The sequence below is a fragment of the Fringilla coelebs genome (assembly GCF_963513975.1).
Source record: "Fringilla coelebs genome assembly, chromosome: 1".
NCBI lineage: Eukaryota > Metazoa > Chordata > Aves > Passeriformes > Fringillidae > Fringilla > Fringilla coelebs.
In genome coordinates, this window is record NC_140028.1 from 71,551,107 (window position 1) to 71,623,195 (window position 72,089).

Below are 72,089 nucleotides of genomic sequence, written 5' to 3' on the forward strand. Positions count from 1 at the left end.
AGATGATTTTTGAGCTAAAGAACAGAAAAAAATGAGAACATACTAAGTTGAACAGAATAATGATAACATACTAACGTGGTTCTTAATAATTGTAACACTGTAATATGGTATCCCCTCATCAAATACAATTTATTGTTAAAAAGGCTTTCAGTGCAATCTATCAAAAAATTACTAAAATTATTAGACTAGTGACTTTAATATACTTCTATTTTGTAACAAATCCAGTAGGCATAAATACTTTAAAGGTATTTATTTTATTTTAATTATTTTGTTTAAAGGTATTCATTGTTGTAGAGTGGTATTAATCTGCAGCGATAATTCTTTCTTTTATCTCTGTTGGTTGGTAATTGACACAGACCAGTGTGAAAAATAAGGTAAGATATTGATAACTCAGTAAAAGTCTCTACTGCCAAACAAGGATTTGAATTTTCATACAGCTGTGCAGCTAGAGGTAAAATAATAATAGCAGGGTAATAAAAATACAGTATATGCAAATGAGTATATTTTCATTCATTATCATGGCATGAAGGGATAATAAACAAATTATAACTTTGGCTTTAAGATGGAAGCAAGTTGGTTTAAGGCTCTCCTTTTAGAAAGGGCAGAGCTGTTGGTTTCTCACGGGTAGGTAGGTGGCAGGAAGAAGGATGGAGTGCGTCCCGCGGGATGGATGTGATCTCTGGCGTCCCTGCGGGGCGAGGCTGGGGCAGCCCGCTCTCGGCCGGGCTGTCCCCGGCGGGGCTGGCCAGGAGGGCCGGGCAGGAGAAGCCTCACGGCGAGCCCGGAATGCCGGGGGGGTCCGGGAGCGGCCGGCAGGGAGGCGAGCCCCGAGGCACGGCCGCGGCAGCAGCCACGGGCAGCGCGCCAGGCAGGGGCTCGCCGGGAAGGAACAGCCTTCTTTCTTTTTTTGTTTTTTCCCCCCACCTTTTTACCCGTTCACTGAACATCATTTTAAATCATCTCTGGTAATGCATTTTTCTGGTCAGGTTTGCGGACTATGCTTGCTGCAACCCGCGAGTGAATGCCTCTCGTCCTGATGAGTTGAAAAGTTAAGCTGTGGTTTCCAGATGCGTGTTCACATCTTTAATGAAGGTTTTCTTTTTTGTGTTTGGCGCAGGGCCGTATCTGCAGAAAAGCTGGCAAATCAAAAAAGTCATTCAGTCGAAAGGAAGCTGAAGCAACATTTAAGAGTTTGGTGAAGACCCATGAAAAATATGGGTGGGTCACCCCGCCCGTCTCTGATGGCTGATGGTAGCAACCTGCACTTGACAAAAATGCTGAACAAAAGTACTGTGACATCTCCTCAGTGCTGTACACCGCCCATCCTTTTCTACTTCAGCTTCAGTTACATACCATGAATGTCAAGGAGACATCTAAGTTATTTATGAACAGATGTGTTTACAGAGGGAGAGAAAAAAATGCTGTGTAGGATTGTATTTCAAGACTGGAGAATGGTCATCATTGAAGTCACTTGAGCGGATGCTGAGATTGCGTCATTTGCCCCCATACAGCCCACATTGTCTTCAGCTTCTTTCCATGACAGCAGCACCAAACAGCAGTACTGGAAAGTCTATCCATTACTGCTCAGTTCATTTAAATGTAAATGAATCAGTTAATATTTAATAGGGAAGCAGTGCATTGCAGGTACATGTTTGCTGTGCTGTTTTATCTTTGTCTCCTAGCAGGTCAACATAACTTGAAGATTTGTCTTTATGTGGAACTGTGGTCTGCTGTGACTAAATTTAGACCTCATTTGTGCTCTATATATGACCTTTAATTCATAAATGAAACCAGAATTAAAATGCTGAAAGGTCCTAGTGTTGAAAAATTATTAAGTGGAATCACCCAACCGGTTACAATGTGCTCTCTGTGCTGATATTGTGATGTGCTGTTCAGAAATAACCCAGTGCAGTTAGCTGAAGGTTAGGTGGTTTTTTAAAACACGTCCACACCAGGGCTCAGAGGGGTTGGTCCGTGGTAGCAGAAAAATGATTACCCTGGCGGTACCTTCTGCAGTAGCATGTGGCCTGTCAGTTCTTCAAAGCAGCAGAACAAATGAGTGGAAATGGACAAAGCAACCTTTAATTTTGAAATGATATGCCAGTAACAGAGTAAAAATTTTCAAGTCAAATGGAACATGGTTTGTAAGATGATTTGCATGACTGGAATTTTTCTTTTTTATTTTTACTCAATAGACATTGTATGTACTTAGAGCCCAGTATCTGAGAAAACCCACTGATGTATATAAATGTCCTATTATTTAATCATTAAAATTTAAGTTTTCTGGTAAACAAATTGAAAAAAACAACTTTCTGAGGGACTCCATAAAATCTGAAGGTAATGTTAAGAATGGTATAGAAAAGCATTAAAAAATGTGGATTCCGAATGGAAAATCATATTGGACACGTGCTGAATAAAATCACCAGTATCGTTTCTGCTGCCTCGGGAATTCAATCATTTTGGCCAGCTTTTGCATTCAAAGTAATGGGTTTTCTGTTGTGAGATTCTAAGCACCATATAGATGTATCTGTTGTGGTGGTATTTTAATTGAAAGTAGGACAGTATCGATTGTAAGACTGATTTGGAGGGGGAAGGCAGTGTGTGTTTGGAAGCACTTTCCATTATACGGCTAACACAAGAACAAATCGAAATGGTTGACCAGTTTCTGTTTGTATTACAGCAACATTGGAGACTGTACAGAGAGCTTGGGGGTCTGGAGTTTGATTTAAAACCACATGCAGCATAGAAGAACAAAAGGAGTACAATGGAGTTCAAACACAAGAGAAGAAGCAGCGGAGCAGATATTCTTGCAGTGGTGGTGAAAAGACGCCGTTCAGTGAGGCTGTTGAGCTTTGTCAGCTAGATAGAGAGAAAAATAATCAAAGCCTTCACCAAAAGGAATATGCAGGTCAGAGCCACTCAGTTTTGTGGGCACTGCAAGAACCTGGTTTCTTGCACTTCTGATCTCCATCAGTAGTCACTTCTCTTTCTCCTCTGATCTTTTGTGGTGTACCTTAACTCAGCTACAAAGAGAAAGGCTTGGTACCACAAATCTGCCCAGATCTTGCTGCCATTTATCTCACTCTGCTTTATGCTTGGAAACAAGGCTATAAACAGTGTATATATGTACTTTTCCTCTCAAACTGCATATCAGTTCTGTGCATCCAGCAGCAGAATGTGTCTTTTGAGTGAGAAATAACATTTTAAGTATTCACTATCTCAATTTTTATAAACTTTCTTTGCTCTCCCTTGTGGAACAGGGAACTGGTATGTTTAGTTAAGCATCAAATTATTTGTCATTCCTAGCAGGACTCCCTGAGAACATAGAGAGTGATCTAGCACTGGAAATCATAAGGTTTGTAATTTCCCTTCAGAAAAGCTCTTCCCTCATCAGCACAGTAAAATAATGTTAAAAACAGCATGAAGGTGTGGTAAGTCTTTTGGAGGGGAATTATTTAATTTTCTGCTGTTTTTTAACCTCTCTCTTTTTTTCTGTCAGTGGGTTATTTTAAATCTTCCTGAGAACCATATCTTTAATATTTAATTAAAGGGTTAGCTAAAAGGAACGTTGTGGGTGGATTGCTACCACTTCCCTCAAACCTACTTATTATGTGTCTTCTTAAGTGTGCTTTAAATAGTTAGAGCAAACATCATCGCTAAAAATCACAGTTACTTTCTGGCTGTAGGAGGTTCTCTGCATCACTCAGTGTCTTGGAGCAGTAGGAGAGGCAAATCAAAAAATCTGGAGTGCTTTGAAGCTGTAGCAGAAGGGGAGCAGAGTGCGTGTGATGATAAGCTGCGGCAACAACTCGTGCGAGGAGGAAAGAAGGCAAAGTACACTGCATGAACTAGGGCAGGATGAAGTTCCTGCTGCACCAAAAATAATCCTGCTGCTATTAAAGAGACGATGGCTTATGGCAGGAGCAGGCTGTGCTGGGGGCCTGCAGGAAAAAGGGGACAGCAGGGAGTGCAGAGGCTTTGTGCTTCTGAGCAGGTAGAGAGGGAGGGAGATGGCTAGGAGAGTGGTTAATTAAGAGATCTATAAAGAAAGTTTATCTATTTTAGGGAAAATTGGTTCATAAGTTTTGTCTAGCTGTATGCTAGACAAGTTCAACTTTTTCTGCTACAGACAAGCCTAAAAGAAAAGTGAGGGAGAAATTGAGAAAGGTAAGGTGTTTGAGGGAAAGGAAAAGAGGAGGACCTGAGAAGAGAAAGTATGGTCTGGAGAAAATATAACTGGGCAAGTAAAACAAACACTTGACAATAACAAAAGGCTGATAATGGAAGGGTATAAAACGAGGGAGGCAGAACAGCATCAGAAAAAGCATTTTAGGTAGGACATACTGCAGGAACTTTTTGCAGAGCTGCTCCAGGTACCTGAGATCCAATAATGTCCTTTTTGTTTGTATCCCAGTAAGTGAGAGCTTCTTCCATGTTCTATCCTTCGGGCAGCTGAGAAGAAGGATGTTAGGATTTGGAGCTGTGTTGTGGAGCTCAAATCAGGCTGTCATGTCTCTTCTGTGACTGAGAAATAAACCCAAGTGTCATTCCCAGATTCTAAATTCCAGGAGGCCAAAACAAAAACAGATTGGACAGTCATCTGCTTGGTCAAAGTTCCTCAAAATCAGCAAAGTGGGAGGATTTCTTTTGCAGACAGCAAACCTCAATATTCCCCATTTATCCAATCAAAAGTCTCCTTAGGATTTCTTGTAAAATTAGCAGTCAGCACAGGTCCTCCTGCTCTCATTAGACCCATTTTATCAGGAACATTATTTTCCATCTGCTGTCCCCAGAACAGATGATTAATTTGAACCTATCATCTGGGGAGGTGTGAAGCTGTATTGGGAAGTTACTTCCTGTCTTCTTTAGAATATATCCTTTTGGAAGATCTTCTTTGAGACCGAGGAAGCCATTTGAATGAATACAGGCATTTAGAAAAGCAAGCTTATGATAAGGGAAGAAAGCTGTCCTTGAATACCTAAATGCTGAAAGATTTCCACAAAGAACAGAATTGATGATTTATATATGGTTATGTATTTCTGTGTTGTTAGAAATTGGTCCCAAAAATTCAACAATTGAAACCTTAGCAGTCAAAGACCTCTTGAACTCATGTTGTTTTCTGTCCCAAACAGAGCGTGTCTCCTTCATTCCAGCCTAAACTGCAGTCCTGAGCCCAGACAAAGATCAGAGGTATGGTCTGTTTATCTGGTGCTGTGATACTGTATTATGTTAAAAAAAGAGACTGGTTTCATTACCCTTGTCGAAAGCAGTGCATAAGATCCTAAAATGAAACTTCTTTAGTGAACATCAGGGTTGGAACAAAGCCCTTCTAGTATGACAAATACACGTGATATGGCAATATATATGTACTTTTAAAAAACTCATTTGGAAAGACACTGAGAGTCACAACTGCCAAGCAGGGATGGCTGTGATGGCCAGTGCTCCGATGTGCTTCCAATTTCCATTCCACAGGAACTTGCAGTAGAGAGAAATAGCTTCTTGATAGGCTGACTGTACAGAGAAAAAACAGTATAGAATTAACTGGCTTTGGGGTTTAAAGAATTAATTTAAAGTAAATGGCTTTTCTTTTCCAGTTTTTAATTTATTTTTCTTTCAAGATTTTCAGGCACCCACATGGAGCCACAGGTGTCTTCATCTTACACTGGCAGCATGATCAGTGTGGTAATTTACATGACGCCAGTGAGGTGGTTGATTATGAGCACACTTTTTGTTGGAGAAGTTTTTAGAGGATAACTGATTTCCAGCTGAATGCCTGGGTGTGGAGCTTGGCAGACGCACTGAGGATTTACTTGTCAGTGTCACGTAGGCAGATGTGATGCATGCATAGGCATCCCAAAGCTTAGCTGAAATCATGAGGAAGCATTTGCATAGAGTCAGAGTGAAAAGTTAGTCTCTCCCATGCAGTAACTTCTGGTGAAGGAGTTCCTCTGAAACTGTGCTATGATCTACACAATAGAATTAAGTAGACCCACCTGCTCAGGGCACAATATAATTTTCCAGTTATATTTTCCCTCCCTGAGAAGCACCAACTCAAATAGTCTGCTACAGACAGCACATTTCAGAGGATGACAATTAGTAGCAATGCTGAAGTAAAACTCCTGGATATTATCTCCTCCAGCCTTCCCAGTGCATATCTGAGGGGAAGATGTAGCCTCGATCTAAGTGAACAAGAGAGACAGAGAGGGCTGTGCACATGCACTGAGACCACGCACTGCCCTACAAAGTGCCAGCTCTAGGATGAGGGGGGCAGTAAGCCTCTGAGCTTACCTAGACAGTGTCCATCCTGTCTCATTGTCAAATACTGACCTTGCAAACGCTTCACAAACATGCATATTACTTGGATTGATTCAAAGGGTTCAGTATGCCTCTGACTCAAGTTCCTGCTTGCAGAGCAGATGGGTTACTAAATACACACTGTGGGTTTTCATGTAAGTTAGCAACACACTCAAAGTTTGCTATACTGGCTCTGAAGAATAAAGTGGCTTTCAAACTAGGTCTGAGCACAAATAGGTTGGAAGTGAGTCACCTGCTATTATCAGAACAGTTGCACTGTAGAGGTGGTTTCGTCCTTACATCAAAGGGTGGAGGTGAGGTACTGTAGGGAGAGTCACCACCGTGGAACATTGCAAGACCTTAAAAAGACAGCCTTCCTCTGTCATGTGAGTGTGTCCCACATTACTGACGACTTCATTGCATCCTCTTAGGCGTACAGTTGCTAAGCTTTGTAAATTTTAGCCCCTTCAAAATTTTACTCATGTGCTAAGGAAACATTAGGCAAGTCATGTAAATTTACATTAAAAGCCTTCGTTTCCATTTGGAGGCACGCAAATGCCATGCTGACGCCTGTCAAATTTCACCAGCATTTCCTCACACAAGTCATGGACGAATCAGGATGACGGTAGTTCACACGAAAATAGAACCTCTGCAATTTGGATGTTTGACTTTGTCTTTTTGCTGATTGCTTTGTCTTTCGGTTTGACTGACTGCAGACGAGAACGTCAAGCTAACAGCAGTGGAACTGTCATAGCGTTTGTTTATTTATAACAGTTCCTTTTGTTCATGCTGCTAAATAAGGTGGCAATAAATATTCATTGCAGTTGTGCTTCACCCAACGGGAATTCAGAGATAACTCCTCCAACTCTGGAAACTTTGCATTTTATACCCAGTGTTTGCCACCACACATAGCATTCATTATCTTCTGCTGTCAAATATTCTTGTATTTTCTTATTCAGTGACCTCCTGTGTTTTAAATTATTTGTAGTTCACTAACAGAAATATGTGAAGTATGTTGCAGGTCCTCTTGGCACAAATCAGTGAAATGTAACTGAGCCATTTCTAGTTGCCTGGGTGATTTAGAAGCGTACTTCACTTGCCATTTGCATTAGCAAGATCTGCAGACTTTTACTAAATATTCCTCAACAAAACCAAGACTTCAGTTTCAGCGCAAAATCCATGCTGACATGGATTAGCATGTGTCTCAGGAATGAAAGCAGACCATCCTTAAAAGAAATTTAAACCATTTATGCCAGGATCATTTAGTTCTGAAAATGCATGGTAGCGATACAACACAGGTAATGCCTTATACTGGATGAGGTTTTAATTACTTGATTATTACATAAACATACTTTTGCAATGTATTAATAGAATTTATGATAATCCTAGCAAACTGGGAGGAGTGATTGATATCCTGGAAGGCAGGGCTCACATTCAGAGGGACCTGGAGAAGCTGAAGGAGTGGGCCAACAGGAACTTCATGAAGTTTGACAGTGACAGGCATTAGACCCTGTATTCAAATGGAGCCACCCAACTGACCAGGACAGGCTGGGGCTGTCTGACAGCACTGCAGGAAAGAACTTGGAGTCCTGGGAAGACAGGAGTTATGAGGGATCAGCACTGCACCCCTGTCTCAGGGGCTCAGGCAAGACCAGCCCCACACTGGGCTGCTCTGGCAAAGGCAGTGCCAGCTGGTGAAGGAGCATGATTCTTTCCCTCACTTGTGCATTGACATCCAGACTACTATGTCCAGCTTTGGCCCCCCAGAACATGGCACATTTTGACAAGTTGAAGGGACACCAAGAGGATTCAGGGTCAGGAGCCTATGATGTGCAGGAAGAAGCTGAGAGAGCAGCTTCTGCTTAGACTGGGAAGAGAAGGCTGAGGGGGCTGGCAGCAGTCTTGTACTACCTAGAAAGGGATGGCAGAGAAGATGCAAGAAGCCACTTCTCTGAGGTGAACGAAAAGCAAGAGGTAGCAGATGCAAATTGCAGGAAGCAAGGTCCCAGCTGGATGAAGGGAAGAGCATTTTCCAACCCTGCAAGCAGGCAAGCACTAGAGTAGGTTGCCCAGCAATAATGGAGTCTCCACTGTCGCTATGGAACACGAACGAACACGGGCGCACACCGCTGCTCTCAAGGTGAAGAGCAAAAGGGGAAGAGGGGAAGTTTATTTTCTGACTCCAACACATATAGTTTTCTAAAAGTGACAGTGGATTGGAGGGTGACAGTGCCACCTCTCCAATGACACTGGACAAACTAGCGGTCTATCAAAGATCTCCTCTTCTATAAAGGAATGCAAAACAATGTGCTATTTACAGAAAGCGTGTGAGAAAGTTCTCTAAAAGACTGTCAATATCAGAAGGCTTAGAAAATCTTTAAAAATCAGGGTGACACTCCACAGTGGCAAATTTTTCAGACTCAGCTACATAATGTGCTGAGTGACTGATCCATGCTTGAAGCGGGCATTTTGACTAGAGGTCTCCATAGGTCTTTTCCAAACTAAATGTTTCCATGATTCTATTATGTTATATGTATTATGAAATTCTGCTCTTCAGAGGTATTGGGAAAACAATATGCCTGATTCATAAAGCTGTAACCTCCAGAAAGTATAAGGTATTCCTTTCCAAGCACCCTGTGCTCTAACTTCACTGCATGGGTGTTGGAGTATGAAGTTGTACAAACACCTGCTGGAGGTATCACTAATGCACACTAAAACTCTTGCATACCTACACCAGCTACAACTCCATTGTTACAAATATTTTCCATGTAAATGGGTGTTTTGAGACAGCTTTTAATTCTGCTTTCCCTGAAGAACTTTAAGCTTAAAAGGTTTGTTGTGTTGTCTGTTTTCCTGCAATGCAAGATTGAAAAATACCTCCCTCAGGAGAAGTCATGGCAAGCAAGCCTGGAGCTTACAGAGAGGATCTTCTGCAAGAAAGATATTTAAATTACAGAAAGCAAGCTACTCCAGTTGAAATTGTGTCACAGGGCAAGTCTTTCACAACTGCTAAGGTGAGCTATCCTTGAGTTCTTAGGGCCAAAGCCTCTGCTCTCAATATTGCTCTAGTTTTACCTCCTCTAAACAATCTGCAAATTAACATTTGAGGATAAAAGGATTTTGGTAACATTTCTGACAGGGACTTTCTCCTGTGACATGTCATGCCATAGAATGTGCTGAGTTGGAGCGGACCCACCAGGATCATCAAGTCCAACTTTTGGCTCTGCACAGGAGTCACACCATGTGCCTGAGAGTGTTGTCCAAAGACTGCTTGAACTCTGTCAGGCTGGTGCTGTGACCCCTTCCCTGGGGAGCCTGTTCTGGGGCCTGGTCACCCTCTTGGTAAAGAACATTTTTCTGACATTCAGCCTAAACCTCCCTTGACACAACTTTGGGCCATTGCCTCCAATCCTGTCACTGTTCCCCACAGAGAAGAGATCAGTGTCTGTCCCTCCTCTTCCTCTCATGAGGAAGCTGTGACTGCAATGAGATCTCCCCTCAGTTTCCTCCAGGCTGAACAGACCAAGTGACCTCAGCTGCTCCTCAAATGACTTCCTCTCAAGGCCCTTCATTTTCGTTGCCCTCCTTTGCATGCTCCTAATAATGTTTAATGTCTTTCTTACATTGTGGCACCCAGAACTGCCCCCAGCACTCGAGATGAGGCTGCCCCAGTGCAGAGCAGAGCAGGACAATGCCCCCCCTTGCCTGGCTGGTGATGCTGTGCCTGATGCACCCCAGGACAACCTGGCTCTCCTGGCTGCCAGGGCTCTGCTGACTCATGTTCAACATTTCATCCACCAGGACCCCAGGCACCTTTCTGTGGCACTGCTTTCTAACATCTCATTCCCCAGTCTGTCCACCCATCCAGGATTGCCCCATCCCAGGTGCAGAATCCAACACTTGACCTTGTTAAAATTCATACAGTTGGTGATTGCCCATCTCTAATTTTTCAAGGTCTCTCTGTAGGGCATCTCTGCCCTTGAGGGAGTTCCTCCCAATTTAGTGTCGTTGCAAACTTTCTTAGCATTTCCTCCCATCCTGCATCCAGGTCATGTCACATTACAGTTCTTCTGCTTTGCCTTTGAGGTCCACATTCAGCTGCACAACAGATCCCAGCTGGGTCAATACATGTACTTCTCCTGTCCAGCTCATAGGGTCAAAGGCTCTACAGGCAATACGAGGACCTGGATTTACCTTTCCTTCCCTGCTCCCTTGTACACTTTACATCACTGCACCTGAATACAAAACCCTCTCTGATTTCCCTTATTTTCACCCCATTTCTGAGATAAAATTGTGTTGTCAAGTACCCCTCCCTCACAAGGACAGTCAGAGCACTTGGAAAAACAAAGGGATGGAACAAAGGGCTCATGTATTCCAAGTGAGTCGCCCTAGAGCACAGCTGGTAACATTGCCACAGTGAATAGTGCTGTGATTCAGCTCCCTTATCCTCTGCATCCCGCAAAATGGAGTCACACTGGAAGTGCTGTCGGTCTGAATGTCAGGCACTGCAGGAGCAGTTTTGCTGCTCTCTGTGAGCACAGGTGGTGCCCAGCCTTTACAAGGCTCTTGCAAACAAGGTGCACCTGTGCTGAATTGCTTCTTCCCTTCTCCTCCATCACCAAGCAGAAAAAACCTGACCCTCCTCCTGACCTTCTGAACAGTTACTCTATGGGCAGTCAGTAATTCCCAATGTACTTTTAATTTTTATATATATTTTTATTTGATATTTACTTTTATTTTATATATATATATACATATATATATACACACACACATATATACATACACACACATATATCTAGGTGAACCCTGGACCCAAATCAAGACCAAAGATGAAGCAGAATCTGTTCTGGTTTTCTTTTGACCACAATACCCATGAGGTTTGCACACCTGGGGCATAACTACACAGACATCATCTCATCTTCTGCAGAAACTTTATCTAGGGCCATTTCTGCTCTTCTTTCTATATTGGCAGTAATACATTTAAAGGCTCCTGCCCCCTGGAAGAGTCCAAGTGTTTTGTGACATGAATTTCATGGACAGGTGATGTGCTCCATCCATTGCTAGTTGGAGCTATCTACAATTTATGCACTAGCCCTCAAAAAGTCACAGCTGGGTGCTGTCCATAATACCCATGGTAAATTCTCTATGGAAGAAGCATAAAAGTAACTAGACAAACCAGGGTATGAGTGGTAAGGATCCACCATGGTGAAGCTGGCAAAGGAGGAGGCAGAAACACCCTTCACCAGTACACCTACTGACTGTGTTCCTGGAAGAGTTTACAGGTTCTTTGGAAGGAAAAGAACCAGAAGTTATTGCAGCCTCCTGAGGGAAAAGCTTCAGTTTATGCTGTTGGCTTCTGTCGAAATCTTCTTTTAACAGAGTAGAGAACATTCATTCCTGCCAGTAAACAAAGCCAAAGAGGGACGGATGAGAAGTCAGGGGTTGCCTAGATATTTGAAAGATGACCAGAAAATTCTTCTTTGTAGCTCTTTGTCCTACATTACTGCACATGCCTTGAGCAGCTATTCTATTAAATATGCCTTTCCACCTTCCCAGTGTTTTCCCAAGTGATTTGAAATACATGTGGATTGGATACATTAATACATTAACCCCTTGTACTCAAGGGGCCCTGTCAGTGACACCATGAAAGGCCAGACTCCTTTTAAATGTAAAATTGCTGGTAGGAGGGAGAGTACTCAGAAATCTTCATGTATTCCCTGCATCCTCAGCTAGCAAGAAGAGGTTGTAACTGCAGAGCTATACTTAATTTGATATGTTTTTTGGGGACTTTTGTGCAATGTACCAGCTGGAATAAGAGAGGAAAGTTGTCCTTAAAAAGTAAATTGAAGCATGTGTTTAGCTTAATGACCACAAAGAAACATGCTGCAGCCTTTGTGTGGCTTCAAGTTACGATTTGCTGGATCAAAGCAATTCTGGCAGCCATCTCCTCTTAGAGCTAGATGTATGAATCTGAGAGCAGAGAGTCCTGGCTTATAACAAGGTCATCTCATCTCTGTCACTGAAATTAATTTCAAGAAATAGATTCTCTCTTCAGGACACTTTGTCAAGTGATCTGAGATTTTGCCACATGACGTGTAAGAGAAGAGCTCTAACGTAATGGAGAAATTGAAGCAGCATTTTGATTTCCCAGTACCAACATCCCTTTGTCCTCTAATGCTGATGCTCTTAAACAAATGAGGAAGCTTAAGAATGCTCATTAACTCATGAAAGTAAACAGCTGGCACACCAGCTTAAACTGATGTGAGCAAAGCACAGAAGGTTTTTTAAACATTTAGCCAGATTTCTCTCTACACAAGCAGAAACTAGTAAAAGGATAGGACCTCCTTGTTTCCAACAAAAAATGTCTTCAAAGGACCTTCAAAGACATGTCCTGCCCCCGATTCCCTCATAGCCTGCCAAACCAGGAATAATTGCTCAGGAGATGGCAACACCGGCAAAGTTTAGTCAACATCTGTAATGCAAAGAGATTATCCTCTGTGACTCAAACAACTAGTCAAAATGTAATACTTTGTAGTAAATTATTTCAAGAAGATTAAATTTTTTACTCTGGAAGAGAAGCATTTCGGTATCTTTGATGGAATCCACCCCCTTGTAAGAAAATGTGAAGTCTTAGCTTCTCCATCTAAGAAGGAAAGATGCAATAGGAGACTGCTTCTTATTTCACAGCTCCTTGACCAGAGACATGTCTTTGTCTCCAGGCTACCTAGGGAAAAGACACATTTTTTCCCTTCCTTTTTTTTTTTTTTTTTTTTTTTTTTTTTTACTTCTCTAAATGAATCATCTGCTGGTGTCAAAGGATAAATCTTAGATTATCTTAGATTCCTTGTACTGGGGTAGAAATGGAGGCAGAAGAGTAGGATAGGGTAAGGGAGAAGAAAGGAAAGCAAAGTTAACACAGACCAACCTGCAAAGATGTCACTGATCCAGCCAAAGGGAGCAAATTCAGAGAATCAGCTACAAGAAAATGAATTGAGCTGAGACATCCTCATGTCATTCCTTCTGCACTCTCTCTTTGTGTCACTCCCTATCAGTAAGGCAAACATACATAAAAGGGACTCACACAATTAAATCTCAGTTGCCAGGAAGTATCTTGCTCTCCCTTCATGCATCCATTCCTTCCTTCCTGAGCAACATAACACTTTAAATCACTTAAAAGGAAGCTTCACTTTTTCAGAGACAAATATAGTTAACATCCCCACCCCCAAAGAAGACAAAGAAATCCTATCCATTTTATCAGCACTAGTTACAAGCATGTTTTTCACTCAAATAAAAATAACTTTTAACTTAGTGTAAAGGGACCCAACTATTTCAGAAAGTGGAAGGTGACCTTATGGAAATCAGTAAGAGTTGGTGTCAACTTCATCGTGCCATTCTGAAGACAAGACAGCTTCTCCAGATTGCTCCAAATGACTCAGCACTGGCTATGGCACTGGAGGATGCCAGAAGGCACAGCCTTGCCTCAGAGCTGTGCATGCCCTCAGGGAGCAGCTGAAAAGGATGAGAATCACAGAATGACAGAATGGGGTGCTTTGGAAGGCACCTCTAAAGGACAGCTAGTCCAAGCCCCTGGCAATGATCAGGGTCATCTTCAACTTGATCAGGTTGGCCAAAGTCCAGCCTGACCTTGAGCATTTCCACGGATGAGGCATCCAGAGGCAACCTGTGCCAGGGTTTCACTATCCTCATCATAAAAAATGTCTTCCTATGTCTGAATTGGTTCTCTGTTGGAAGCCATTCCTCCTTGTCGTGTCACTTAATGCTCTTGTGAAAAATCCCTCTCCTGCTTCCTTGTTGGCCCACTTCAGGTACTGGAAGGCTTCCAAAAGGTTTCCCTGGAGTCTCCTCTTCTCCAGGCTGAACCACAAACCTCTCAGCCTTTCCTCACAGGAAGGGTTCTCCATCCCTTTGATCATCTTTGCATCCCTCCTCTGGACTCTCTCCAACAGCTCCCTATCCTCCCTGTGCTGGGTACCCCACAGCTGGGTGCAGCTCTGCAGGTGGGCTCTTGTAGGGGGACACAGTATGGGAGAAGGAAGTGGTATAGAAGGTAAACTCATCCCCCAATGAGTTGCAGCTGGACCAATTATTAAAGATTAGAAGCAGGCCTGATTTCAACAGGCCACACCTGTAACCAAAAAGAACAAGTGGTATAAAAGAGTGGATTGGTGGGATTTGGAGTAAGAGGAGTCAGATGGCTGCTGCAAGGACCAGGGATAGGCAGTGCATAGAGGAGGTATGAAGCCCTGGAGATATGAAATCCTTGCACTATAATGATGTTGGAACTCGTGCTATCTAAGATGACAGGGTCTCACCAGAGCAGAGGGGCAGAATCCCCTCCCTCTCCCTGCTGGCCACACTGCTTTGGATGCAACCAAGGACACACTTTGGATGTAGTTTGAGTTTCTGGGCTGTGAGTGCACATTGCTGCGTTATGTCCATCTTTCCATTCGTCAAAGCTTCTCAGTTTGCAGTTAGAGCTTTGATTTTGTTTGTTATTGTACCTTATCCCTCTGCTCAAAGCTGATCAAAAAGGAATCTTAGTTTTCACATGGTTACATGCGGGGCAGCTTTGGCTATTTGGTAACTTTATTGCCAGGATATTTGAAGGCTCAGAACATGCTCTACAAGCATACAGGCTTTTCCTAAAGCATGCCTAATGATATTTATATATTGTACCTTAAAATCTTTCAATATTACTTGCAAATTTGAGCCTGTATGCATGATGTGCAATAAAAACAACTGCTTTATGTTGTGCTAGGCAAGATTTGAAAGAGGCATCTGGTTTGTATTTTTGGTGAAATATAGAAATGCTGAGATTGGTACAAATTGATTGTCCAGTTGGATGAGAAAGTCATCTAATGACTTCTGTGTCTTGATGGCTCAGAGGGGAGAGTTAGAATCTTATCCTGGGGATCAGAATGATTCAGTTTGGAATGGAGATGATCTCATTCAACCCTTTGCTCCAAAAAAGGTCATCTGGGACATTAGATCAGACTCCTCAGGGCATTGTCCTCCTGAATTCCAAGTATCTCAAAAGGTGGACACTTCCCCACCCCTCTGGGCAGCCTGTTCCAGCCCATAGTTATCCCCTGGGAGTTTCCCCTTTGCCTTATGTTCAGTGAGCAGCACGGCTGCTGGCTCTTGTCTTCTTTACAGCAACCTCTGAGAGAGGCCTACATTGCTGAGAAGTGAATAAAACCAGCTCAAAAAGAAAGAGAAGAATGGCTACATTTCCTCAGTTTGTGTCTCAAGGTGACATTTCAGTGTTTCATCCTCATGGAATCTCCCACCAAGCAGAGGGTCTCCATGAGCTGCCTAAAGCAGTGCCCAAATCTCACCACCGTGTTGGTATTCTCCCTCTAAAATTCAAGTGTTTGAAGAGGTTTATCTTCTCCTTCCACTTCTCTTTGATTTGTGTTGACTACGGAGGGTCATTTGTCATGGAAGATGGAGAAGAACTATTTAGAAGAGCAGGACAGGGCAACGTGGCTTCAAACCGAAAGAGTAGGTTTAGACTAGGTATTAGGGAGAAACTCTTTACTGTGAGGGTGATGAGGCACTGGAACAGATTGTCTGGAGAAGCTGTGGATGTCCCATCCCTGGAAGTGTTCAAAGTTAGGGTTGGATGGAGCTCTGAGCTAACTGGTCTAGTGAAAGGTATCCCAGCACACGGCAGGGAATTTGGAACGAGATGGTCTTTGGGACCCCTTCCAACCCAGGTCATTCCATAATTCTGTGAAATAATACATGGCATGTTATTGTGTAACCTGATAGCACACAGTATATTATATAATTATACTAACATGTGCATATATTATACACCCTCTGTTAAATAAACCTATAACAACATACATATGGAATATACAGTGTATGTAATATAGTTTATAATATACATATACGTTTTATCAGTAATCAGTAAAATATTAAAATAATGGATTTAAAGTATAAATAAATATAAACATTTAACACAAACTAAATCAATTAAGGTAATCTGGGTATATACACATTTAATAAACATTGAATATAGGGTATGCATTGAGGTTTACCATGTGTTATATGCTATGACATAATTTCACATGCACCCTTTCAGTGTCCAGTTTATGCCCCTTCCAAACTCTGGAGCACAAGTCAGCTGGGCCTGTTGGAACAGGCTGCTCTTTTGTGTGCCATGTTGGTTTGGTGCCTCCTATTTTGTTCACCAGTTTGTTCCAGTACTTCCCGTCCTCAGAAGACTTTACCATCGTTCCTGAGCCCAGAGCTGGCGTCTCTTCAATGCTGTCTGCAGAGGCGGTTGCTGTTCGGAAGTCGCGTTGCTTGCCTCGCAATGGCCTCAATTGCTCCCTTCAAGCACCAGAGAGAGCAGCTCTTGCATGGACACATTTCCCTCAGGAGCTGGAGCCAGTAAGTGCATCAGTGCTTCATCACGTTGCTCAGTCCTGGAAAGCAGCAGCTCCAGTGCTGTGCATACGCACAATTCCCCAGAGGCATCCTTTCCTTTTAACATCAGATGTTTGACCTTCACAATCCTTCCACGTTCCTCTCACCCACAGCCAGCTGCAATACTTTAAATTGCTTGTTATTCCTAGTGTTGCAGGATTCCTCTGGCTCCCAGCAATCTTTCCCAGCTTCCCAAGTTCATCCTAGTGCTTATCCTCTGCCCTTCCAACTTCCCTTCCTGTTCAACCCCTCTCCCTGAAGCTTCCCCTGCCTTGCAGCCTCCCTGGGGGCTGGCTGCCTGTGCCACCTCCCTGCTAGGAAGCCCTTTGTGAATGGATGCATCCTTCTGGGAAGAAGCAGGCACTTAAGAGCATATCCACAGCCAGGCCACCCAAGCTTTTCCCCTGTGCCAGGAAAGCCCTGCGGGGGCGCAGCGCTCATGGAAACGAGGAGCTTTAACTTGGCATTTGCAATGGTTCTGCTCGCCTACCTCTGAGGCAGCACTGCTCAGGCACACTGCTCTACTCAGGGCTTCTTCAGCACCCTGGGCTCCTCCAGACACATCCCACATCCTCCAGGGTGTGGGGAGGCAGAGGTTTGGAGCTGTGTCTTCAACAAGTTCATGCCCCTCTGAAGAACACTGACAAAACGAGAGCTTGTGAAGCTGCTCTCAGAGGCTGCCTTTGCTTTGGCTTCTTTTGGGAGGCTGTTTCTGGGCATCCCCGACCTGTGCCATACATGAGAGCACCTTGGTGCTGGTAGCACCCATCTTCCAGGCAGAAGGAGGTGAGCAGCTCTAGAGCCAAAGCCAGTCTTTCTGTCAGAAACCTTCAATCCCAATTGGGGGGCTGGGGGCAAACATGGTGATTTCCAGTAATCACAGTGCATTTGCCAGATTCTTGTTCTTGGATCTTCCTTAGAAGCAGTAGTTGGCATCTGTGCTGGTGCAGCCAGCCATAAACACAAGTGTTCTCCTAACCAGCTGCTTCAGACTCTTTATATTTATCTTATGACTAGCATCCCCTGTTCATTCTTTCACAGCAGGGCTCCTCTATTGGCAGTTTCAGCAGTGAGCCTGAAAAAAGTTATCATCTGTATATTCCCTCTCTAAATCAATGGTAATTTGTTGGTAATCAGTCATCTCCCACTGAGACCTCTCTGTCATCCTCTGTACTGTTTTTTTTTGTGTTAACACACATCTACAGTGTTTCAGGAAAACACAGTATTTCAGTACAGCTGTACAAAGTATTATTCCACAGAGCTCTCCAGGACAAGCTGCCCATTGGAAAAGAACCTGGGGGTGCTGGTTCACAGCCAGCTGAACATGAGCCAGCGTGTGCCCAGGTGGCCTGTGTCAGAAACAGCTTGGCCAGCAGGACCAGGGCAGTGATCGTCACCCTGTGCTCAGAGTGCTGCATCCAGCTCTGGGCCTCTCACTACAACAAGGTGCTGGGCATGGCCAGAAACAGGAAAGGAAGCTGGTGAAAGGTCTGGAGCACAAGTCCTGAGAGGAGTAGCTGAGGGAACTGGGGGTGTTTAGCCTGGAGGAAAGGAGGCTAGGGGACACCTAATCACTCTCTACAACTGCCTGAAAGGAGGTAGGAGTCAGGTGAGGGGCAGCCCCTTCACCCAAAGTAGCAAGTGATAGGACAAGAAGAAATGGCCCCAAGTTGTTCTAGGGAAGGTCTAGATTGGATATTAGAAAAAAGGTGTTCACTGAAGGAGTTGGCAAGCATTGAAATGTACTGCCCAGAGAAGTAGTGGTGGGGTCACTGTCCTCAGAAGTGTTGAAAAGGTATGTGGATGTGGCACTTGGGGACTTGGTTTAGTGGTGAACACAGTGGTGCTGGGTTGACAGCTGGACTCACAATCGTGGAGGTCTTTTCTAACCTGAATTATTCCATGCTTCTATGACAGGGTCAGATGCCTGGGATTTTTTTGCCATATTTTGCTGCATGGCCTCCATACAGGAGCAGGAAAGCACTGAAGCAGCTGCCCAGCAAGGCAGTCCACCCTGGGACATAGACAAGACTCACCTAGACCTGAACAAGCAGGGAAGCTGGCCCATAGTGGTGCAGGAGGCTCACTGCACCACCTCCCCAAGCCCCTTCCCACCCAGCCTGTTCTTTCTCCTGTTTGCACAGGGCTACACGCTCAGTTTAGGGGACAGAGCTGATTTGAAACACACTCTCGTTCGCTTCAAGAACAGAGCCCGGAAATTAATCTAGAGGGACGGAAAATGACATCAGTTTCTTGTAGATGGCTGGCATGCTACAAAGAATATAGCAGGGAAATACCCTGTTTCATGATGTTTACTTTTCCAGATTACATCTGATTTAATGTGCTTTTCTATAAACTTGAGGAAAGAATCAGGCTGAGTTCGACTTTCCTTTCAATGCAGTTCATGGAGGTCAACAGCATCACCCTGTTATCACAGCCCTGTGCCACGGCAGCCTGGAGTACAAAATGTTAATGTTATTCCCTCTGTTCAGACACACCATTTGTATTACATTATCCCTCCTATTTCTTCTCCAAGGAAACAGCACAGTCTCTGTAATAGCATGATCAGCAATATCATATTATTTTAACCCTGTAAACCCCCCTGTATGACATCAGTCCTTAACAAAGTGTGTCACATCCATGACCTGTTGCAATTTGTCACAGGAAGGAACACATGAAAGAATTAGTTCTTTTTTGAGGCCTTTGAGCAAGGTATTATGTGAGTTTTCCAAACATTGGATGTAAATTCAAATCCTGTTTGGAAGTGAAAAGCAGAACAACTGGATTCTCCATAGGAATCAAAAAAATTGTTCATCAGTTGTGATGACTGCTTTTGTTATTTGCCACACATTTTCTAGGTTTGTCTTTCTCTCCCCTTTTTTGCCAGTGTCACTTGAGAAAACAAAACAATACAAAACAAAAAGCCAAAGACAAACCAAAAACCACCCCACAAAACAACTTTTTTTATCAGAAAGAAAACCCAGATTGGCTAATATCAGAAGCAATTCAGTCCCACCCACTGGGAAGTAAGGCTCAGTTGCCTTAGTGTTGTCTCTGACTGCCTTTAAGATGTTCCAGAGCACCAGGAATATCTCCATGGACTGGCTGACATCCTGCATGACCTACAGGAGACCATCAGCACACACACGTGTTGCTTCTCTCCACAGAACATTTCTTTTTAAGACAGTCAAACCACCTGCCTGCTATCAACACCTTCCACTGGTATTTCTTCCCTAGAGAGGCACTTTCCAACTTCCTTGGAACATCCTGTAGTCCCACCAGGACGAGTGCCTCACAGCTGCCATTCCTTTTGTACCGTCACTTCCTGTTTGAGATCACGAACAAAATTAATTTCCTGCACCATCTGATTTTACTGCACACCACTGAGCAGTGTGTACATCCCCCCTGGTCAAAGCTCAGGCCTGGGCTGCTGCTTGCTGGGGTGAGTGGCCATCTCTTGATCAAAACTGAAGGTGGCATGGGTGTTCCTGTGCTGTCTAGTAATCAAATAACCATGCCTGCTTTCCCTTTTTTTTTTTTTTTTTTAGGGAATAAAATAGCTCTAAAACTGCTCAGATCTGCCCTTTCTATCTGAAATTCACAGTCATTATGTACAACTCATCCTCTGCCTCCAGAGACAACGTAACATTTACATCTGAACATACGACTTAATGAAAACAGGAACAATTCAGATCTGTAGGTGCCTCACATTATTCATCTGCTGCAGCTCTCCTCAGCCAGCAATGCAGCATTTTGGAACACAGGACACAATTCCCCAGCCTTGTGCTTCTGCAATGTTCCTGAAGTAACAAAACAGTGGTAGTGGTAGAAAATGCCACCCTGGAGATCCATTTCTACCACAACAATCTAACATTAACAATTTCATCAGCAGTTTTGACTCTTTTATCCTCTGATTCATGATATAGTTGAAAGAACCATGAAGCTATTCCTCCTGCATTTTGACAGATTCCATTGAATCAGCTTGAATTACTGAAAATGAAAAGCACTGGCAATACCAACCTACTGTAGGTAGTCAGTAAGGGATCCAGTAAATGCATTATTAGACCATTGCAGGCTGGTTTAACTCCAGTTAGACAGGTGCAGGTGCTTCCCCTGTCACTAAATGCAACATTTCCACATCTGAAGAGCCAGAGGGTGGGTGAAGGTGTACTCAGCAAAAAGTCTCAGGGGGCTGTGGCTGCCTGTGCTTGGCTGAAGGCATTCACCTGGGAAGTGATCCTGGAATCAGAAAAAGACCAAGGTTTGAATCAGCTCTGGAGGAGAGCTGCTCCAACCCCCTTCTCAAAGCTGGGCTGGCTGCCTGCCTAGGTCAGCTTGTTCAGGGCCTCCCTCAGACAAGTTTTGAAGATCTCCAAGGATGGAGATCCATATCTCTCTGGGCCACTTACCTCAGTGCTCCTTTCCTTTTGTGGGGAGTAATTTCTTCCTCATGTCCCACTGAAGCCTGCCTTGCTGCATCTTTGTATCCTTTGCTGTGAGTCGCATAACTTTGCCCTGAGAAGTGCCTTTGCAAAATGAGATTCCACTTAGCAAGAGAATTTCAAGAAAACAAGATACCATTCTCTGCAGTTTGTTCTTACCTTGATGAATGGCACAAAGAAAATGCTGCTAAATAAATTCAAGAAAAAAGGAGCAGCAGGTGATTTGAAACAGAGTTACCTTTATCTCTTTTGAACCTGCATTATCTATAGAGTAACAAATATATCTAAAATGATGACCTAGCTCTTTAACAATATGAGGCTGTTCGTGCACATAATATCAATGAAAGTTCTTCCTCTTAGGGACCCGAAGAAGGACAAGATAGAGAGTAATGAAATAAGTTACACCAGACCAAATTAGACAGCTTCACAAATTAGAGAAGCCTGATAAACATCATCAAAGGATACCTAGAGAAGTAGCTTTCACTGACTCAGAAGACTTAGCAGTCATCTGAAAAACTGAGTATGGGAGATTAGAAAAGAGCAGATGTCTTTAAAAGGCTGAGAGAGGCTGGGAAATAATGGAACAATCAGCTTAACTTCAAGGCTGTCAATCTGCCACCTTCCAAAAGCTGTACAGTATTTTCACCAATAAAAAAAAAAAATCCAGATAACCTAAGCTGATTTTGCAGCAATGAATTTAAACACCACGATAAAATAAATATATTACTAAGGTGTAAAAGAAAAACAGTTCTAAGGTGAAGACCATTTCAGATCAACTGAGTGCACTTGTCTCTCTATACTCAAAGTTAGGAAATTTTAAGATAGAGAAAATGCAAAGTTTTCTATAGGGTAAAATGGCTTTAAAAGTCACTTGGGACAAATAACACAAACACTTTTAGTATTTCAGGCTGTTTCAAGCTCCTTCTTCACTGCCCTGAATTATCAGCTGAAAATATGGACACACAGTTGGACAGTGTACCAGACTAACAGCTCTGGCCAGGGAGACATCCAGACCTACAAGGGCAAGAAATCCTGGTAACACAATGTACAGAATATCACCTTGCTGCACAACAAGTTAGTTGATGAATTTGAAGCCTGAGAAGCCATAGAGGAATTTAGGGGGTGGTTCCCAAGACCCTCTTGGTAGTATTCTAGGTTGATGAGCCCTGGAAAAGATTTAGGGGAAAACTGTTGGAGGTTTTACTGTGCTCCTAAGGACCCTTTTCCCGCTCCAATAAGTTACTATTTTCCAAACAACAGAGATTTTATGAGAGTATTTTGTAGATGTATATTTAATTACTCAAATATTAGAAAGAAAATACTATAGTCTCTTTGGGCTTGGTCATCCTGCTCATCAAAATGCTCAGCATTTTGAAAAATTCTGCTCCTGTGACCTAGTCATAACAAAACAACCAGCTTAGGATCCCTTCAGAACGATTGAGGACCTGCAGACTCCCAGAAGACTGTTCTAGGAAGGATACAATTCAGTCAGCAACTACTGGTTTAGCTCCAGCTTCAAAGAACTGCAGAAGTTCTTCAGAAGGACCTTACAAGACCAAGGCAACTGAGTGATGAAACAGCAAATAAATCTCAATGCAGACAAAAGTGATTCATGTGGTGGGAAAAATAATGCTATCAGCACATGTAAAAAAACCCAGGTTCTCCCTCAGAACATAATAATGAGGGTATCACAAGCAATTCCAGTGAAAACTCAGCTTGATATTTAGTAGCATGAAGAATCACCAAGCAGTGTACTGGAGGACAGAAGAGTGAACATACGCTTCTACAAACACCACATCCTAAGCACCATGTGCAGTTATTCCCCTCTGAAAAAGGACATAAAAATTGAGACAAGTTCAGAAACATTTGATAAAGATGACAAAAGATCTGGAGTAGTCTCCATAGAGGGAATAAACAAGTTAGCTAGGACCCTTCAGCTTGGAAAAAAAGATGACTGATAAGGGATATGACAGAAGATGATAAAATCACAAGTGTCCTGAAAAAACTACTCAGCAATCAGTTGCTTGTTGTGGCTTTCAGTACAAGAAATGGGGATCATTGAACAAAACTATTAGATGCTAAAATAATTCTTCACACAACAGGAAGTAGGATTCTGGGGCTCCCTGCTACAGGATGTCATGAGAGCTAAAAGTCCATATGGTCTTATATATGCAAATATATGCAGGACAAATACATAAAGGACCATTAAACCCAAAGACATAATCTCTGTTCCAAGAAACTCCTGGACTGTGGAAGAATATTCTGGGCAAGGATCACTGTATATTTACCTCATTCTTACCTAAATTGAAAGAATTGTTTTGGCCACCAGTCATGTTGGTTTTCCCTTTGAGAACAGGCAAAAGTCTGTTATTAACACACCTGAAAGCATTTGAGCGACATGAAAAAAAAACCAACTAGGGAGAAGTCTGTAATTTCAAGGGATGACAAGCAGAAAATGGAAGAGAGAGGCAAAACATCAGAAATACAAGGAGATATTCAGGTGAGGCAGAAGTGTACAGGCGTGTTCTCGAGTGATGGTTTGGAGTTACCCATCCTGCCAAAACCATGCATGGATAAATCATTTAAAGAAAACATTTGGCTACCTGGGCAAGCACCTATATAGCCAACAGGTGCGGCAAATGCCCCTGGAGGGAGAAAGGCGCGGGCAGGGCCGGCAGCCCGGAGCGCGTCGGGCGCTGCGGTGCCGCAGGTGCGGAGCGCCCTCGCCGGCCGCAGCTGCACGGCCCGGCCCGGGCGGGCGGGCACGCCGGGACCTGGCTGGGCAGAACAGAACAGAACAGAACAGAACAGAACAGAACAGAACAGAACAGAACAGAACAGAACAGAACAGAACAGAACAGAACAGAACAGAACAGAACAGAACAGAACAGAACAGACCCGCTCTTGTGTCCGCCTCCCCGCGCTGGGGGTTGTTTACAAGGCTCGTCCTGGGCACGGCCAGCGTGCCCAGCTCAGCGCCGGCAGCGGGGCAGCGTGAGCGCGCCGCCGATTGTTTTCCGGGACGGAGTTTTCCCACTGGAAGGAGGAAACGCGCTCATTTTCCTTCGCAACCGCAGCTTCAAAAAGGGCTTGTTACGCGAGTTAAATTGCTTTCTTTTGCTGTTTAAGCTAAATGTGAAATTCATGGGCCGGGTTTTTTGAAGGGGTCTGTATACTTTGAAAAGCCTCATTGACTTTTGATAGGATTCAGACCTTTAAGGAAAAAGAATAAATCACCTCAGAGGCACTAGGCCACACCATATTAATTTTTCAGCAAAGTAAGAAAATTGTAAATTTCTGAAAGTAACAAATCACTAACACCAGGTAAATGTTGAAGAAAAGCATCCCATATGGGGAGTTCCCTTTGTTCTTTCCTTAGCTTTCTAGGCTTTTCAGTCAGCAGATTTTCTTAAGGATTCAGCAGTTATTACCAAGGACTTCTCTGAGCAGCACATCAGACTATTCACTTAGATGCATGAATTTATTTCTGTTTTCCCTTCTATCACATATAAAACCCCCTGCCATCAGTGCAGGCATCTACAGTCCTCTGTTTCTAAAAACCAGCAATGCTAACTAGAGAAATCTCACAAAATTTAAAAGGGACTACTTACAGGGACACACTTCATAATTTGTGTTCAAGCTTAATGTGTTCAAGGCTCAAGGTGATTGCTTATCACTTCTCTTTTGTCTTCCTTTCAAATTATTTGCAGCAACCACTCTGGCAAACAGAACACGCCCATTTCATCGGGCTTCCAGCCTGGGAAACTGGGAGAGTGCTTTCAGCCACTACCTACACAATTTTGGGCATCTTCCTTTCTGCCTATCAAAGCAAGATCAACTGGGACAGAGCAATTGGTGTAAGGAAAGTTGCAGTATTAAAAAAAAATACAATAAATCTGCAATCTCTGGATTTGCTAGGAGATACAGAAACTGCTGAACAGCATAAGAAAGTAAGACCCCTAGTTTCTTAGTTTTCTCCCACTTGCACTTGACAGCAAAAAAATACATCTCCAAAAAGCCAAGGGCAAAGCAAAAAAAAAAAAAAAAATCATAGATAACACAGGAAAATGGGACCACTGAGACCATTTAAAATTATAGGCACTTGCTCTATTACAAGTCTAAGTTATACCAAATTTCAGTCAGTTTATGATACAAGAACCTACTCTTCTTTAGCTCCCAGATAAAAGCTTCCTACTCTCATTTTAGTCTGCCAGTCATAAGCTCAGTTAAAAAAACCTAACCAGGACAGTTTATTTTCTATAGTTTGCTTTCTGCTGGATTGACTATATCAACAAGTATTCTTCTCAGCTTAACCTGTCAAACTTGTATGCTTAGCAGAGCCACTGACTGAAAAGAGGCTGAAGCTGCTGCTCAAGAACATCAGTGGATACAGTAGCAGCAGGGATAATTCAAAATAAATTTTCATTTCTTCACACAGGTTTTAACACTTGATCTTTTTATAATTTATGGAGATCATCAGAACATAAAGATTAGATGGATTCAAATCATCCTCAGGGCTGAGTACTGCAGAATACAATGATGACTTGGAAGTGACACTGGCCTGTCCACCCTTCTTCCATTTTGAATGCCCAATATGCCAGCATAAATGCAAAGATATGAAAACATGCTTGAAGTTTCAAGTTGCAAAATCTTTTCCCTCATATACTTTAAGAATTAAAAAATATACTTTGCACACATCTCTGCTCAAAATAAAATTCTGCTATGCTGCTCATCAGCCTAAGGAGCTGCCAGAACAGAAGCTGTCCCATCACTGCTCTCGACTCAAAGAACAAACTCAAACCTTAGCAAAATACAAGGGCAAGAACTGATTTTTTATTAACCTATTTTATGGACTCTCAAGAGGAAAATGAGTCCTGTCAATGGTTCCTCACTGCAAGAGACTAATATCTCATCAGAGGACATGGCATTATTTCACTTTTATGTCTGTCCCTCAAGAATTCTCCCTTTGATGAAGTAGTTCAAGGGCAGACATCAAAAAGTCTGTTGTAGCAAGGTACAGCAAATGGATCCAAGCCACATAAGACTTCATCAATAAAAATACACATGGTAAAATTACGCTTGACAAGCATAACAAATATTTGCATCACTGTGGTCCTAGAGGAGGATAGTACCTTGTACTGCTGGTCACTTTCTTTTCAGACCAACTTGACAGAAGTACAGAGTACTGCTGAAACTAAGCCACAAAGGACAGAATTTATATTCCAAGTCTCTGAGGTAGCCAACTTTTTTTAAAGTCAGATTAAATAAATTACCCTTCTAGACCTAAATAACCTTTTAAACATCTACTATACAACAACATATATACCACCATGCTTTTTCTTTTAAACTATTATTTCAGCTATAAACAAGTTATCTTACAAAAATTAGAGATGACTCCCACTTGAAGAACTGAAAGAGGAACAGATGACCGCAGCAGATTTGAGTGATAGTTCCCAGGCACATTTCAAGACAGAAGTCTGAGGCACACTCAGCACACCTGAACATCTAGCTAACAATATCTACTAGCTGGGTCAGTCAAGCAATTAATCACTCTGAAGAACCTCAGACATCAGTCTCTGATAAACTGCATTCTGCTTTTTTTTCCCAGGATGCTGGACATGGTTTCCTTCTGAATAACCATGTACCAGATTGTCAGTCAGATATGCTGCGTGTGCCCTTGTATGGACACACTGATTCTCTTACCCTTTAAAGAACCTGCAGTTATCAACAGTAACCAGATCTGGTGGTAGCTGGGATAAGCAATCCTGGGAGAAAAAACCTTTTTGGAATCTATGTGCTTTGAATGGAACCCCAGGGTTTTTTTCTGAAGGAATTTTTGACCAGTTACACACATGCAGTGCATTTGTGCATACCACTGTTCCATTAAAAATATGGACTTGAGATTTTACTGGTGCCTGGTCTGTTGCCAGCAACAGACACACAAACCCACCAATAAAAAGGAATTTAAAATGGTGAAAAGAAGACACACTTGAAGAGAAATCTCTTTATAGCTTTCATTTAAAATATAAAATAGGTGAAACTTTAAAAGAAGAACATCCCATTCTGACCAAATTTTAAAATACCGTTTCATGCTAAAAGCAAAAGTCTGGATGTGAGCCTCATGGAAGCTGCCAAGCAATACAGAAGAAACCTAATCTTTCACATTACTCGCATCCAAGTCTTTGCCTTCCAGGCTTACATGAGTGTTGGCATTTTCACTAGATTGATCTAAATCCTCAATTTTATTTTCTATTTCCATAGCACTGCTTTTGACAGGACTCTGAGAAGACTCTTCACCTATTTCTGCTTCCATTTTTGTGACTAAATCGTATTCTTTATCTTCCTTATCCATTGTTTCCTCTGTTTGCACCAGTCTGTGTTGAACTTCTTCCTCAGTTTTGTCTTCCAGTTCCTCCTCTTTCCTCTTTGCTTTAAACACTTCAACTCCCATCATCCTCAGGTAATGAAGCCTCTCATTCTTGGGCACAAAGGCACGCAGTGATGTCTTCCCTTGCCAACCACACAGCACTATGGGACACTGAAGATCATGAGGTTTTCTGCAAACAAGCAGTTAAGTTCAGTTAATTATGAGAAAGTTCATCTTCAAAACTTCATTTTATAGCCAAACACCAAGTCAATTCTAACACTGAATGCATTTTGTAACTATTCACAGAAGATGAAAGTACATTGTTCTTAACTTCAACACCTACACAGACACCTGCTTTTCTACAAGCAAGCATGCAAGCCAAAAACCCAGAAACTCGATGCTGTTAAGTTTTTTCAACAAGCAAAATAGTTTTCTGGCTCTGGGTTGAAAACTAATACAAGGAACAGCAAAATGGAAGTTTACATTTAGAAAAATCTTAAGAGTTTTGTCCACAGAAGTTCCTTTGTCCACAAAAAAGAACAATAAAAAGTATTTTTTTCCATTCCAAATGCTGGACTTTACAGGGAAACAAACAAATCCCATGCAGTTATCTCTTGATCTCTGGCACAACTACCAGCTCACCTTTATGAAGCTAAATTCTACACTTGTTTTAAGAATTCACAGACAAGACAGCTTCTTTTCCTTTCTTATTCTCTATTCTACATGGCTTTACTGTTTCTCTCACTTCATCTCTATGCCTCTACTTCTGTTTTTGCTGACTGAAAATAAATTCTTGTCCAGGTCTTAGGAGTGCATAAATGGAAAGCAACACATCTACTTACTCAGGGTCTGGGTCGTACTTCAGAACTATACTTCCCATCGCTACAGGGAAGGGGGAACAAAAACAAAACAGATGTGTTATTGGCTACAATGATACAATGAGTGTAATCTGAAAATGTTCAAGGAAACAAGTTTTTAGACAAACACAGAGCATGACATGGTTAGCAGTTATCCACATCAATACACTGAACAATACCAGATTTTATTCCCTTTTTTCCAACCAAAGTATTTACGTAGTCACAGACGCAATTGCCAACATAGGCTCCTCCAAAATCACAAACAAACAAATTAAAATACAAAATCCACACAGTGGATTAACTCACTCAGTGAATCTAGCAAGAAACTTTTAATTAATTAAAATGAACATAGGAGTATGCCAGACCGAACTTCAGAACATTTTTTTCTTCCCATTTTGTCTCATCAAACATGGAAGTACAAGGATCAGCAATGAATTGGAAATGAAACAATAACAAAAGGCTGAAAACCAATTTTCATATCTTTAAGCATCCAGTGTAGAGGAAATTAAAAGTTTAATACGAGTAGACATCGCTCCCCATATTTAAGAAAATCAAATCTGAGGAACTATATTTGATACATAAGGTCATGACAAGCAATTGCAGATGACAAACAATTTCAGCTGGAGCATTAACAAGCACAAAAACCAGAAACATGTATAAAGTCTTTGTTCATCAGATATTTTAAATGTTGCCTCACAGCACTACTTCGCAGAAGTCGTAAGTTTGGCAACTCTTCTGTTCTCTAAAGCTCAAAATCCTTAGAGGCTGCAATCAGAAAGGACTACAATTTCTAGCAGCACACTGGCTATTTAGTCCAAATTTTGAGCAAACAAACACAGTTTATGCTTCAGGATTTTATAGCGTTCTGTGCAAAGAAGAAAAATAATTTTGTGACAGAAAAATTAGCAGGCTTACCCATATCTTTGACTTTCTTCTGTGTTTCACTGCTAAATTTACTTAAGAATGGATTTTCCTGGGTTAGCAGAATTTTGACATCTTCTATGCAGACATTTATAATCCTTGCATGAATGAATGGGTACAGAGTATAAATGCCCTGTTTAATAAATAAAGACAATTATTTAAAAATTTAACCACTGATTTCTGAAAGAAGGGAGATAAAACAGTATGCGCTTTACCTCACACCAGAAAAAAAAAATTAAACCATAATGAAAATGTCAATTACCATTAATCTGACAAAGTTAATGCCAGCTGCCTTATGGGCTCTCGAGGAAACCAAAGTATCTCCTTTGAGAACACAGTGCTATGCAATTACCTCTTGTGCTAATCTGAATGCACATCCAAACTGTTCACCATCACTGTTGCGAGACCAGACTTTTATCCCTGTGTTGATAACCTGCAAACAGCAAAGCCAATAAACATCAGTAGGGAACATTAATAATAATTAATAAACATCATTAGGGAAATTCTAAATTACCACTCTGAACTTGTTTTTTCCTCAACTCTTTGACTAAAAGCTCATTTGCACTGAATACTGAGTTAATGTGAAAATTCCATTTCAAGGAAAAAGAATTCCATTCAAGGGAAAAAGGAACTCCTGCTATAAAAATGTGGCGCTCCCTCAACATAAAATGCCTTTTACTCCTTTCCATAGTGAAAAGTGAACAGTGTGAGGAAGTGGCAGTTTTAAAAAGAGGGCAAGAAACTACTAATATCTAATTTTAATTTTAGTTTGAGTAAGAATTTTCTGTATGATTCTGGGAAAGTCAATCAAGGACAGGATTTCAAAAATGTAAAAGTGATTACTATTTGGACGCTATCTATCCTTTATGGTACTCAAAGCCTCACTACCTAATATAATGCACCAGTTTCTTAAAATTTTGTCAGTTATGTAGCTATTTCCTGCATAGGGGATAAAAGAATAATTGTTTACCCATCTCAAAGATCTGCTGCAAAGATGTACTGAATATCCTCAAAAATTTCCAAGATTTGACTGGATGAGGCCCCAGAATGTATCTGATCTAGCTTTGAAGTCAGCTCTGTTTGATGTAGGAAGGAAGCTGGACTACATAACCTCATTCCAACCTAAATTACACAATGACTTTTGAGACAAATCTTTAGCATTTGCAAGACATTTTCCACAGGGAATCATAAAAAAAAATTTCCTCTATTCACGAAAACTACTTATTATCCCATTATCACTCAGCTTAATGAACTTTCAAAATATTTAATTGTTAAAATTACTTTGAAACAATGTCCCTATGTAACACAGCCAGTAAATAATTCAGCTGAACTTATCTTTTTGGTTTGCTTTCAAAGCTCTTAATACTTTTATAATTAAGGAGGTGATAAATACAACATCATCAATGTAAACATGTAAAGTTACCTGAAGACTACATAAAAATACTGGCACACACACAACAGTTATATATTCCCCTTCTCCGCTTTTAAGTTCTCTTTCATCCACCAAAAATGTACTGATTTTTATCTCAGAGACTGTTATTTACCTCTCAGAGTCAACTTTTCATCTCTAACACAGGAGGGATAGAGAGGAAAACATTAATCTAGACTTATAAAAAAATACAGCCTGTCAGAGTGCTAATCCTCTATGTAAACAGTACACTTGGCAAGTTCAAGGAGACATACACTGATGCTTATGAACCATACCTTCATCTTCTCACTATTGTTCAGAAGCACATTCCTCAGCTCCTTAGAAACCATGTACAGCTGCCTCTTTTTTCCTTCTTGAGTTCGAGTCAGTAAATTCATCTTGGGAAATGATGGGTCCAACGCATAAAACTTCCTGTGGCCATAATACTTGTTTTGATTAACTGAGCAATAAAATCACATACTCAAAATGCATGGTTTAGCCCATTTCCTCCAGCTATCTCTGCAAACACTTAGCACTTTGGCTTCAGAACACAAAGATTAGAGTTTCTAAGCTGCATGACATCAGAAAAGACAAGCTGTTATAGACACTGAGACACACTGGAAAGTTTCCAGTGCAAACTCTAGTTGGCTATTTTCATTTAAGTGTTGAGGAGAGGGGGCCCTGGTGCAAAGTCAGGCAAAAGCTGTTATGCAAGACCAGCGAGACCCATCCTTTGTAATGAACCAAACTTGAACTATTAACATCCCTGAACCAATAGGAATCTTACTGCCAAAACAGACATATCTTTTTTCTTACTGGATAGGAATGAACAATGGATCATCTTCAGGGAGAAACACAAAGGGGTCTTCTTTAAAACCAAACAACTTCATTTTTTTAGATGGTGGCGGTCTAGAAAGGAAATAACATTGTATTGTCAATTTCACTAAAATTTCACTTGTTTTAAAATCAGTGTATTCAGTTCATTTAGTCAACACTTGGCTTATTGTAACAACAGTACGCCAAAGAGAATATTGGCATTTTCTTGTGCTTCACTAACACTACACACAGTTTAACTTGTTAAAATAAGGAAGTCAAGCAGTGCTTGGAAACAGAGTTCACTAAAACAAGTAAACTGAGATTTCTGATGGAATGATTGTGAAGGCAATGCAAATCTTCCAACTTCTGAAAGTATTTTTTCCGTTAACAGAGAAGAAAGTATTAGCAGACTTAACAAATGCTAATAAAAAAACTGGTTATTTTCCAAACTTGCTGAATGAAACACAGACAAGACAGAAAACATGGAAATGCAAGACAACTGAATAAATTCATTAATTTTTTTGACTGACTTCTAATTACAAAAGAACTACAGAATATTCAGGAATTGCAGAGCTGTCACAGGACAAATACTTAAGATGTGGTCCTTACCCGCATACTCCTTCCTTTTTACTCTGCTCAGTGTCCAAATTCTGCAATTCTTGCATTTTCTTAGACTCTTCATTTTCAGCAAGTGTTGGTTCTTCAATAATACAGTCAGAACCATTACTTGAATTAGCTGCTGTCACTTCAGTATCTCCTGTTTTTTGTGGTAATTTCTGATGAACCTATTTCAAATTACAGTATTTTCAAAAAGGCAAAAGTAGTATCCAACTTGTAACAGAAGGCACCTATGTTCTCTTTGTGTGTGCTTAATTCCTGTCAATTTGTATGCAAGTGCTTAAACAGATCCATTCAGGGAGTTAATCTGATTACTAGATCAAGATATCACTATAAATTACATTTATCTCCAGTACTGATCTGTATAGTTTCATAGTAACTGCCCAAGAAAGCTATTTTTGTACCATCTACAAAATCATGTTCAAGCCCTCAGAGAAGAATATTTCAAAACAGGATCTGCTGTCTTCCTCCTAACACTCAAAGTGACACAGGCATCCTGCTGCTGCACAACTTCTGTAAGAGTGCTATGATGTTTTAACTTAGAACATCATAAACTATTTGGAGGGTGCTTACTTCTGAATAAATGCTGCTTCCTATTGCCACATACATTTTACTCATAAGTTGTTCTAATGAAGCAAATCAAATAATCACCTAAAAGGGATTCACAACAGAAGTTCTCACAGACATGACAATCTAAGAGATCAAATAAATCACATCAACTTAAAACCCTGTTGACAGGATTTTAAAGACAATTGACAACAAATGGATTAAAGTCAGATGGCTGAAGCTGCTGCTCCAAACAGTTTTACATCCACTCCCTGTGCTGCTGATCTGCTAATCTGCTAGTGAATCACTCCCTGAGCAACCAGCCACAGAGTGAGATAAACTGACATCAGAATTAGCTTACAACACAGCAGAAAAAAGCCTTTTAGCAGGGGACCACACACAGCTGAAGGAAGTGACAGCTTTAGCTATCCGATATAATCTGCTTCTGTAATTCTTTCAAAGCCTTAATTTTAGGGTCAAGATTTAGCTTGCTATTTTACTACCGTTTCAAAATCTCCTTTCTTTTATTTTTTTTTTCTATTTTAAAAGTTTTCATGATTTTTTCATAAGTACTTCTTCAGTACTTCATGGATTTAGGAATTTATTTTTAATTGATACACTGAACTATAACTGCAGGGCAGATACAGAACAATTATAGTAGGTCTTTTACTATGTGCAAACTCAAAAAAAAAGCCCGAAACATTATTAGTAATTTACATTTTAGATAATGTAAAGGAAGATACCTTAGGCTGACGTTTATTCCATGGCATTGGAGACTTTTTTATTAAGACAGCCACAAAGAAGCCACCTGTGTTCTGGTGATGTGGCAATATCCTAAGACTAGAGAGAAAGAAATGTTGCAGCAGCACATTCATTGCTGCATTTATAATCACAAAACATTAGAAGGCCCACATTTACACTTACTTTCAGGATAAGGTAAGAATTCCTAGCAGGATTGTGCAGATTTAATTTATCAAACTAGAAACAGGATCTAAATAGAGCATTCTGGCATAATTACTTGCATCAACGCAACACATTCATTCACTGTTCACACTTGAGCTTTAATGACTCATTTCTAAACAGTATTTTTAGAATAGCTGTGGAAAGCCTTTAAAAGCAAATAAGTCACACTGTCAATATATGTTAAAGTTTTACATACTTTTTCAGTAATTTTGACTGTTTATCTCTATCAGATGCAAAGAATTTGACCTTTTCATGTGAGCACTTATTCCACTTATGCAACTTGCAGTAATTTCTCCTGATCCACTGGATTTAAAATATGGTGCACTGCCATTACATATGAAGCAATCAAAATATACTCAAACCTACACATTCCTAATCTGACCTAATTATAATTTGCCCACAAACATACATGTTACCTCAAATCCTCGTAAGATTTACTCTGGGAAAACCTACCAGCGCTCCAGATTCATTGCCTTTAGCTTCTCTTCATCTTTCACTGGAAACATAGTAGGACGTATTTGTGTTTGTCTATTTGAAGGCACATCTTTCCACTCCTCAAACCACTGCCCATCTTTCAGCATCACCTTCAAAGGGGTAAAAATAAATTCAGTGAAGAATATAGGTCACAAGTTTTAATTAAAATACTTGCAAACTAAGGCTCAGTCACCAAATAAAGAAATTATTTTCTGGTACAGAAAACTAAGTTCTTTAAAGTGTATTGTTTCTTTGTGCATTGTACATGTGCACTTCAGAGTAGGAGATTCTTGCCAGCTGCAGCTCCACTTCATACACTTCTAAAAAAAAGCATACAGTCAAAGTGCAGATTGATGCTGAATCAACTGCAAAGATCTCTGTTGACCTGTTAAAACATGTGAACTACCAAAATCCAGTGGAAGGACAGTGGTGAAATATATAAGATCAATGAGCTATCAGATTTAAGATACACTGTTCCTTTTTTCCCATGAGGCTGGCTGTGAAACTTGTGTTAGAGGCAGCTTCCAAGCAGCATACAAGGGAAAAGAGCTACTGCAGTCTAGTAAAGATCAGAACTGAAGAATCCCAATTTCATTACGTAAGAAAAATGCAAGAATGCAACACAACAGCTTGGTAGGCAGAAAGCTGCATGACACAGGCATATACAAGTCACTGACAGAGATGAGTTTGTGGAGTTGCTGAAAAAATGTCCCCATGAATTTTCTAGCACCTGTACCTTTACTCAGAACTCAAAACCTATCTACAGATCAGCTCTAAGACACTGTGTAGACATAACATCACCTCAGTAAGGCTAAGGGTCAAAGCTTCTGATGGACTCTTAAAATACAAGCAGAAGGCTAGAGCCAGAACTCTTGCAGGAAGGCATTCTGAATGCTCTTCAAGTAAGGATACCAAAGTGAAAAAACAAGCCAGGGAAAATTTGACTTCAGAGCTAAAGTTGTCAGAAGGGTCCCAAATCGGGATGCACAGGGCAAATGCATATAATTAATCACTGAAATGAAGGCCCATTTTTGTTGTTAAGGCAACAAAATAAAGTAGTTGCAGTGATGGCAACTTCAGGACTGGCAAATATGGTGAAGCGGATTAATGGATCTCACTGTGATTGTCTTGAAAGTTTAATCAACTGCTCTAGTGGAAAATGAAATGTAACATTTATCTAGACTACAATTTCACTAAGAACTTTGGAATGCAGATTTCAGCATCATGAAGTCTGGCACTTCTCAGACACCGATGAGATCGCACCTTGTGCCTTTCTACATTTCCTGAAATAGAAATTACTGTACTTTCAGAATTAGTATTTCAAGTCAAAATATGCTACATTTCATAGTGCTAGATGGAGACAAGACAGACTGTACTTCTGAACTGCTCTTCTTTGGAAGTCACGACTCAAGCTTGAGAAAAACCAACAACAGGACTGATAAATAACCGAAGTCTAAAAAAAAAAAAACTATTTTGGTTTTACCAGAAAAACTGCCTATCAGTCCTGTGCTGTTCAGTTTTGGTTTACCAGCCTAACTGGTAAGTTGGTGTGACTGGTAGAATGACAAAGCACCAAAGAACACTCTGAACTCTTCTCTACTGCACATTTTACTGACCACCTGTTAGAACAGAAGGAAGAGTAAAAGTGTTGCAGGAACAGATGACCAAATCTGGAGTTAAAAAGGTGTCTTCCTTCAAGCCCAAAATAATTCACTGGAGTTCACTCATCATCTGGCTTAAGGAGGGAGTACTGAATGCTGTTTCCAAGCACCCAAGTGTCCCTTGAACAAAACCTTATTTTTGTTTTTGCTGTTTCCAGAGATTTACAGTCAACTGATGTTCAGGAATATTCAATGCAATCAGTCACAGAGCTCCTAGAAAACAAATGCTGCACCAGGGAACAAAAGACTACACCAAGTAAAAACAACACCAGTAAGCAAATACATCCATAGTGACATGCTAGCCAGTGAGGCATGAAAATATACAGTAGCAGCAAATCAGGTCTGAAGAAAGTCTGGCAAACTTTCAACACATTTTATCAGACTAGTTTTTAAAACCTATTAGGGAGATTTATATTTCAACTGCAAACAGAGAAATAGATGCTACAGGGAATAAAAAATGCCCTTAGTGATCATTATATAAATATATATATAGTGCCTTTATGGAATACCAAAACAGGGTAAAATTAAGATCACAGAGCCACAGTTATGCATTGTATTTATTCTTCAGGTACAAGTATACAGTGTAAACTTTAGCAACTGTAAGAAGAAAGAAATCAACTAGTTGCTAAGCTGCATTTCCAGTGGCAGAACATATACAAATCTTTATTCCCTGCATCTTGTTCATTAGCCTGTACACAGGCATAAACCTACCTGGCATCACAAGAGACTAGTGAGATGGTAACAGAAGACCCAATGGCATTGCAAAGGCACACACTCATAACTAAAATTTAATCAGTATCTCTCCCCACTACCACAATGGCCTTCTACTTTTTTTGACTATACTCTTGACAGGAAGCTGAAGCAGCTTTGGGTTTTTTACCCCTCCCTATTAGTTTGTTTCCAGAACTGAAATAATTTAAGGCCTGGAACAAAATACAGGATACTATTACTACCCTAGGATTAGTCACATCACTGCAGGTTTTACAGCTTATTGGCAGAAACAGTTCCACAGCTTTTACTTCCAAATGAAATAAAACGGACCAGCTGAAGCACTGCAGAATCTAACATTCATGGACCCTGAAGACAGAGATAGATGGCTAACATTAAAAGTGGCTGAAATTATGTTGCCATCTACAGGCCACATACACACAACAGAAGAGGGAATTGTAGCAAGACAGTACAGGAGACAGAGGAAAGAAACCTAGACCTAGACGTAAGGGGAGTGCTGATGAGAAGAAAAGGGCCTACCCTTGCAAAGACTTTCAGCTTAGCTCTCTCCTCTAAACATCAAATCACTGCCATTAATACAGCTCAACCTAATTTTGTGAATTGTTACACTTCAGAACTTCCCTAATGTAACACTCTACCACAGACCAAGAACTTTATAAAAATACCAGGTTAAATACCTTCCATTTTGTAATTCCTGGCATCCTCTTCAAACCTGGTAACTCAGAAGAGACATCAGCAAGTTCTAAGGCACCTGAAATCCCAAGAACATAAAAGTTTTAAAAACAGAATTTAAGAGTTATGTTGCCAATTGACTTTCATAAAAATAGTTTTCCTAAAGTTTTAAGCCATTTTATGAATAGTACTTTTAAAAACTTTCAAGAAATTAAAAGCTATACAACTTCGACCACTTACATTAACAAAGACGGTGGGAAGAACTGTTAATAACAACTACATAAAATACAATCATAAATTACCTAAAATATAATGGTTAGATTTTTTTGTAGCAGCTGCAGAGAAATACTCTACAACCTGTATCATTAAACATCAGTGTTCTAAGCAATGGAATCATTGAAGTTCTTATTCTCATTTACTCAGCATTTGGATTTACTACACTGATTAAGTATTTTTCAGAAAATAACTTTTGGCATAACTAAGCCTTCTGAAATGTCCACAATATTCTAATTTCAAGGACTTACAATCTCAATATATTCCAGTGAGAGAGGAAAGAGAATTTGTTATTTTTAAAGCGGAAAGGAAAATTCCAAACCATTTAACACTAACATGACATGTGCCTAAAATATATCAAATTACTACAAGAAACATCAACAGCTTAATTTACTGAATAAAATCTTCAAGCTGCCCAAAGTCCAGAAGGAATTATATAAAAATTTACTGCTTAAATAGGTGATCTCTCTAGAAAATAATAACTTTCAACATTGCTTTTCTGTGAGTCTAAATACTTAAGATATTTAACAGTCAGGTAGGTTTTTTCTCATGCTGTACACAATTTATCAACCTGTTCTACATGACTATAACCATTTCTTACAGTGACAGCTTAAGTAAGCCTTTAAAATAAATGAAAAGGAGATACATGAATTCATAGAAAAATTAAAAAATGACATCTCAAATGTGTTTACACTTGATGTTTTGCATCCATCCTTTGAATACTCCTGCCTCCCTACAGCATGACTTCAGTTGATGTCTCAAGACCGCATTAGACTTATCAGGCACTGAAGACTCTGTCAGAAGTGCTACAGTTTCCAATAGTTGCTACATGGTACAAAAAGGCCTTCTCCCTACTCCCTCATGCCTAAGGAAAAGCAAGGTCTCATCTCCTTGACACTGCTGCTTCAGCAAGGTAGCACAGCTGGACTACCAACAAACCTTCTGGACTGACCTGAACTGATTCTTCAGGTGCAATGCCCCTTGCAGACCACTGCACTGCCTCTTTACTACTACCTGCTTAAGCTACTCCTGTGTTCAAGTTCCAAGGATAACACTCACTTGCTAGGACACCTCACAGCCTCCAAGTATGCCTCAAAATACCTCCACTGGGCAGAGACTAGATCTGAACATCATAGCCAGTCCTTCCTTCAAAGTACTGAATTTCCCCCAAGTGCTGCAATTGCTTGCCTCCACATGCTGCTGCTTTTGTGTTCCTATCCCAACTAGATCTTAATGCTTTCCAATCTTGCCACTGTTAAAATTAATGCTTGCTCACTATGGCCTTCAATAAGCCAAGCATACCGTAATTTACTGGAATTGTGTCCATGATTACCAAAGAAACTACTTCTAAATAGAAATGTCCTTTCACAGAATCAGCCGAGTTGGAAGGGACTCACCAAGATCATTGGGTCCAACTCAGGCCCTCTGCAGGACACCCCACGAGTCACACCCTGTGCCTGAGAGCATTGTCCAAACGCTTCTTGAACTCTGTTGAGCTGTGACCACTTCCCTGGGGAGCCTGTTCCAGTGCCCAACCACCCAAAGGTGAAAAACCTTTGCCTGATATCCAATCTAAACCTCCCTGGACACAACTTCAGGCCATTCCCATGGGTCCTGTCACTGGGCACCTGCCCTTCCTCTTCTCTTCACGAGGAAGATTCAGACTGCAATGAGGTCTCCCCTCAGTCTCCTCCAGCCACTCATCATCAGGCTTTTCCAGTAGACCCTTTATCATCTTTGCTGCCCTCCTCTGCATGGTCTCTAATAGTTTAATGACTTTCTTATACTGAAGTGATCAAAACTGCACATAGGACATAAGAGGAAGCTGCCCCAGTGCACAGAAGAGTGGGAGTAGAAATTATATAGTCAATTCCTAATGAACCTGCAAACACTTTAGCTAAAGTGCTGGTTTTCAGATAATGAAATTTCACGCATAATTTGGGGCCAGAATAGCTACTGGGAAAAAGCAAACATTACACAAAACAAGCTACCAACTTCCAGAGTAAGTGCAGCTCCAGGAGCAATAGAGCTGCTTCTGCTCTGTAAGGGCTCAACTTTAAAAAGTCTGTGGAACTTTTCATGCCAAATCCAATTATATGTTTCCAAATTTCAGGTTATTGATTCAGAAAAAAACAGTATACAGCAGCTACTAAATGGGCTACTGAACCCTACTATCACAAAGTGATGCAGTGCAGCTTCCCAGCTCATCTCAGTTTTTTTACCTCTTGTAACCTCAGCCTTCACACTCAAGCCAAAAATGCAAAAAAACCCCGTGGGTTTAAACACATTAAAAATCCAAGCATGTCAAAATGTGGGGTAAAGGGTGCAAAAGGTATCAGTGACTCCCACCTACTGGTGTACAATTACTTCACTCTTAACTGCTTAACTACACCCCAGGCTTTTTACTCCTATAGTGCACAGCAGCAATGTTCCACACTGAGTTTTCCAAAGCAATTATAGATGTCAGACATGGATTCCAACCAGTGAAAGCTGTTAGTGGGAGCCAGATAACAAAGGCTGAATGCCACTGATCTGTAGAAGTGTCTTCTGTATCATTAACACAACTCTTCAGGTTTTGTATTTGCAGCTGATTCGCTCCCATTTAAGAACACTGCTCATAGCAACATTAATGAAATCCTACTGGTACCAAAAGATTTCCATAGTTGCGGAAAGTAGCATATTACCCACACTAAGCTCATCACTAGTACCATCATACACATAGCCTTTTTTGGGCTGAGGAGAAAAAAAATAAGAGTTCCCCACTCTGTTCAAGCTTACATTCTCACCTTGACTCTTTTCCAGCAGAGATGCGATCACAGCTTCATTTTCGATGGGATTCAAGGAACACGTGGAATACACCATTCTCCCGCCTTCTGCCAGCTGCTCAACACCACGGGTTGCAATTCTCAACTGCAAACTAACAGAACACTCTTGGTCTAGCCAGCTATCATTCAGGAACCCAAAAAAGCCTTACTGCAGGCACACAACTCTGCATGGATTAAGCCAGCACTTGGGGATTTCTACAGCTGTCAGCAGTACACAAATTACAGTCAGTGCAGAACTAAGTCAGCTTAGTGCAGTTTACACTGCAGACACACTCACAATGACACCTATTAAATTAATGCAACAATTAGGTCAAATACTAACACTAATGCAGCATAACTTTGAACATAACATTCTCTATTTTGTTCTTTCTAGTGCCCAATCAGTTTTATTATGAAGTACTCAAAACTAGAAAAGTAACACCCAAAAACATGATTCTTCTCAGAAATCCAGTTAAATGAGGAATAATCTGACCATTACAAATATTATGGACAACATAGCTTAACTAGCAGTGGCCTTCTGAGAAAGGTATCACTGAGCAGGACCATGAGTTTAGACTCTACCTGCATACTTCCAACCAAAAGGAGACCTGCAATAATGAATTAATTGCCAAGAAGTCATTGGTCAGCTGAGTCACAGTAACCAATGGTATCCCCAGCTGGTTAAAAACACAGAGTAAAATGTTCTGAGTTTTTTTTATCTTTTCAATTACTACATTTTGCCATGTGCCTGCACTAGGCTAAGTACTTATTCACCCTCATTTTACATATATCCATCTCACGTAACTGAAATCATTTGTATATGATCTCTAGAATTTTAAAAACTTTAAAATATCACTAATAAATTTTACAACTTACTGTATTTTCTAACAGTATTTTACCTGCCTAAATGCTAAGAATCCCAACCAAGTGATTTGTTCTATTTTATTAGCTATCCTGTCTAAATCAATTCAATAAGTAATTCCATGACAGATATTCGTAACAATACAAGCAATTTAGACTCACATGCTTCTATCCTGACATCTGAAATCCTACGCTTCCTCTCAATAGCACTAAGCTCTTAATTTGAGAGAAAAATTACTCTTCCTAGTCTCCACTTCGTCATATATATTAACATGTGAATGCATGCAGATGTTAAAGATATAGAAAAAGGAGAGGAAAATTAAGGAAGTGCAGATGTGCAATAAGCATTTTTACCCATGGAGCTGCAAACTGTTTTGTGTTGTCCATTTCTTCCACACATCAATGTTTTTCCTCATGGTTCCATCTCCGCTGCAACAGAGGTCAAAGATTTGTATTATTGTGTGTTGTATTATTGTGTGTTGTATTATTGTGTGTAAGACTCTTTCCATATCAGAGCCATTTACAGCAGCACAACAATAGCAGTCCCTCTCCCTTGTAACTAGTTCTCCTACACTGTTCTGTTTCCTCACAGCCTTTGCATTTCAGTGTCCTGAAAATAAGGTCAAAATTTGAAGCCCTTCAACTGATCAAATTTAAGGACCACTTGGAATGAAAAAATTCACCTGGATTCTGTATTTCCACACTTAAAAGGCATTCCGAACTATAAAACCTAACTCACTAAACTAAAAAAGGCACAATTCAGTGACATAAAAAAAAATTAGCACTGCACTTAAAGCAGTAAAATCCATGTATTCAAGTTTACATGCAAAGTACCTGCAGGGGACATCACATAAAATCCTGTCATAGAAGAGGATCTCTTTTCTTCCATCAACATCTATTTGAAGGTTAGGAATGCTGGAGGCATCATGATTTACCACCATGATACATGGACTGTTTAATCTCTTAGCCTGATGAACCAGCAAATAGCAGCGCTTGTTGTCAACATCATTAGCAATTACAAAACCACCTGGGAACATAAAATAGGGGGAAAATGCTTTACTATTCAACAGACAAATAATTTTACATAGTTTATTACCTTATCTCTGAAAGTTCTGTAAACCTGTCACTAGAGATTTTTACTTAAAAGACTACTCATGAACAGGGGAACCCTTACTGAGTATAAAATAACTTAAAGCATATTGCAGGTTAACTTATGCTTCAATCTCAAGAGTTTTAGCTCCCATCCTGTGGCAGAAAGACACAGCCATGGGCCCTTCAACTTCTGAAAGGAAAACCTCTAAAACAGAAAAAACTCCAACCGTCACCAAAGAATCTCCACATCAGCAAATTTTCAGTACAATGCAGAAAGAATCCACACACTCTACAACTTTACCGTGTCAAGGGGCAGTATTTTCTGTGAGCATCTAACCAAAAATAAAGATTCTGAAGCATCCAAAACCAATAAATATCACAATTTCTTCAAGTCTAAAGCAGTTTAATCCAGTGTTTGCAGGATATCATGAAAGCTGGGCTGCCATCTACTAAGTAAACCTGATATATATACAGAAATAAAGCTCTGATCACACGTACTGTATTCTGAACTGTAAAGATAGTGTAATTCATGTCTGTTTTTCAAGCAAAGAGAGCCCATGAAGTTTCAAATGGGTACCTTTAATCTCATAACAATCCCTTGGGGAATTCAGTATGTAGCTAAATGCAGTTACTCATCTGCGACATTAAAAACAATCTACTACAAGAAAAAGCAGAAATTCCAAGTCACAAGTTTTTAGTTTTCCAGACTTACTGGGAAAGGGAACATTCATGTCTGCATGCAACATTTCAATGAGCTGTGCAGTCTTAGATCCAGGAGCAGCACACATATCTAGAATCTACAAACATAAGAAAACTTTTTTAATTCCTGCCTTGTACTTTTTCAGTACTTGAGAAATTTTACTATGCTTTTTTTTTAATTAGGTATTTTTGAATATGCAGAATTATGATTGTTCTGAACACAAACTTGAAAAAAGCAAAGTACAATCCTGTTCTTTATATGCTTTACCTTTAAAGGTTGAAAATATGAAAAGGACTTTAGTTTGTAGGGAACAAAAACATCAGCTGAAATAAAATTTGAGACAGGAACCCGAATACAGACTTGGGGATATGATGCTTTTATCAGTTCACAAACAATTCCAACTGAAGTCATCTGCAACTTTACATATATACACCTATATTGAAGACAAAGTTACATTTAAGAGCAAATAGTACTTTTCTTTAAACTATTAATAAATTAATCACAGACAGCAGTATATATAGATTTTATAGAATTGTTGTCCCCAACACACATTTACATTTCAATGTACAAAATCAGGGCAGTATAGGGCTCCTGCTTCTTTACCTTGGAAGAAGCACTTGGGAAGCATTTGAACAGTACTGAACATAACAGGAGAGACACCAACACCTAAATTCTAGTGTATTTCTCTCTCTTAATAAATCTTGTGATGGAGTCATTGGTAGAGTCACTTTCACATCAAAACAAGTGACATACCAAACTGTTCTCTTAAGCAAGCAAGCTTAGAGTCTTTCCTCTTACCTAGTTACAGATTTTCAGAAACATATGTCTATCTACTGGCCCTTTGGCTCCAGTAAAAATCAGCTGAGATCGTGCAACAGGGTAAAGGATGGGAACAATCTGCTCAGATCCTCATGTGAGGATCATCCTGGCACGAACAAGACTAAACCAGGAGACAGCCCCCAGAGAAACAGAAAGAGAGCTCCAGGGAATGTGTGGCAAGTGCTGCCACGTAGCAGTGCTAGGGCATCATGGAACACACCCTGCAAGATAGTATCAGATCTGCTGCTTAAATTAGGAGATGTGATGCTACCGTTTTCTACTTTAGCAGATAATGCAAAAGATTATGAAGAATAGACAAGGCTAAATATACTCAAAAACTGTCCAGCAAACTGATAGTGGGGGAAAACTAAATGGGAAAAATAGATTAAAAAAGAACACATCTATGGGAATGCTTAACAATCATTAATTTTATCCTCATGGAAGACAGAATCAGCATGTCAGACGTGACATACAGAACATACTGGTTAAGCAAAAGTAACCTGCAATTCTGGTCCTAACAAGCAGCTCCTAAACTAAGGCACTAAAGACCATAAAAGGTCCTAAATAACAAGTCAGGGCACATTTATTACATCATTAAACATTTGCTGTTTTGGCATAAGAGAGGATAAAGAACCTATTCTTAGTCTGATTTTTGAAATCTTACACACATTTCTCAAAAATGCTGCAATATTCACCTAAATGAAATATTCAACGTAAAGCCTATACACTGCTAGCTTATCATATGCAGTGTAAGGTGTATGCAAAAATATCCCCACAATTTGTGTTTTACATTAAGATGAATGTGTTCACCACCTGTTCAATCCCAGACAGAAATAAAAATACACCTGGGACACAACAGGACCGAGACTTTCAATTTACTATTCACTTAAAAGAGATGAGAAGACCTTGCCTCACATAAAACAGCCATAACTGACATACACTGGGATGGACTGAAAAGTAGGAGACAAAAAGATGAAAAGTTACAGATGCTAAATAATATTAATATTAAAAAAACCAACTGTGTACAAACTAGTCTTTAAAACACATGTTAGAAGTTTGATAGACATAAAATTTTAAGATACAGCATGAAAACTTAAGAAAGAAGAACAAAATGTGACTGCTTGAGATAGCAAGGCAACTAGCTCATTAATTTAACAGATTAAGAGAGTAAAGCCACCTGACAGATTCAGTCTGCAAACAAGCACAGAGTAGAAAAACATCACAAAGTTAGAACAGAAAGTTTGCTACCAGATATCCTCATTCCTATGGCATGCCCTAAGAAAATACCATGGGCATTCCCTACACACTTCAGTTAAAGTTAGCACCCTATAGTGCTTAGCCACCACCAAGAGCATGTTCCAGCTCACCCAAAATATTTCATCTAACAGATTATTTATAGAGTAGAATTTTTCAGCTCCTTCAAAAGGCATAGAGGAGTGAAATCTATGAGGTAGGGAAAATTATTAGTTGCATTTTGAAAACTACATCTGTTCACACTGTGATGGAAAGAGGAAGTTAAAAACAGTCACCTTACTTTAAAAGCAGATTGTAACAAGAGTACGTAACTCAGCTGCAGCTGAACATATTTGCACTTTGAAATAAGACTATGCAACTGCCTAAAATGCAAATGTTTTTTGCAGGGTATTACACACAGCTGAAAAAGGAGATGATCCTTGAGAGTGTTTCTGTGATCTGAACATTTATTTGAGTGTTACAGTTGATGTGCAGAAAGCATAAAATGTACCAACATAACACACAACCCAGCATTAGTCCTGATACTACTGTTGTAATTTGTAGCTCAATTAAGGTAATTTCAGAGAATGAACTTTAGCATACATTATATTCTAGACTTACCCTATGATGAGGGCTAACATTAAGCAGCAGAGGTGGGATCATACTAACAGCTTCCTGACGACTGATGTTTCCCTTAAAAGGAAAAAAGAAATTAAATTTGTTTTTATACCATGAAAGAATGCACTTCTTTTGCAATAAAACTTTTAAATTGCTACGTAATAAAATGAGAAAGGAGTCAGAAACACACTACTATAAATTTAGGATTAAATTCTGTTAGAACTTAACAAAAGAAAAAAAAAACATAGTATCTCACCCAATTTTAATTTCTAACAATTGTGTATTTACTCCAATTGTATTAATTCTGCAGTTTCCGCTCAAAAGAGAGGAGAAACTGGTTTGAATCAAGTGACAAACATCCATCATTTAAATGCTGATGTGCCCATGCATGCACTTTTTATCAGGTTTAAACATTTGGTTTCTAACAGCAACTGATCATTTTACAGGGACTCATTTTGACATCCTAAACAACAGCAAAAAAATGCAATTAGTTTAGGCAAATATTTGTAGCTGCAGTTATGCATCAGAATCATTGGATGCACCACTACCAACTGCACCACAAAATCCAGATTTTTCTGAGCTATTCAAATTCCAAGAGAAAAAATAGAGTCTCCATCTTCCATACTGTATTTTAATAAAGAATTGCTCAGGATATGCCAGAAAAAAAAAAAAAATCAAGATCTATCCAAAACTTACACATTCTGTCTCGCTAACCAGAAACTGATGAAACTTTTCCAGTTGAGGGGACTTGCGTAAGATTTTTCTACTCAAGTTAGTGTGCCAGGCTAACTCTTCAGGATACCTGGTGAAAAAGAGACGGGAAAAGAACAGAGGCAGAAGAAAGAGACCGATGAGCCAGGGTGGTTGCCGGGAACATATAGAATGCTTAATCTCGCCTCCAGATCACTCACCAGCTCAGCGACTGCGGCATCTCGACTTTTTGGCCATCCACCTCCAGGTCCTGCAGCTCTCGGAAGTACTTTTCCTTCAAGCAGTGGAGAATCTCCCTGGCGTGGCTGCATACGAGAGACACCCGGAGGGACACCGGATGGAGAATCACAGAATCACAGCATGGTTCGGGCCGGAAGGAGCCCTAGGGATGGCGGAGTTCCGCCCCCCTGCCGTGGCTGGGACACCTCCCCGTGCGCCGGGCGGCTCTGGCAGCCGCGCTGCGGGAGCCCCCAGCCCGTACCTGCGGTAGCCGGTGATGCGCAGCGTGGCGGGCAGCGGCTCCCGCAGCGCCGCCATGAACGCGTCCCACTCTCCGGCGGGCACGATGCCCAGCTCCCGGTAGTACCGCTCGAACAGCTCGTTCTCCTTCACGATCTCGGGGTAGCCGCCGGCCCAGCCCTGAAGAAAAGCGCCGCCGCCGTCAGCCCGGCGGCCCCGGCGCTCCCCGCCCCGCTTCACCTCCCCCGGCCCGGCTCTCACCGCCTGGTCCCCGCCACCGCCCCGTTCCTGCCGCTCCTGCCGCTGCTGCTGCCGCCGGCGGTCCCGCGCCCTGCGGCCCATGGCAGCCAGGCGGCGGCCGAGCCGCGCCACCAGCCCCGCCGTGAGGAAGAGCGGCCGCTCCCGCTTCACCCCCGCTCCCGGCCGGCCGGAGGGACCGTGCGGCTGCCGCGTGTTCCCGGCGCGCACGCGCGGGCCCGCCTTCTCCCGGCGCCGCTTCCCGGCGGAACTTCCCGAGCGCCCGCCGCGGCCCGGCCCGGCCCGGCCCGGCCCGGCCCCACCCACAACGGGCGGGAGGGGGCGGGGCGGCGGCGGCGGACACGCCCCCGGCAGCCACTGGCGGTGCCAGATGAACCGAGGCGGCGGAGCGCGATGGGCTTCGCCGGCGATGGCGGCGTTTGCGCGCTGTGGCGCCGGGCCGAGGGCCCCGAGGAGCGGTGGCTGCTGGAGCTCTTCTCCTACGGGCTGATGGCGATGGGCGCCGTGTCCGCCCTGCTGCTCCGCTTCATCCCCATGCCCTACGGCCGGTACTCCTCGCGGCGCTTCGGCTGGCTGCTGCCCGCCCGCCTCGCCTGGGTGCTGCAGGAGCTGCCCTCCCTCCTCGTCCCGCTCGGGCTCGCCGCCTGCGGCGGGGCGGTCGCGGCCGCCCGGCCCAACCGCGTCCTGCTGGGCTGCTTCCTCCTGCACTACGCGCACAGGTGCGGGGTCGGGCGGGCGGCGCTGCCCGCGGGCACCGGCGGGGCTGGGGCGGATGGCGGGGGCTCCCTGCCGGGCTGGGCGCAGGAGAAGGGATCGGCATAGAGATATCTGGTTGCTGCTTCCCGACCGAAGCGGTTGAGGTTCTGTTAATTAGCGTTTGTTACTTAGTATAATGTTCACTGACGTCTCTTCTGCTACACTACGATATGCCCTGTGTTGTTACGGTAGCCGCGCGAACAGCCGTGGCGTTGCGGTGCCGGCTGCCCTGTGCGCGCTGTGCACTGCGATGCTCCGGCGTGCAAAAGGAGCGCTTGGCGCTCCCTGAGCGCGCCCCTCCATCCCTGTGCTGCTGCTCCTCTGCCTCCTGGTGACTCCCGCTTCAGCAGTGAATTGAGTAGGCTGTCTTAAGGTCACTGTTACAACCAGGAAAGTTCAGCACCGTGTATTGATATAATCTTGATGTTGCTAAACAATAGCTATTTTCTAATTATATTGTTCAACGTTGTCTTTCAACATAGCGTTCGTTGCAGGAGTTGAACTGGATGAGCCTTGTGTGTTTCCTCCAGCTCTGTATATTCAATGATTCATTAAAATACTGGCAAAGCTAAGGCTGAGTGCCCTATGTTGCCAGGTAGTCAACAGTATTCAGGCATTTTGTAAAAATACTTGGAGAAGACAGCTTAGTTGGAGCCCAGGTACAATCTTGCTGTTCCCTTCAAGTTATGGACAGTAGCTACTTGTCATACTCCACAAGTAAATTTGCCACCAAGACAGGAGGGTTAGATTTTTCAGGTTTATTTTAAGCCACTTGTGTGGCTGATATGTTATTTTGTGGTACTTATTAAGGAAAGCTCTTGCTTTTCACCCAGTGTGTTCCACAGCCTTGTGGTGGGGAGGTATATGACATATGGTTGGCCTGGAGACTGTCTTTGAAAACCTGCAATTGTGTCTTTGCTCCTCCTTTTTCTATTCTCAATCATAAAGATATTAGTTTTTACATGGAATAAGTTTTTACTTATTCCCTTGATGTCTGGGAATAAGTAGGAATGTGAGGCAATAACTTGTACAAAAAGGTGAGCTGTGCTGCAGCTTCTTTTTTTTTTAGTTGCTTGTTGCTATTGCCAAAGCCGAGGGACTCTTCTGTAGGTGAATGTAGACTGCAAGAGACCTCTGTTATCTAGTTCTGTTTCTTGTAGCATTGCATGCTTTAAATAATCCAGTGATAATGAATTTATTTGATAATGAATTTATTGCTCTTTCTTGAAAGCTGTTAGGGTTGGACTTCCTTTGGAAAGGTTATTTTGAAGCAGTCATCCTTGGGTAGGTTGAAAACACGTGAAGAATGCTTAGGCTTCAGTGATCCTGCTTCTGTATCATTATGGATCATAATTAAATCAATAGACAATTGGGAGTTGGCTAGTTCCACAAGAAAGAGCACCAGAGTATTCACCTGCTCTACTTGTTTGGAGCTAGTTTGTTTACTTGCATAATCCCCCAAGGAAAAGCAATCAAGATTCCTTGCCCAAATGGGATGGCAATTGTGGGTTTGTCACATCTTTAGAGGCATCATAGAGTAGACCAAAACTGTCAAGGTGAAGCAATTAATGTTTTGGCTTACAGGGCAGGGAGGAAACTGAGGTCAATTAAGTTAATTTAAAGGGGATTGACTTTCCTTCTGGAAATGCTGCAGGAATTTAGTGAAGGGGTCTCGTTTCCTAGCTCATCTCAGAAAGCTTGATGATACAACTGAGAGTTTAGGAACAAAAATGGACTGGGCTTAATATCAGTTGTCTTTATTCCTCTCACCAAAGTAATTGCTTTGGATGCAAAGTTCAAAATTTCTGCCATAAGGTAGAGAGGACTGGTCTTGTAATTCCAACTAGGCAAAAAAAAAAAGAAAGTTTTAGATGTTAAAGCAAGTGCAACTGTCCACTCAAACAAATACCAAGGACTGGTGCTGAGAATTTGTAAGTAGGGTAGTGTGGACAAGGTTTGGGCTTCAAAACTGTCTTTTTTTTTTTTTTTGGTTAATACAATAAGTTTTCTTTTGTTTGTTCGCTATAGGGCACTCATCTTCCCTCTTCTGATCCGTCAAGGAAAACCAACGCCGTTTTTCACTTTTGTGTTAGCGCTTCTGTTCTGTGTTTTCAATGGGTACTTGCAGGGCCGAAGCTTAACCACCTATGCAACTTACCCTCCAGGCTGGCTGGGTGACTTGCATTTCATTACAGGTGAGTTAAATCATGTTATGAGACCATCAGGTGTAATTTTCTTCTGCCTTCATAGCTCTTCATTTTTCATTGTGGTTTTATAGTATCTTCATTTTATAAGTCTTCTGATAATTTTCTCATTGGTGTAGCTGGAGGCCTTTTAACCTTTTTTAACCTGTGAACTGACTTCTTTCTGCAGTGCTAGATGACCTGATTGTCATCTTTAGTGTCTAACAGCCAAGTAAGTCCAGGTAATATATTTTTTTTTTCTCATAGAAGCTTGAAGCCCTACGTGGAACCAACAGCATGCATGTTTAGAAGAAGCAAAGCTTTTCTGTCTAACATGTAGATTAAACTAAAGTAACAAATTCTTGGAGTAAAAAATCTAGCAAGGGTAGCTGCTAACTCTGACATGCCGTGGCAAATGGTACAAGTCCTTGGCGTCAGGATATCTACACTTTACACACACACAGGCACCAATCCAGCTGCCCTTGTAATTGGGGGGTGGCGTTGTCAAATGACAAAACTGGCCACACAAGGAAGGGGTGGAGGGGTTGATCATTCACTCCCAATTGGGAAGTGAGGTTATATTTATACTTGAAGCCAGGGATATGATTAAAAGACTAAGGTATTTCGCGACAAAGTATTTTATTTACTCATTTTTTTTGTTTCCTAGACATCTACTTTTGCCTACTGTCAAAATGATAGTATAATTTCCTAATGAAATCTTTACGGAAAGATCATTTTCATCTGAAGATAAACCAGAATATTTTGCCTCATCAGTCAAAGGCAGAGTAGTGGACTGTGTAGATCCTTGATCTGAGTCAGTACCCTTTTTGTTATTCTGTAGCCAGAGCAAGTTAGTGTTTCTCCCTTATTTCTCGAGTCTTTTACAACAACAACAAAAAAAAGATATTTTTTATCTTTATTCCAGTGCTATTTTGGATGACAATAGAGGACAACTGTGCTGAATGCTGTCATGAATATAAGATTGAAGAAATTTCAATATAAGTAGATTCTCTTGCCAAGATTAGGAGGCAGTTCTGTTTGTGCGCAAAAAATAGAGAAATTGAAGTAGAAGGGAATTACTTCAGAGGGTACTAGAATATATTTGAATTTTTCTTGGTCATTTAAAATTTCCACTTTCCTTAAATCAGAATCCAGCAAAAAAGATTAAAAGATTGTTGATCAAAATTTTTGAAGACTGAAGCCGGGCAGGCTTTGTTTTCAGTACCTTAGTCGAAAGATATCTCAATACAGTGCTGTGACTGAATCATGATTAAGGAGCCATAAATCCGTTCCTCCTTACTCAAATACCTTTAAAAAACCAAGTTAATAAGACTTGTTGCTCAAGTTTCCTTGGGTTCTTTTGGTTTTTTTTTTTCTTTTAAGCTTCAAGGATTTCTGAAAGACGCAATTGTATAAATGACAATCTGCCTTCAATTTTGAATACTTTGCATGAATTAGCTTGGTTTGTATTTGTGCTTTTGTTTGTTTGCTTTTTTTCCAGATAATACCAGTTTGAAATATACACTTATGTATATTTCTAGTACCACTAAGTGGTACTAGAAGCGAAGTGTTGCTCTGGTGACTATTGTTAGTCAATATAGTGCTTTAAAAAGTTCTCCTGAAAACTAAGAAAGTCAAGATTCCTCATATACATATCAGCCACTTCAATAGTGTGACCACTGCTGATTTTTTTAAGATTGTAATTCCAACAAATCTTGAGATAAAATTTGACATGCCCATTAAACAGCTAAACTGAAGACTTTATTTTTCCTTTCTTTTATTCCTGTAATTACAATATCTTTTGGTATTTTTTTGTTTTGTAGTTCATACCAACATAATTGGATCTTAGCAATTTATAATTGCTATTTGGCATTCATCCCAACTGGGTACCTTCAAATACCTGCAGTTTATGCTTATGGCTTTGATCAAAGCAAATGCCAAAGTGAAATATCATACACTGGGTACTCTCTGAACAACTGGACTATTTTGTTCTAGTACTTCAAAAATATCTGACAGTGTCTTTAAGCTTCTGTTTAAAATTATAAAAAAAGATTACTAGAATATTAGAAAATAAACATAGCAAGAAAGCTTATGTCCTGGTAGTTAAAATATTTCTTAAGCTGTATGAAGTTATAAGTGGAAGAAAAATGAGAGAGTGTCTACAAATAGCAGCCAAACAAGGTTCAATATCTGGAAGCTGAAATGAGATAAATTTCCAGTGAAAATAGAAATTTGGGAAAGTCAGGCTGATTAACTATTGTGGTGAGAAGTTTCAAACAAGTGATGTGTTCTCTGACTATAGAACCTTTTTATATAGTTTGTCTGTTTGGGGGAACACAATAACTTATATCTATAGCAGCAATTTCTTTGGAGCAGGGATATGGTTTTGATGTGATTTCCTCATAGTTTCTCTAGACTGTGTTGGTTTAGTTCAGAGTGAACTTTTGTGTTTTCAGAGAAACAGGAATGTTCTACTTCAAATGCAGAACCATGAGCTTGCAAACCAAGAACAACGTCATAATCTTTCAGCATGAACCTTACATCTGTATGCCAGTAAAGAGCTTGTGAATTTACCAGGAGAGCTGGTGATACCTTGAAATGGTGACTGCTACAAACAGGACACCAACGCCTTTGTGCCTCACCTTTGTGTCCTTTCCTAATCTGTCGGCACTTTTAGTTGGAAAACTTCTTTCTTCCTTTGCTTGCTTTAGCTTCTTCAAACCCTTTGCAGTATGCCATGTCTTTTCTTACTCCTTTAAGTCTCTATTCAACTACTTCCTTCAGATGTTGATGGCTAACTCATTTGTGCATCAAAACACTTCTTTAGTAGCAGTTCTGGAAAGCAGAACAGCACCTGTAACTCACAAGGTGCTGGTTACAGAACATCAGCACCTCAGCTTTTTATCTGGCAACCAGACAACTAAGCACACGTGTCATCTCTGCTCTCTTCGCACATCAAACCTGAGGAGTGTGTATGCATTGTCCAAATCTGGATATAATCTTGTAGGCAAGGGATGTGGGTTATCTCTCCTAATACTGATAAGTACCTAGATGCTCCAGCTGTTTATGTCTTGTTGGAAAACCTTATCACAGAATCTGAGATGAGGCACTGGTCAACCTCAAAACACAGATCTTATCTGTTCCTTCTCTGGAGGGACTGCTGCCTTCAAGAGAAGATAACATAGGTAGCATGTTGCCAAAGGATAAAAATAATGAATTTCAATCCTAAATTCCTTTTGATTTATCCCACCCTCATGGCAACATAAAGATGCAGAATGTGACAAAAATCTTGGTTTCTGTGAAAGGCTGTAATAAATGGCTAAACCATTTTGCCGAATGGCATGAGTAAATGGTACATTAATTCCTTCACAGTTGTATTCCTTTTATTGCTCAGAAATCTATTGGGGAAATTCTGATATGCTATCAGTAAAATAGTCAAAGGAGAGTGAGGCAAATGTGTGTCCCTCTGGGAAGATAAAAAATGACTGTTTCTTTCAGTGTGTAAAATTTTAGCGTATTTGTTTTTCTATGTTGAATTTAGAGAAACATACACGTTACATCTGCATATATGCACATACATGCATTTATATAAGTCTAGCAACATAAGAATAAACTTCATTTTTAAAGTGCTATTTCCCATCTAGGGAGCTGTGGATACTGTGAGCTCTGCTGATTGAAGAGCACAGTGTGGGACTGGGACTGTGCAGGATGTCACCAGAGCTATTTATACTGCTTACATTACTACTGCTTTGAGACAATATGCCTAATGTGCTGTCGGACTGTAGTTTGTTTTCTGAACAAACAGTGCACTAAATACAGTATTTTCAATATTTCTCTTCAGGTTTTTTAGGATGGCTGATTGGCATGGCCATCAATATTCATTCTGATCATATTCTCAGAAATCTGAGAAAACCAGGGGAAACTGGTTATAAGATACCGAGAGGTAAGTAAAATGGTACAGAAATTAATACAACAAAAAGAAGTATCATATAAGAAGTGGAGAAAGCTTGGACTCTTCAGACTGGAGAAGAGAAGGCTCAGGGAGATCTTACCAAAGTTTATATATTATGAAGAAGAGAGAACCAGGCTCTCCTTAGTGGTGCCTAGTGACAGGACCAGAGGCAGTGGATGCAAAATTCAAGCACATAAAATTATTTCTGAGGGTTTTTTTGTTTTCTTTTTTTTTGGTTGGGAGGATGGTCAAACACACAGATGTGGAGCAGGTTGGTCAGAGAGATTGGAGGGAGACTCTAGACTGGGCATAGTCCTGGACAACCTGATCCTGCTTCAACAGTGGTGGTTGAACAAGATTATTTCAAGAGATCCCTTCCAATCTAAAATGATTCTCTGTGAAAATGGCCTTCTAAAGCTTGGTGTATTTTAGGGGAGGTAGTAATTTATGATATAAGAGGCAACTGGAAATAGCATTTTGTTTTCTACCACAGGAAGTGATTTTATATTTTTTTTCCATGGAAGCCAAATATTGAAAGGAATCTGTTTTATTATATCACTCGGCTTGTGCAAATCTTTGGGTTTCTTGGCCATTTGCTATATTTTTAAAAAGGGGTAAAAGTGTGACAGCATTGCCCAACTTTTCAGAGAATCAGCAGGTGGGTGGAGAAGAAAGCCCTAAATTATTCACTCAGTGTGGGGACAGCAGGGGAATGAAGAAAGTACTCAGCATGTGACCCATCTCATGTCAGATATAAGAGGGAGGTACCTAAAATAATTGGAGAACAGCAACAATTTTGAAAAGGGAGACACAGGAAAGGAGGACAGAAATCCAAATGAATTTGACATAGTAAATTCTGGCCTTCATGGGAAAATAGAGAATATGACAGGCTTTCTTATGGAGCTTATATTGAAGTTTTGGAAAGAGGTACTCTTCTGGGTACATTACACTCACTGAGAGCAGAAAGATAATATTTCTGAATTCTGTTATCTCACTACATTTTTTTTCTTAGTTGTTGCTTTTTCTTGTTTGTTTTTTTTTTTTTAATAAAACTGTAAGAACTAAGATATATAAGGGAGACTGTTATTTTTCACCAAGAAGGTGAAAATAATGATAATTTTAATAGATGTGAATTGAAGTGCTCATGTGAAAAACTAATATGAACATACTATACTGTGTTCAGTGTACAAAAAGGTTCTGAAGGAAATTTCTGAAGGAAATATGGTATTTGCTGTAAGATCAGGAGTAGGTGATCTTTTTGATGTTGCCTATCCAGTTTAACTGCTAGAATTTCACTTTTCTTTGGTCACAAAAGCAGCGTAGTTAGAGCAAGGTCAAAACATGTCCTTTATTACATTTGCCAAATACTTGTTTGTTTAGTCCCACTGGTAAAGCACATACTGAGATGTTATCCATTTGTACACAGACTTTGGAATTAGGGTGAAATTCTTGATTTATAAAATTCCCAGCAGCTGAGTACCAATTGTTTATGCACAATTGTCTATACAATTGATTTAACAAAGACTGCCAAATTTTCACTGAGTGTAGAGGCTGGAACAGCAGATCTGATGAGGAATGGGAACAAAAGTGCAGTAACTTGGTAAGCTAGAGAATAAATTTGGAACTTTACTTCATAATAATGATATTATTCATAATTGACTTATTTTCTCAAGTACTTTAAGAAATGAAATTGTAGGCTAAGTAACCCTATGAGTATTTTCTTGGACTCAAGGGGAGTATGTCTTATACTTCTACATATTTTAAAAAAGTTTTAGGGTATGGTCAAAGAACTTGTCATTAAGTAATTATTCACAAAGACATGTACTTGCTTCTGCTGCTAGTAAATCTGCTTTTCTTTATTTAAAGAGGAAAAGTGGAGCTATAAAAGGTCTGTCTTAGAATGAGGTCTGAAGTGTTCCTTCAAGTGTTCCTTGAGCTTGAACTGAAAAATGCTGATTCCACTGCCTTTAAGGAATAAATTGAGACATTGGTGATATAGCTTCTTCTTGGTGTACCGAAAAGGTAACATTGAACATCCTGACTAAGGTATTTTGAGCTAACTCTGTCCTGCTTTCAGGAGGAATGTTTGAGTATGTCAGCGGAGCCAACTTTTTTGGAGAGATCCTGGAATGGTTTGGGTTTGCTCTTGCCTGCTGCACCATTGAAAGCTTTGCATTTGCATTATGTAGTCTCTTCATCCTGGGTTCAAGGGCAAGACAACACCACAAGTAAGTGTTCCTGCCTTGTCAGTTCTGTTGTCTCTGTACCACACTGCATTTCCATTTCACAAATTATGCCTCATCCTACAGAGATGTTGCAGAGCGAGTCTTGTGAAAGAGACTGTTGCTGTAGGGCAGAATATGACAGAGAATACTCTGAGAAGATAAAGTACTGCTGAATTTCAGCAGGATAGTACAGAGCATAAACAGAGTACAACAGGGCGGTCGAAATAATGTTTAAATGAAGATAGTTCATCTTGGATCTGTAAAGATTATAGGCAAGTTTGGCAATATTGTCTTAATCAAATACTATACTTTCCCTTCTCAGACTTGTTTCCCTAATATACAAATTTTTGAAAATCACCCAAGCTGTCTTTAACAGGCACACTTTATAGTCATGTCTGTATCATATTGTCTATAATCAATTCTATGGACGTTATAGTTCTGATAGATGACATTTAATGAAGTCACTGCTCTAAACAATCCAGCTCTTCGTGTACTGTATTTATAGTGTGGCTTTCCTGCTAACAAGAAGGACCATAGTTTGGGGAGACTTGTTTCCTGAAAGGATTCTCATTAAGGAATAGCATGCTTAAAAGAATTTGAACATGTTAATTTTGTTTCGGTTATTTTCAGCTTCCTGCTTTGGTTCTCATGTTGAAACTTAGTGGCATAAGAGAAAATAAACACGAATTTAGGGGGGAAATGAGTTGGGAAAAAAAAATACTGACCATCTATGAGGGCAGCCATGTCTATGTCTAATGTTGTGCTAAAACCCTCCAGAAAGAGGTTTTCCTGTCCCTTGGTTGTAGGATGTTCCGGGTCTGTGATACCCTCCCAGTGAAACAAATTTGTTCCACTGTCCAACCTGAGCCTTCCAAACCTGTTGCCTTTGACTGTCTCTTCCTGTTTTATCACCTGCTATTAGTGAGCAGAGTTGCAGAGTGTCTTGAGTTGGGAGGAGCATTTGAAGGTTGTCCAGTCAACTGGTGTGTGGCAAACCACACCAGCTTCTCCGGGCTCATCCAATTGAGTTCTGAGTGTCTTCTCCTTGCCAGATGAAGCAAGGACAGGTTCTCCTGCCTCTCCTTGTATATTACCTTCTTCAAGCTCAATTCCATGGTTGGTTTCCATCAATCTTAAGCCTTGATGGCACCCTTTCAGAACATCAAGAAAAGCTAAATGTTGTTGAAGGAAGTTTTTTACATTAAAGGAAAAATGCATGAAAATGGAATAGGGGCACAGGAAAAAATACACAAGCAACTAAAAATAGCAATTCCATGTAAGTGAAGAAACATGTTAGTGTAGTTTGTTTATTTAAAAAAACTTAGAATAAATGACTGAAATTGGTGAATAGGGTAATAATTGTATTCCCTAGATACAGGTTGCACCTGTCATGCATTGCATGTTTTGTTCTGTTTATTCCAGCTTTGATTTTGCAGTTAGTTAGCTATTGATATTATGAATATCTGCACTTTCGAGGATCCCAGGTGAACTTAGTTTTTTTATTTCAGAGAAGCAGAATAAATGTTCAAAAATGGGAGTAAACATGCTTGTTATGAAAGGTGAAAACACAAATAATATCTGATAGTGCTCTGCATTTTTTAATTGTCTGGATTTGAAAATAGTGATAGTCTTTGAGGTGTGTTAGCAATAAGGCAAGTGCAATGTTTGTTGCGTTCAGTTTGAGTACCCAAATTCTAACTGCAGCCAAAGAAGCGTCTATGCAGAATGGGACTCTCATTCCAGTGTGTGAAATATCCCTTGCTTCCATGTGAAGTCATTATGCAATGACAGGTTTTTGATTTTTTTCTCCCTCTAATTTTAAAATGTGTAAATACTCAGTATGTGTTGCACCATACATTTTGAAAGAAAGGGTTATTCCTTCCTTGACATATCTCGCCATATCTGTTGGTTTGATTTCCCATTGCTGGCAGCTGTAACTTAGTTTTGTTATATTTGGTGATTGGATGTCATTAGGATGAGTGCAGTAAATGCCATTTTTATATCCAGAGTAGGTTATAAAGGCTTTTTTTTTTTTTGGTAGACAAAAACATGTATGGATTAAATTATACACATTGTACAATTATTTTATTTCCTCAGCAGTGTTTTGAAGACTCAATGGTCATCAGATTTTTCTTTGTTTTTCAGATGGTACCTTGAGAAATTTGAAGACTATCCAAAGGACAGAAAAATTGTCATCCCATTTTTGTACTGAGCTGTGCTTTTAACACTTTGAGATGGGTGCTTTTAGTAACAGCCAACATTTTACAGATGCTGGCAGGTTAGCAACACACTCGGATCATCACTGTGACAAGGCCTTTCCATCAGTGCTGCTATTACTTACTGCTTTTCCTCTTAATGGTAATGCAGAAATCTGATGGACAGGGTGAATAGGAACAGAAATGGTTTTCCAGCAGTGAAGCACCTCTATAAATACATTAGGCAATGAGTCTGAATTGGCATCATGGGAAGTACTGTGCATGAGTTCTGATGCTTCTTTTTCTGCCTGTGAGGGCTTCTGCTGTTTCCACTCAATGTAGCCAAGCTGTCCTGAGGATTGTGCTGTGAGCTCAGCCACCCTCACTGCAGTCTGGATACTGTGTTCTGCCTACATACACAAACAGGGTTGATTTTATTTTTTTTCCTTGCCTTACTAATCCTTTAAACTCTCCCCAGCTAAATTTCCAGAAGAGCTGGTGATGTAGACCAAGGAATTAGATGAATACAGTTGCTTTTAGATGAGAGGCAGTGTTTTTCCTTCTCTTTTCACCCTTAGAAATATAGGGACACTGTACAGACAATATCTAATGATATTTACATAAAAGTTGTACTGCTAATAGATTAATATTGTCATCTACCTCTTAAAATTGATAGCTATCTCAGTATGCAATGTGTCTTCTCACTCTAAACTGGTTTTGGAAGTCTACTTAGGATACTTAGGCCAATCTAGCATTGTTAATTATTGTGTAGTGTTTTCTAACTTAATTTATAAAAAAACCTTGAGATTTTAAAAAAATTTTCTTACTATGCTGTTTTTAAAAAATCAAGTGTCTTCCTTCTTCTGTTGCTAACATTCTAGATTATTTTATATTCTAAAGTTCTGGAGCCTTGTGTCCGTTCTCATACCCTGATCTTTTGCCCTCGAAGGACTCCAGATGGTTTCAAGAACATGATGGGATCCAAGCATATAGATTTCAAGTTATCTGTCTTTTGCATGATTGTAATAATAAAGAATCTTATAGAATTGCTGACACAAAAAAAAAAAAAAACAAACCCAAAACAACTTAAGGGAAAACTAAAAAAAAAAAAAAAAAAAAAAAAAGAAAAAGCAATCCAACAAAGCCCCCAAGTGAACAAACAAGCAAATTCTAATAATTAAAAAAACTTTTTAAAACGAACAAATGAACACTAACTAAAAGAAATTTCCAATTTTCCACAAAACCCCAAAACTCTGCTGCTACTATAATTTGAAAATAAATAGAATTCAAACTTTTGCCAAGTGTCATCTGCTCTGTTTGCGCTTCTATGCTGGGTTATGTTCTTCAAAACAAATTAGTAGCATAATTTTGCCAGATGCTATGTTTTCCAGTAGGGTATTGCAGTAAGACTTGTTTTGATGAGCAGTCATGATGCTTGCTGGAGAGAGAGAAGATGGTGAAGAGTTTGATTTACTCCTCAATGCTAAAATTGAGTTATTTGACAGTGAAAGTTCAATAGTTCACTTAAAGGATATTTGCAGATCATTTTAGAGTCTTAGGATATTTGTAAATCCTGTCATCTCTGCAGCATTTTTTAAAATCTTCTTGTCTAAATCATCCACCTATCAAAATCTCTTCTAGTGGGAAAAAATAAAGGATTCAAAAACTACTATCCACCCAAGGTGTTTAAACACTTATGTAGTTTATGGTGAATTAATATCTTTATTGGGTTTGTGTGGCCAGATTTTGGTGATGGGGGCTACAGGGGTGACTTCTGTAAGAAGCTGCTAGAAGCTTCCCCCATGTCTGGCAGAGCCAATGCCAGCTTGTCCCAGGGCCAGCCTGCTCCTGACCAAGGCTGAGCCCATCATGAAGGACAGTAATGTCTTTTTAATAGTATATTTAAGAAAGAAAAAAAAATATGTTCTTGGGCAGAGCAACATCTATACAGACACCAAGTGGAGGAGTGGGAGGAGGTGCTTCAGGTCTTAGAGCTGAGATTCCCCTGCTGGAGCTGTGCCCCTGCAGCCCATGGAGGACCATGGGGATCCAGAGATCCATCTGTAGCCTGTGGAGGAGCCTCATGCTGGAGCGGGTGGCTGCCTGAGATGAGTCGCCTGTGCTGGAGCAGGGTTGTGACAGGGACGCTTGGAGAGAGGAGCCCACGCTAGGGCAGGTTTTGTGACTTGTGATGCTGTGGAGGACCCATACTGGAGCAGCTGTGCCTGAACAGCTGCAGCCTGTGGAAGAGCAATCCATGCTGGAGCAGTTCATGGAGAGCTGTTGTCCATGGGATGGACTCAGATTGGAGAAGTTAATGGAGAACTGTCTCCCATGGGAGGGACCCCATATTGGAGCAGGGGAAGGCCTCCTCTCCTTGAAGAGCAGGAGAAATGACAGATGATGAACTGATCATAGACCCCATTCCCTGTCTCTCTGAGCCTTCCTGGGGGAGGAGATAGAGCTTGGGAAGAAGAGAAAGGTGGAGGGAAGGTGTTTTTAAGATGTATTTTGCTTTTCATTATCCTGCTGTTTGTTTGTTAGTAATAAATTCAGTTAATAGCCCCAATTTGAGTCTCTTTTGTCTGTGACAATATTTGATGAGTGATCTCTCCTAGTCATTGTCTCAACCCATGAAGCTTAGGCTTTGGTTTCTTCTCCCTGCCCAGTTGTGGAGAGGAGTGACAGAGTGGCTTTGGTGGACACCTGGCATTTGGCCAGGGTCAACCCACCAAAATATCTTATATCTTCAGGGATATTTGTTTAAAAAACACTAATGGGACAGCCTACCAGTAAAAAAATCACCTTTCTGCAGCCCTTTAGACTCCAATCTAACACTCCTTCTTTTTTTTGCCTTTTTTGAAAGGGCAAATGTTCTTTGAATACTAAACAGTGAAAGAAAGGTCAGTGTTTATTACATCTCTATATTCAAGAGCTGTAGCTCTCTAGTCAGTAGTCTTCTATCATAGTTTCCAGAAAATTTGAACAGATGTCTTGATTTTGCTCTTCTACTATGCTAATAAATATTTATCTTGCCTAAAAGTTCAGTTGGTTTGCCCACATAATGCTAATTTATGGTTTGCCTACAGTGGGATAGGATCTGAAGTGTGATAGTCTGACAGCTTATCCCTGTTCTCTCTCTTGTTACAGAAAAGGAAAAGCTAAGGTCTGTGGGCTGTGAATGTCAGAATGTTTAGAAATGTTAGTTAATTTGATTAATAAGAAAAATCCCAAACCCAAGCCAGACGGGTTTGTTCTTTGTGTGATTATATTTTATATTCTCATTATACTTCTAAAGCCTTCCCTAAATTGAGTACAGATTTTATTTGAGGCAGTTCTTAGAGTGCAGTTCTTATGAGGAGCAGCTGAAAGAGCTGGGACTATTCAGTCTGGAGAAAAGGGGGCCCAGGGGGAATTTTACTACTCTACAACTGCATGAAAGGAAGTTGTAGCCAGGTGGGAGTCCATCTCTTCTCCCAGGTAACCAGTGATAGAGTGAGAGGAAATGGCCTTATGTTGTGCCAGGGGAGGTTTAGATTGGCTGTTATGAAAAATTTCTTCACTGAAAGGGTTGTCAAGCCCTGGAACAAGCAGCCTGGGGAGTGGTAGAGTCACAGTCCTTGGCGGTATGAATGTAGTTGAGGCACTGAGGGAGATTGGTGGACTTAGTAGTGCTGGGTTAAAGGTTGGGCTCAATTAACTTTGAGGTCTTTTCCAACCTAAACGACTCTATGATTCCCACATTTCAAGACCCAGGCACATTGGTGAAAGCCTATGATAAACTTGGTGAAATGCTAGAATTGTCTTTTGTTTAAACAATATCCCACTCATTTGTCATCACTTGTAATCCCTTTCCTTTTCAGCAGCTCTGACAGATTTTTCTGTTGGAAAATATCTAATACTGAAACATTTTTCTCAAGAATATGTAATGTGAAAATGAACCCTGTTCTGCACATTCCAGAGGGAGAAAACATGCATACTTGCTATTGGGTATATCTGTAGCTATTTTTAATAGTGATGCTTCTAGTCAGATTGATAAATCTTTCCCCCAAATCCCTTACTAATAATACATGATTTGTGGTGTCTTGTTTGAATACTTTTTTTTCTGTTAGTAATCCCTGCTCTAACTTGTGGAGATTGACCAAGGCTTTTGTACCAAGAATTTCATTATCCTAGCTGAGATCTTGGGGAGTGTAAAAACAAGATTGGATTAGAATGACCTAGATGCATGTGTGAACTTGATGAGATGAACTCAGAGCAGTGATTAAAAGTCACAAGGTAAATTTGTCTAGTGATACATTCCTAGTTACGTAAAACAAAGTATGCAGCTGAGATATTCTACACTTGCAGTTAGAGCAAAGATTAACAGAAGCTGGGGATGCTCATTTGGGTTCCTCTCCTGCTGCTAGGTCACTTTTCACTTGAAAAACTGTAGCACCTGCTGTTTCAACTATTTTAATTGAGATTCAGCATGATATTATCTTTTGGGGGAGTGAAGATAGTGTACAAATTGCTTGTATAAACTTGAATTCTTCCAGCAGGCAGGAAATCCTGAGTGCCTACCACAGTTTTTATATCCTTTTTGTTATTGAAATATATTAATATAACTTTAGTATGAGACTGTCCCAGTCTGTTTTACGCTTCTCAGTTTTACCAACAACAGTTGCAGTTGTCAGGGCAGCCTTTCATACACACATCCATTTTGTAAGGAAAGCAGATCTCGAGTTAAAATTGCACCACTTTTTTCAGTGATGCAATGTAATTATCACCATCTATGTGCTCATGTGCCCACACAGAAATATGTGTAAGCAAGCAATTAAATTTCTGTTGCAGGACAACTGGAGGACAAAGCCTTAACCAAGGTTGGCATCTGAAAGAATTGCACAACTGAATCTTGCTCTTGAACTTCTTAAAACAACATGTTTTTTACATCTCTTGCTTGATTTACCATGTCTGCTTGGAAATCAAAGCTAATACATGATGCATTGTTGTGTACAAGTGGGTAGTGGAAGCAATAGGTTATTTGCTCACAGAGATGAAAGAAAATCTAACAATTGGTATCCTTTGGTGTAATGCTTCCCTGGAGATGATGCCTTACCAATGTGCTAGGAGTGTCTCAGTGGTGTTGTTTGTCCCTGCTCCCTCTCGTTTTGGAAATATCTGTCCAGTTTCTGAGAGGACATGGGTGGCTGGATCCAAAGAGATAGCACTAGCAAAGCCACGTGTTCCAGCTGCTCTGGGAGGGAGCACTCCATTTCTCTTGGGCTATTGAAAGGGAAAACCACCGCAAATTTAGTTATAAACTTCTGCCAGAAAAGAAACAGCTGTGTCATCTGGGAATGGGGCTTCAGACATTGAGCTGCACTGTCCAGACTAAAGACCAGTCCAATGTAAGCAAGGAAAACCTCCTTCAGGTACCTATTATATTTGTGTCCTGCTGGCTGCTTCATGGGGGTGGAATCTGACCTTTTTAATCTGTATCAGTGTGTTGGTGAGCAGTCCAAGAGGCTTCCAGTTATGTCCCCACTCCACATGCTGTTTTGCTGTAGAAGAACAGGAGGCACATGCTGTACAGAGCCAGGGTCCTGCTAATGTGCAAGGAAGCCCTGTGACAAAGCAGCCCAGTGCAATAGTGTAGATTCGTAGGATTTTAATGTTTTTCAAAGGCAAGTATGTTTCCTCTTTCATTCTCTGCCTTTCTCTTTGAAAAATGGTGATGGTATCACCATCAGGATGGAACAGGAGAACTGAATTGGAAATCCCAAATAGTACTGTGAAAGTGCTCAAGTGTTTAAGGACAGTCATCAGGATATACTGAAATCAGTAACCAGAGAGGAAAACAGTCCTTTTTACACTTCAAATAACCCTTGCAGATTTTACTAGGCCTCAGAAATAAAGAGTATTAGATTAAACATAATATTTAATCTGAAACAGTGCAGTATATGATAATTACTGATAGAATAAAGTAATACTAGGAAGAGTGGTTTAGAAAATATGAGTAGCTATGCAGACAGCATACAGCAGTATCATGTTATGAATAGAAAGCTAAATGACCAAGAAGAAATGCACTATTTTCATAAGCAAAAAGAGAACACTACTCTAATGTGGAGTCCTCCTTGGGCTGCAGGTGGATCTCTGCTCCATTCCAGACTTCCATGGGCTGCAGGGGCACGTGCAGCTGCCTCACATGGCTGCAAAGGAATCTCAGCTCTGGCACATGGAGCACCTCCTCGCCCCTCTTTCCTCGAGCACCTTGGAGTCTGCCTAGCAGCTCCTCTCACTCCTGTCTCCATTTGCACTTGCAGGTTTTTTTGCCCCTTTTTAACTGTCATCCCAGCAATGCCACCACCATCACTGCGGGGTTCAGCCTTGGACAGCGATAGGTCTCTATTGCAGCTGGCTGGCATTGGTTCTGCCGGACATGGGAGAAGCTTCTGGCAGCTTCTCATAAAAGCTGCCCCTGTAGCCCCCCTATTGCCAAAACCTTTCTGTGCAAACCCAATAAAATGTTTGAATTTTTAGAAATTCAAAATAAAACATTAACATGGCACTTAGGAGAAGTCTTTTGTCAATAGCTTTAAGTGGTTTTCCTAAACTGAAATTGCCACGCAATGTAGACATTCCAGACTTCAATGAATAATATGCTGTAATTACTAGTCTTTAAATGGTTACTATTAAAAGTAAAAAACCCCAAAGTAATTGTACTTTGTTTCCTAATTCTTCATACTAGATGAATTGTCATTGCAACAGCTTTTAATTTCAATTCAAAGCAGACAAAACAATCTCCTTTGCAGATGCAACCCCATCTGCTACTGTGGCTAAACCTCAGAGATCTTCTTGAATGTTCTTGTTTCTGCATCAGATCAAAAAAAGATAAATTGCTAGTAACACTGCAGATGACAAACCATGCCTTATTTTTCATCAAGTAATACTATCATCTTCTGCCACTTTGTGTCTTCATTAACACTAGGCTAATTAGAAACATGAAATGATTATCTAACATTTTCTAACATATAAAATCCAGTCTAACACTGTTCTCAATTGTCTTATTGTGGTACTGCACAGATGTGGGCTTACTGGGTACCTATTGCATCATATTTTCCAGTCCCCTCTAAGCACTGCCTAGAGCAGAAATTGTTACTCACAGCAGCAAATTCCAAGACAGTCCTCTCCTCCAGCTCAAGGACCCTGGAAGCAGACAAGAATGCACCCCCAAACAAGCATGAATAAATTACCAGCAGAGGTCTGCACCAGCCATCTGTGTCTGTTTTGCACAACATGTAGAACAACAAGGAGCGTTAAACTTCCTGCTCATGTTCCTCTTTTCCCTCCAGCCCCCACAATGGCAGCCCTCAGTAAGAGGCAGCATCCTCTACAAAGTTACTGATAGCTAAACCTTGCCAGCACTTAGTGCATAGACCCTCCTTTGGTGTCACAGCACTCAGCCAAGCAGGCCAGGAAAGATGGAAATCCACCCGGAGCATTTTTTAATTCAGCCTTTCAGAGGCTTACAACTTTTGTTTGGGCTTGGAAGTTTTTTGTCTGTTTCTGGGAGATATGCCAATACAAATGTACAAAGTGGATGCCTCCAGCAGGTGGGCTCAGGCACCCAGTCTACCCAGTAGCTGCCCCTGGATCTCAGTCTCCTCAGTCACTGGCACTTGGAGGCACCAGCCCACGCGTGCATGGAGACACAGTTTGAATCCACCATTGCCTGGGCTCAGACATGGAGGGCATCCAGCAAGAGGCCCTGGGTCCTCAACCTCCACAGGTGACACCTCTTGGAAATGCACAATTCTGAGAGGCCTGCAGCTCCATCCTGGCTGCTGGTATATTTAGTCTGTTCTTGCCTCAGATTTTCACTAAACACCTTCAGTTAAAACAAACAAACAATAAACAACACCAGGGGAAAAATATTCCATTCAATGATTTATTCATGTAACATTGTTTTACACAGAGTGAATTTATGGACTATCTCATGAACTGATAATAAGAGGGGTTCCTGGAGAGTTTCCTGTGGAGAAAAGATTGCTTACCCAGAGCAAAGTGGGGGTTTTTTTTGTGTTTTGGTTTTTTTTTTTTGTTTTGTTTTTGTTTTGTTTGGTTGGGCTTTGGTCTGCATTTTTTGGTTTTTTTTTTCTTTTGACAATATTGAAACTCTTTATCATAGAATTTGTGTTTGTGCAGGTGAATTTTTGCAAAGCACTGTTTACAGAAAGAGCAGAAAGGGAAATGCTGGTACTGACCAGAAAAGTTGGGTTCTACATTTATTAGCTATTTTCAACTTAAATATGTTCTATAGTAGGTGACTGTTGCATAAGAGGTAGGAGAAAATACAAAATACAAAGCACAGCTCTATTTTTTATAGAGACTGCTTTCCATAACACCGTATTTTTCAGCCTGGGAACAAATGTCTCCAAAGGCATTTTAAACAGCAGCCTTTGAATGGGCTTTCATTTTAAGTAAATCACTTTTCTGAAAGGTTCTCCAGTAAGGATTTGGAATGGATACTTGTGAAGACTACAGGTAATTTTCATTTCCAGGGACAAGACCCCTTATCTTTGTTAGCCTCTGTACAGATTCTTCCAGAGAAACATACTACTCTTTGTCCAACAGCAAGACCAGCTGTTTGGCAGCAAGGCTGGGCATTCAGCCAGAGCTCTACTTGATCTAGAAAAGGTTTTATCTTTCCTAATGTATACTGTAAATATTTTGTTCTAGCAGATCCAATTTGAAACTCTCCAGGATGATAGATGAGATCTGCCCTGAGACATCACAGACCATTTTTTCTTCCTTGTGGGTAATTGCAGATGTAAGTCCTGTGAGATCAAAATATTTTGTCCATAATTCTTGCTGATTTCCATGTGGCCCAAATGAGAGAGTTCAAACTGAATGAGAGAGTTTGAATCAGGCCCAGCTAAGAATTATGCCATGCAGTAAAAATGTCAAGAAATTGTTCTTTGTAGCTGTGTAGAAAGCTGAGGCAGAGCTGTCTATCCTATATGGTATAATCAAGGTCAAACCACTCCCATCCTGTCTCCCAGCCCCATGCCAGAGCCATTGCTAGTAGTAACAGATGGTTTCCAGGCCAGCACCAGGCAATAGAATCTTATTGCAAAGCCAAGTAGTGTATGGTTAACCGTAACACGTCCTCAACAAGAAACATACCACACTCAGGGCAGGGAAAGGATTTCACTTGTCACAAGGATTCTGAAAGCAGAAAACAGCAGGAAGAAATACAGGGCAAAAGGTGGAAAAGGCAGCTTCCACATCTTCAGGACAGATCCTTGTAGGTTCTCCTGTAACATACCTGTAACAGATTCAGCTCAAGGGAAGACTCTGAAGGGGTCTGCACTCCACAGCCAAGAGTCAGCCACAGATTTATGTGATGGAACTCCTGAAGCATCTCACTGGGTAGTGTGGTGGACAGACTGATACTGTGTGTGGTTCTCAAAGGTAAGTTATGGAAGAGAAGGATCAAGAGAGGGCAGAGAGACTGATCAGTCTACACTGATTATTTCCATCCAACAAAAATAAGTCTCATGGATCATGTCTGTCACCGCCTCATGAGGAACCAGCTGGGATAAACTTCACAGCTATCACCAGACAACCCTGAATGAGAAAACAGCTACAGCCTGGGGATGAAAAGAATCCTTCTGTGTCCCACCAGGCAGGCATGGAGCCCCAGTACATCTGTCTTGCGTCCAAATTGACTTGTATCCCAGGAGAAGGAGGTCCATGCATCCTCGCTACCACATCGAAAGGAAAAAATGAAACTTTTATGTTTCTGTGCACAGAATGAATCTGCTTGACAGCATCAGTCAATACCACACAGTGAGCTCTGCAGGAGACTCTGCAAGTAAAGCCTGTCCCATTGCAAGTGCCATCTGTCAGCAACGATGGCAAAGTTGAGCTGTAGTACTGGATGGAAGTCAGACTACTCCAAGACAGGCTCCTGGCTGCAGGGCTGTCAGACCTCTCACTCAGCTGAGAAGCACTAGAATCATCAGTGAACTGTCTGGACTCAGTGGAGTGGATCACCAGCCTGTGAAGCCTCACTGTAGGAATCTGGAGCTGTTTCCAGGCTTCTGGATGTTTTGAGCCAGTGGTGAATTTGAGGCATGGGTAAAAGCAAAGCTGCCCCACCACAAAGCTACATGGGAGCTTCAGCTTGGCACACGGCAGCAGGAATGGCAGCCTCTCCTTGATTTGGCCCATGACCTGCCTGGAGGGAGCAACAGATATTCTGCTCTCTTAAACTAAGCACAGTAACCTCAGGCTATCAGAAATCCTAATCTGCTTAAATGCTGGCATTTCACCCTTCCTTGTGCCTTTTCTGCTCTCACCACAACAAATGAATGTTGTTTCTTCAATGTCACCTGCATGCCCATACAGCTTATGAGCCCAGGAGCTCAGAGGCATAGACTTACTGTGAAGCCCATGTTTGCTGAGATTAGAGACTAATATTATGAACAGACTCCTTAACCCAGTTTGCATGGCTGTGGAATGGAATCTGCTATTGCAGGTCACAGTCATGTTCACTATGCTGGGTTCTGCCCTTGGATCACAACACCAGAGGTTGGGGAAAGAGTGGCTGGAAAGCTGAACACTGGAAAAGGCCCTGGGGGTGCTGATCAACAGTCAGCTGAACATGAGCCAGCAGTGCCCAGGCAGCCAAGAAGGCCAATGGCATCCTGGCCTGTATCAGCAATAGGGTGGCTAGCAGGAGCAGGGCAGTGATCTTCCCCCTCTGCTTGGCATTGGTGAGTACTCAAACCCTGTGCTCAGTTCTGAGGCACTCACTACAAGAAGGACATTGAGGTGCTGGAGCAAGTCCAGAGAAGGGCAATAGACTGGGGAAGGGTCTGGAGGACAATTTTGATGAGGAGCATCTGAGGGACCTGGAATTATTTAGCCTGGAGAAAAGGAGGCTCAGGGATGACCTTATCACTCTAGAACTGCCTGAAAGAAGGGTGTAGCCAGCTGGGAGTTGGTGTCTCCTCCCAGGTAATAAGTTACAGAACATCAAGGCCTTGATCTGCACCAGGGGAGATTTAGATTGGCTATTAGGAAAGAATTCTTCACTGAAAGGGTTGTCGAGCATTGGCACAGACTGCCTGGGAAATGGTAGAGTCACCAAGGATTGACTGCCTGAAGGGATCCTGGAAGTATTTAAAAGATGTGTAGATGTGGCATTGTTTAGTGGTGGACCTGGCAGTGCTGGGTTAAAGATCAGACTCAATCCGACCTGGTCAGACCAGGTCTTTCCCAATCTAAAAAATCTGTGTGATTCACTGCTGATATCCACAGACAGGAGATACTGGCACTGCCACAATGGGGGTTTGGAATGTCCAGGCATGTTCTGCTCATCTACAGCCTTCAGGATCCCAAAGGCACTCTGTTGGACTGCATGTGTGTAAGGTCCCAAGGTGACAAGCTAAAGAAGTGCCGGAAAAGTCCCAGCTGATGTCTGTCCACAGTCTGTCCATGCTGATGGCGAAGCTGGTTTTTATTTCTCAAGGAAGGCAGAGAAAGTTGTACAGTGCTATATGATTCCAGTATTGTACCACAGAATAGGACCTATAGGAGGATTTGGTGCAAGAAATTTGGAGTGCTGGTAGGAAGTCTGGGGGAGAGGTGACTGAATACTCTTCTGGTTCCTGGCCTTGATTTTAGGTCCCTGAAAGAGCAAAAGGACATGTGTGTGCTGACTGATGAGCCTTCACTCTGACAGTTTTCCTAGGCCCCTGGCCAACATCTGCATCTGACCACTCCACCTCTTTTGCTCCTCTTATTCCTAGTCCAGATATTTCTCTACATCAAATAAAATTGCCAGCCATGTTCTCTTACCAATGCATGCTCTTCCTGTCTTTGTTCCTATCCTCATTCTAAAGGACCAGGTAAACCATATTATTCTTTCTTATCAGTCCCTATCTAATCTATCCTACAGCTGCTGTACATCAGCTTTAGCTAAAAACCCTGCCAAAAAATCTTGCTCTCCTTTGATCTTCTGTACTTCTCTGCTAACTTATCCATGGCCCAATGCAAATACAGCTCAGGTCAGCACTTTTATATTGGCAAAAAGCTGTTTCTCTTATGGAAATCTCTTTCCTGAGACATCCAAGTGATTTAGTTGTGGCCCAAGAACAGTTAAAAATAATAGCTTTGAAGGTGGAGAGGCAGGACAGATATACTTAAGGAGAGGGAGGTGCACTGCAATAGAGCAGTTTCTATTTAAAGAGTAAATTCGTGTAGATATGTGCCTGTGCTGTCTATAGCTGAGGACCAGTGGGCAGGATGAACCAATGATAAATACTTAGGCAGCTGACCACACAAGATAAATTATCTTCTCAAAATCTGTACGAGATCAAATACGGCTTTGATCTAGCATGAGATCTAATAAAAGTGCGCTACATCTTTCACAATGATAGTTTTTGCTGACACCTGATGTAACCTTAATTCTAACCACAGTCATTCTGCTATGCATAAATGATCCTTCCAGGTTTAGTGCAGAAGCAGCTGGTGCCCTGTCTGATTGCCACGTTAACATGGCAGATCAGGGCTCCAGGGCACATCCTCACTAAGAGACTTTTACATCAGCTTTCTTACAGCTTGTCCCCTCGTGCTTTCCCCAGCAGACAGCTTACACCCAGCAGATATGATGAAAGAGTTTTTATTCTAATATTGTTCCTAGGGGGAACAATGCATTACTTATAGATGCTTCTCCTAGAAGACAGTCTGGCCAGATCTCCTGTTTCCTTCCATATTAGTGCACGTACAATCACACCGTCAGTTGGTATCCCTCCCCTGCCAGGATTCACACAACATGTTCTGCATGCCCTCAGCTGTCCTCCACAGCAGCCTGGAGAGTGACAACTTAAAGATGATCCTGGGACCACCTAGATTGGAAACACAAGTAAGGGAGGAATTCTAACCAGTTTATTACTCTGAACTTCCATGAGAATGGCCTTAATATATTCTCTCAACATGTCATTCAAAGGCAAGCAACCCTTCCGACAAAAGTGACTCTTTGCAGGGCTCTGTGTTAACCAGGACAGGAAGGCAGAGCATCTGATTTCATACAACTCCACAGATCCCACTTAGAAAAGTACTTTCAAAAGCTTTATAGATATTTAGCATAAACTTAATTTGCTTATGATCTCTCTCATACAGTATTTTCTACAGCTAAAATTATTCTTAAAACCCTCTTGGTGCTTGTTATCACAATTCAATTTCACATCTATATAAAGCTTTGAAGAAATAAAGTCTGTGAGATTTGTCTTCAATTAAGTGTTACTGCTGGCAGCAGAACATCCTCTCTTATGAAAAGTGACAAGTCTCAAAGGCAGAATTCCCAATCCCTGAGTTAAAAAACTAACCTTCCAAAACCTGTATGCTCCCAAACCTTCTCTAAATGATTAAAAGAAACAGAACACAAGGACAACTTTAAAACTTTCATAGAACACCCCTGATACAGAGGAATTTAATATGCCACCAAATACTGTATAAATATGCTGTGTTAAGTATTTAAGTACTGTGTAACAAGCTAAGATAAACATTCATAATAAAGCAGACTTTTGAAAGTAATCCCTATCAGAGTCTCAAGTATAGCAATGGAAATAGACTGTGGGAATGTCAAGGCGGCACCTTTACCTTGCTCCTGTTGGAGTATTGCACATCCATGCCACGCACAGGGTGATGAAAGGTCTCGGAGGCAGAGT

The 72,089-nt window shown here is 41.0% G+C and overlaps 3 protein-coding genes across 3 annotated transcripts in view; 2 read left to right on the forward strand and 1 right to left on the reverse strand.

Annotated features, from left to right (window-relative positions):
- Nucleotides 1-1,333, forward strand: part of UBE2QL1 (ubiquitin conjugating enzyme E2 QL1) — a 15,876-nt gene extending 14,543 nt beyond the window's left edge. Inside the window, exon 2 of the mRNA XM_084216836.1 lies at nt 1,118-1,333. Coding sequence (XP_084072962.1) covers nt 1,118-1,249 — 132 coding nt within the window. The 3' untranslated portion in view covers nt 1,250-1,333. The remainder of the gene's footprint in view (nt 1-1,117) is intronic.
- A 24,987-nt stretch (nt 1,334-26,320) lies between these two features.
- Nucleotides 26,321-47,305, reverse strand: NSUN2 (NOP2/Sun RNA methyltransferase 2). Its single transcript, XM_084202930.1, has 19 exons — nt 47,061-47,305; nt 46,822-46,979; nt 46,541-46,645; nt 46,326-46,431; nt 45,633-45,704; nt 42,972-43,056; nt 42,002-42,194; nt 41,522-41,596; nt 40,289-40,419; nt 37,235-37,308; nt 34,147-34,277; nt 33,474-33,570; nt 32,176-32,351; nt 31,567-31,659; nt 31,047-31,182; nt 29,695-29,775; nt 29,337-29,475; nt 28,407-28,446; nt 26,321-27,754 (listed from the first exon to the last, which is right to left on the reverse strand). The coding sequence occupies exons 1-19, from the start codon at nt 47,139-47,141 to the stop codon at nt 27,349-27,351; spliced, it is 2,379 nt and encodes a 792-aa protein (XP_084059056.1). The 5' UTR covers nt 47,142-47,305; the 3' UTR covers nt 26,321-27,348.
- A 145-nt stretch (nt 47,306-47,450) lies between these two features.
- SRD5A1 (steroid 5 alpha-reductase 1) lies at nt 47,451-58,694 on the forward strand (the record flags this gene model as incomplete). Its single annotated transcript, XM_084211634.1, has 5 exons — nt 47,451-47,776; nt 49,842-50,008; nt 53,838-53,939; nt 56,026-56,176; nt 58,319-58,694. 5 exons carry the CDS (start codon nt 47,451-47,453, stop codon nt 58,383-58,385), a joined length of 813 nt encoding a protein of 270 aa, XP_084067760.1. The 3' UTR covers nt 58,386-58,694.
- Between the last annotated feature and the right edge of the window lie 13,395 nt (nt 58,695-72,089).

Bases quoted from the DNA above. Each gene is read 5' to 3' on its own strand.
- NSUN2 (XM_084202930.1), bottom strand. From the start codon at position 47,141: ATGGGCCGCAGGGCGCGGGACCGCCGGCGGCAGCAGCAGCGGCAGGAG. The intron at 45,705-46,325 runs GTAAGTTTTGGA...TTTCCTTTTAAG, and splicing joins TGGTTAGCGAGACAGAATGT to GGAAACATCAGTCGTCAGGA. The intron at 28,447-29,336 runs GTAAGCCTGCTA...CCTTCCCTGTAG, and splicing joins GAAGAAAGTCAAAGATATGG to CGATGGGAAGTATAGTTCTG.